General features: G+C 39.5%; 5 protein-coding genes across 16 annotated transcripts in view; 2 read left to right on the forward strand and 3 right to left on the reverse strand.

Moving 5' to 3' along the window:
* The first annotated feature begins 4,159 nt into the window (after positions 1 to 4,159).
* Positions 4,160 to 32,504, forward strand: LOC148850877 (nucleolar protein). 7 transcript variants are annotated; one of them, XM_088947357.1, is made up of 26 exons: positions 4,160 to 4,427; positions 4,549 to 4,710; positions 4,846 to 5,011; positions 5,209 to 5,325; positions 5,430 to 5,566; positions 5,676 to 5,835; positions 12,859 to 12,926; positions 13,150 to 13,248; positions 13,349 to 13,464; positions 17,879 to 18,053; positions 18,148 to 18,258; positions 18,329 to 18,407; positions 18,503 to 18,646; positions 19,378 to 19,491; positions 23,726 to 23,847; positions 23,932 to 24,014; positions 24,124 to 24,248; positions 24,401 to 24,521; positions 24,608 to 24,745; positions 29,274 to 29,370; positions 29,496 to 29,621; positions 31,329 to 31,421; positions 31,532 to 31,637; positions 31,725 to 31,867; positions 31,984 to 32,070; positions 32,174 to 32,504. In XM_088947357.1, exons 1-26 carry the CDS (start codon positions 4,275 to 4,277, stop codon positions 32,300 to 32,302), a joined length of 3,171 nt encoding a protein of 1,056 aa, XP_088803483.1. In that variant the 5' UTR covers positions 4,160 to 4,274; the 3' UTR covers positions 32,303 to 32,504. The 7 variants fall into 7 exon arrangements, 5 of the variants coding, with proteins under 5 accessions (XP_088803483.1, XP_088803484.1, XP_088803485.1 ...); XR_016099774.1 differs by having other exon boundaries at positions 4,176 to 4,427; positions 31,532 to 31,627; XR_016099775.1 differs by having other exon boundaries at positions 4,184 to 4,427; positions 5,433 to 5,566; positions 31,532 to 31,627.
* Positions 32,505 to 33,183: 679 nt separating this feature from the next.
* Positions 33,184 to 36,869, reverse strand: LOC148850878 (uncharacterized). The gene is made up of 3 exons (XM_088947362.1): positions 36,374 to 36,869; positions 35,071 to 35,836; positions 33,184 to 33,609 (listed from the first exon to the last, which is right to left on the reverse strand). Exons 1-2 carry the CDS (start codon positions 36,539 to 36,541, stop codon positions 35,528 to 35,530), a joined length of 477 nt encoding a protein of 158 aa, XP_088803488.1. The 5' UTR covers positions 36,542 to 36,869; the 3' UTR covers positions 33,184 to 33,609; positions 35,071 to 35,527.
* A 2,454-nt stretch (positions 36,870 to 39,323) lies between these two features.
* On the reverse strand, positions 39,324 to 46,976 carry LOC148850879 (uncharacterized). Of its 6 annotated transcripts, none has more exons than XM_088947363.1 (10): positions 46,376 to 46,667; positions 45,354 to 45,425; positions 45,204 to 45,278; positions 44,924 to 44,965; positions 44,703 to 44,786; positions 42,238 to 42,307; positions 42,061 to 42,152; positions 40,221 to 40,262; positions 40,055 to 40,135; positions 39,324 to 39,622 (listed from the first exon to the last, which is right to left on the reverse strand). In XM_088947363.1, the coding sequence occupies exons 1-10, from the start codon at positions 46,400 to 46,402 to the stop codon at positions 39,551 to 39,553; spliced, it is 657 nt and encodes a 218-aa protein (XP_088803489.1). In that variant the 5' UTR covers positions 46,403 to 46,667; the 3' UTR covers positions 39,324 to 39,550. The 6 variants fall into 6 exon arrangements, with proteins under 6 accessions (XP_088803489.1, XP_088803494.1, XP_088803491.1 ...); XM_088947368.1 differs by having other exon boundaries at positions 45,204 to 45,271; positions 46,393 to 46,599; XM_088947365.1 differs by having other exon boundaries at positions 46,393 to 46,596.
* LOC148850880 (uncharacterized) lies at positions 46,788 to 48,749 on the forward strand. Its single transcript, XM_088947370.1, has 3 exons — positions 46,788 to 46,923; positions 48,058 to 48,277; positions 48,383 to 48,749. Exons 2-3 carry the CDS (start codon positions 48,092 to 48,094, stop codon positions 48,473 to 48,475), a joined length of 279 nt encoding a protein of 92 aa, XP_088803496.1. The 5' UTR covers positions 46,788 to 46,923; positions 48,058 to 48,091; the 3' UTR covers positions 48,476 to 48,749.
* Positions 48,750 to 69,659: 20,910 nt separating this feature from the next.
* Positions 69,660 to 70,855, reverse strand: part of LOC148850881 (protein RADIALIS-like 1) — a 1,833-nt gene continuing 637 nt past the window's right edge. Inside the window, exons 1-2 of the mRNA XM_088946123.1 lie at positions 70,834 to 70,855; positions 69,660 to 69,941 (exon numbers count right to left, since the gene is read on the reverse strand). The exon at positions 70,834 to 70,855 is cut by the window's right edge and continues 637 nt beyond it. Of these exons, the coding sequence (XP_088802249.1) occupies positions 69,920 to 69,941; positions 70,834 to 70,855 (44 nt within the window). The 3' untranslated portion in view covers positions 69,660 to 69,919. The remainder of the gene's footprint in view (positions 69,942 to 70,833) is intronic.

The following is a 70,855-nucleotide window of genomic DNA, read 5'->3' on the forward strand; positions in this document are numbered from 1 at the left end:
ACAAAAAATTTAAATACTTTTTGTTGATTAACAACAAAATTTAATTATTAATTTATCAATTATTTAATAGTAAATAAAACTATTTAATCCTTTAAACTAGTGGAGGGGCCCCTGCTTCGCAAGGATTGGAATGGAGTTGCAACATTAAAAAAGACAATGGTTTCTTAATAAGAAACTTGCAGTTATAACTACTCAAGTCTTGAAACTCGTATAAAGACTTAAAATAGATCATCATGTGTTCGTTTTTTAAATATTGCTTCAACAAAGCATTTCATATAAAAGAATACGATCATACAATGATAATTCTAAGTTCTACTTCATAGTTATCCTTTGTTTCACATCGAGAACCCCTAGTTGACCTGGATAGTATGACCGTTCGGCCCGAGAACCGTCCAGGCAACCGGTTCCGTTATACCCAAAATCTAGTCCCTAGCAAAAAATCGTTAAATCAGTTAATGACCCATTCTGTAGTTTTTGTCCATTTTTTATTTTTTTTATTTTTGTTGTTAGAATGGGCCATCCGTTCGAATTGGGTGGTCAAACCACCGACATAAAAATTGATGTCCATAACGGTTCCGTTTCTGGGTCTTTTTTTTTAGATGTCAATAATTAGATGAAATAACTTTGTAGTCATGTTGAAAGGTGGACATTGCAAGGAATTCCAAAACCTTAAAAGATAAATCCAAAGTGACCTTAAACACAGAAAAAAAAAAAAAGGTCATAAATCCACCAAATTGGAAAAATCATGGAAAAAATATGAAAATCGAGTCCAAAGTTCCACTTTGAGATGGAGCTAAACATACACGCAATCAAAGAAAGAGACAAAGTAGATCATCTTGTAAGGAAAAAAAAACATTGTACAAAAAACCCCAAAGAAAAAACAAAAGGGAAGAAATAAAATGGTGGTAAACACATATAAAGCCAATAGTAGAATAAACCTTTGAATAGTGAAAATCCAAAAGCATAAAAAAACATGGTTTTTGAACTGCCATTGACCCAGACGAATGGACATTTTGGCCCGGGAACCATCCAGGCAATGGTTCCATTTTACCCCAATCCTAGTCCCTAGCCAAAAATCATTGAATCGATCAACACCCATTGATCTGGGCAGTCGAACTGTCGACCCATTGATATGTTCATTGGCTTTTAACCCTTTTTTTTTATTTTTTTAATTGGGAACCATCCAAGCAACTATTTTCGTTTTATCCCAACATTGGTCCCTAGCCAAAAAACGTTTAATCAGTCAACGACCCATTGACCTGGGCGGTCAAACTGTCAACCCATTCAATGTTTTTTGGCCATTTTTTTTTTTATTTTTGTTGTTAGAATGGGCCATCGTTTGAACCATACGGTCGAACCATTTGACCCAAAAAATGGTGGCCAAAACTATTCCATTTTTGGGTCGTATGAGTCATGTACTCGATTGACATAACACATATGATATTGCTTAATGGACCTCACACACTCAAAATTTTCACTATAATTTTTGTTGTTAGAACGAACCGTTCCTTTGAATCGTATGGTCGAACCGTCGACTTGAAAACCGGTGGCCATAACGGTTCAGTAATTTTTTGCTTGTAATTTCTGTTGTTAGAATGGGCCGTTCATTCGAATCGGACGGTCGAACTGTCGACCCAATGGGCCATTCATTCAAACCAGACGGTCGAACCGTCAACCCAAAACCAATGGAATATATAGGGCTGCCATTTGGCAAGAGGGGAGACCACCCCTATCCCTTTAATAGATATACTGGTGAAGGGGGCCCTGCGTTACAGGAACTCACTCATAAACTATCAAGCTCGAGCTTGATTCGAATTATAGACTTGAGATCAAGCTCGACTCAAGTCAAAAGCTTGGAAGTTCGAGCTTGGCTACCTTTTATTGCAAGTCCCCTAGCAGTTGAGATGCCGAGTTGAGGTCTCCCTCAGTTGGAGAGATAGTGGCATTCTTGTAATTTATAAGGAGAGAAAGAGAGAGAGAGAAAGAGATGGCATTCTTGTAATTTGAAAGAAACTAAAAGTAAGAGAGAGAAAGTTGGTGGGAGAGAGTGGCATTTTTGTAATTTGAAAGAATAAATGCAAAAGAGAGAGAGATGGTAGAGTGACATCCTTGTAATTTCTATGAAAAAAAGGCAAAAATATTATTAGATTCAATTTTTCCTCGTCCTCAGGCCTTCTTACGTATACATTTCAGCTTAATACATTTACTAGCGAAGGGGGCCCTATGTTGTAAGACTCACTCATAAACTATCAGGCTCAAGCTCAATTTGAATTAGAGACTTGAGCTCAAGTTCGAACTTGGCTCGAGTCAAAAGCTTTGCTACCTCTGATTGCAAGTTTCTCAAGCATCCAATGTGCCGAGACAAGGTCTCCCTCAATTGCCAATGTGCAAAACCGAGGTCTCCCTCAGTTGTTGAAGTATCGAGATGAGGTTTCCCTAGCAAGCGAGGTGTCGAGCTAAGGCCTCCCTTAGATGACAAGGTTTCGAGTTGAGGTCTCCCTCAATTGTCAAGGTGCTAAGCCTAGATTTCCCTCCGTGACCAAGGTGCCGAGCCGTAGTCTCCCTTACTGGTCGAGGTGTCATCTAGCTCGAGCTCGATTCGAATTAGAGACTTGAGCTTGAACTCAGAAGTTCGAGCTTGGCTTGGCTTGAACTCGACTACCTTTGATTGTAGGTCCCCTAGCAACCGAGATGCCGAGCTGAGGTCTCCCTCGGTTGGAGAGAGAGTGACATTCTTGTAATTTATAAGGAGAGAGATGTCATTCTTGTATATTGTAAGAGATAGAGAATGTGGCATTCTTATAATTTGAAAGAAAAAAGCAAGAGAGATAGCTGGTAGGAGAGAATGACATTATTGTAATTAAAAAAAAAAAGCAAAATAGAGAGAGAGTTGGTATAGAGTGGCATTCTTATAATTTTAAGAAAAAAACAAAAAATACTATTAGATTCCATTTCCTCCATCCTCAGGCCTTCTTACGTAAACATTTCAGCTTAATATATTTACTAGCGAAGGGGGGCCCTGTGTTGCATGGGCTCGCTCATAAACTATCAGGCTCGAGCTCAATTCGAATTAGAGACTTGAGCTCGAGCTCAAGCTCAACTACTTTTGATTGCAAGTCTCTCAAGTAGTTGATGTGCTGAACCGAGGTCTCCCTTAATTGCCAAGGTTCCAAATCGAGGTCTTCCTCACCTGTTGAAGTGTCGAGTTGAGGTTTTTCTAGCAGGTGAGGTGTCGAGCTAAGGTCTCCCTTAGTTGACAAGGTGCTGAGCTAAAGTCTCCCTTAGTTGTCGAGGTGTTGAGCTGAGATCTCCCTTAGTGATCGAGGTGCTGAGTCAGTCTCTCTCAGTGGTCGAAGTGTTGTCTAGCTCGAGCTCGATTTGAATTAGAGACTTGAGTTTGAGCTCGACTCGGATCGAACTCGATTACCTTTGGTTGTAGGTCCCCTAGCAGTTGAGATGCCGAGCTAAGGTCTCCCTTAGTTGGAGAGAGAGTGACATTATTGTAATTTATAAGGAGAGAAAAAGAGATAGAAGGAGGGATAACATTCTTGTGATTTATAAGGAGAGAGAGAGTGGCACTCTTGTAATTTGAAAGAAAAAAAAAGCAAGAGAGAGAGTGACTTAAAGCAAAAAAGATGAATAATAAAAAGTGACATCCTAATTACACATTTCATCTTAATATATTTATATAAATATAGATATGCATATAAAATATATAAGATTCCCCTGCATCTCGCATCCCCGCTACCTCAATGAAAAAATGTTGGCATTATCAATTTTGAAGGCAAGCGTCCTTATCGAACATTGGGCTTTGAGGGAGAATTTTGTAGGCACGTCAAAATAAGTACATTAAATGAGCACTTAATATTTTGATAGTGAGTATTAATCTTTCTCAAAGGATGGGGTGAGGGCATTTTAAGGGATAGGTGTCAAAAAAATTTTAAGCGATCGTTAAACGTGCTTGCAACATCGTGCCTACCTCGTCCGAACTCCATTACGACCACCGGGCAGACGGGCATTAGTTTGAATAATCAGACGGGTATCGGGTCGGATCAACAATTGGTTCGGGCACAGGAAAACCCATATCAAACAACCTGTTTGGCAAGGGAAACGGGAAACCTAATGCAACCCCTGCGTATCGTTATTGCCGTACTGGCCCTTTTAACTCGCAAGGTCTCCCGCCACTCTCATTTCAGCCCTAAAACGGTCCCAGCATCGCTTCGGCCGAGTACGCGATAAGCATTGCCAATAGAACGAAGAAAAAATCAAGAACAATGGAGAATTGTACTACGGAATCAATGGAGCTGAAGGTGAGAGAGCTCTTGAAGGAGGTTCAGCTCGATTACTCCCTTTCGATCACTAGGTTTGTCGACGACGCGGTTTCGGTCATCAGAGAAACTATCGACAGTATCCCTGAAAATGTTAAGGTCTATTTCGTTCTCTTTGTATTTTCCTCTCTCTTTCATTCTTCCAAGTCCCCAGCTTCCATTCTCAAACACATTTTCTCTTCCTCATTCATCCCCAGTCTCTGCGTCGAATACTGTGCAGGTTGGTGCAGATGCAGCTCCTTGTTTTATTAGAGATATTGGTGCAGATAAAGTTGATTTTACATTCAAAAAACCGAAATCTATCGAAATTGGCGGCAGTTATTCGATGAAGTTGATCACAAAGCCTGACGTGAATGTCGATCTTTTTCTTCGGATGCCCAAGGTGGACATTTCTTTTATATTTCCTTTTGTTCCCTTCTAAAATTTTCACGCTTTTCTTACATATAGAATACAGTCGACAACACTAGCGACGACATTGAAGTATAGTCATTTTGAGGTGTTCTCTTCGTTGTGTTAGGATTGTTTCCATGAGAAAGACTACTTGAATCACCGTTATCATGCCAAAAGATGTCTTTACCTATGCACAATCAAGAAATATCTGATATCATCTTCGAAATTTCGAAAGATTGAATGGTCAACCTTCCAAAATGAAGCCCGTAAACCTGTTTTGGTTGTATATCCTGGTCTGTTGATTCACTTTCCCCTTTAAATTTTATTTTATTTTTGCTTTACAATTCCTTTTTTTTTTTTAATCAAAATTGTTGCCCACCATACATTGAATTTTACTGATTGGGCACTTGGTTTCTACATTTAAAATACTACCCTAATCCACCTGCATTTGCACATTCAGAAGCTGATAGAATCTGTTACTGTGTATTAGTTCAGGAGCTAGCCGAACTTCCTGGTTTTTTCATAAGGATAATCCCGACGGCAACATCATTGTTTAATGTTTCGAAACTGGACTTGACACGGAACAATGTCCGTACAGTAAACCAAGGTGAGTATAGACACCCTTAGTCATCAGAGTAGAGTGCTTGTTTAATATTTTTTTTTTCTTTTTCCAATATCAATCCACTGACCTTGTTTCTGGAACATCATTAGAAGAGAATGCTCCTCAGGCTACACCAAAGTACAGTAGTAGCATTTTGGAAGATATGCTTTTAGAGGAAAATGCAGAATTTGTCAGGAAAGCTTTTCTTGGGTGGAAGGAGTTAGGAGAAGCTCTAAGTTTGCTGAAAGTATTTTTTGAGAAATCTTGAATATATATATATATATATATATTATTTCAAGTGCTATATTTATTTCCTCACGAGGTAGACAAATTAAAATTGTGTCCAATTGGTGCAGGTTTGGTCTCGGAACAGAAGTTCTATATATTGTTATGATTGTCTAAATGGATTCTTAATCTCTGCCATAGTGTCGTACCTTGCGACAGAATCAGGAGGAAATCGTATTAACAGGTCAATGAAGGCAATACAAATTTTTCGTGTTACACTGGACTTTATTGGTATGTCTTGTACTCTCCTGGATGTCCTTGCAATTTAGCCACTTATTCTATAAGAGTTGCTACTCTATAGAGTATATATATCATTAATTCATTATTGGTTTTTTTATTATGTTGCATGGATTGCAAATGGTGGATCCCATTCAAAAATTGAAAATCAATCAGGAGTCCAGAACATGTGCCTGATTGATAAAATTTAATTATATACTGTTTCATATGGGCAATTCAATTCACATTCCTCTCCAATTTGAAAATTTTGATCACAACCAATGGCCTAAAATGCAATCATATTTCTGTTGTTGGGTAAGGTTTGCTTTTTATCTGTTGAGACGGTGATGATGAAGTGTGATTGTTTGTAGCTCCACTCCCTCCAGTGGAGTGGCAGTGAAATCAAGAAGCATTTTTCAAGGAAATCATCACCAGATTTTGCTAGAATTTGTTTCATAGTCAATTCTATCTGTCAACGATTTGCACAGAGGAGGAGGATATATTCCTCATCAAAACAATTCATCTTGAAGATTGGTGCTGATTCCCTGGGTCCTAGTGCTGATTATAGTATTTTTTTTTTTCATTCAGATAGTCTTTAGAAGTTAGAACTTGAAAATTCCATTATGTGGCTACCTAAAACCCTTGCCACTATGGACCTTCAACCTTGGGTCTTTTCAACTTATATTGCAACAAAATGCCTCATTTTAGTAAGTTATTGCAAAAGCTATGCTCTGGAGGGTCTTTCTTAGTTTTGACTGATAAAGCAGCTCTTCATTTTATTTTAGTGTCTCTTGTTTCCTTTTATCAATTAACATTGTGTCATCTGCAAACAACAATGTTTTAAAAACCGACCTGGAGGTTGAATCGTTTTTGCCTTTGGTCATGGGTCATGGGTCATTGGTTCAACCATCTGGGTCAAATGGGTCAGATTGTGTCACATCAGCAAACGTGTGTCTATATATATACATATATACATATACATATACATATACATATACATAAACCTATATATATGCATACATATGTATATATACATGTGTGTGTGTGTGTGTGTGTGTGTGTGTATAAACATGTATTTTATCAATAAAGAATGTACAATTATTTTTTAGATGTATCATATGTATATAAATATTATTTTATGTTTAATCTATAATTTTAATTTAAAAAGGGTTTTTGAAGAAAATAGTGGGGTTTGGCACCTTGGTATGCATTGATCTCAAAAGTTGCTCAAAATAAAAAAAATCATCCCAATTGGACAACATAGTGCAAAGTTATGGCCTCTAGAAGCTTGCACATACATTGAATGTGCAACCAGTGTCCCGGTGACTAGGTTGAATGGGTCAATGGCAATGTTTAGAGAACTGGACTGGGCATAGAACCGGAGAAGGGAGAGGTTCATTGTCAGAGGTTCGACTGGGGTTGAACCGGTTGAATCGTGATGATGTGGCATATACATATATATACTACGAGTCATAAATATTATATATAGTATATTTTACAATTTTTAATGTGCTTAAATATGGTGGATGGATGGTAAGCTACTTAATTTTTATAACAAAATGACTAGGGTTCAAGCCTTTTAACTTACATTTTCTTTAAAATACGTGCATACTAATGTAATATGTACAATAAATAGTCATTAATTTGTATAAGTAAAGAGGTGGATTAGTGGTAATTAAGTAATCTATGAAAATAAGAGGTCTTGGGTTCAAATCTTGTTAACAACATTTTAAAATTTCACTTATTTATGGACCCGGGTGGTTTCATGAAACTGGGACCGGTTCACCAGTTTTCTGGTTAAACCAGCTGGTCAGTTGGTTTTCAGTGGGTTTTGAGCAAGTCCGGTTATTGGGGTGTGACTGAATCGGTCAGGACCCCGGGTCACAGTTCAACTGGTTTGGCTGACCGGTCTGGTCAGGTTTTCTAAACACTGGTCAACGGGTTCAACTGCTTGGATCTGTCAGTTTTGACCAGGCCAACGTTTTGACCAAATGGTGGGTTTCAACAGATCTGGACCTGGAATCACGGCCAGGTGATGGTTTGAATGGTTCAACTGGCTGGGTCAACGGTGGGTTGGAAACACTATAAACTGCAGTTCCGCTTGTATGTGGCAATTAATCTATCTATAGTCATTGAAGTGCTTAGGCAAACCCCTATTTCAAACATACTCTTAGTTTACATATGTTGTCCACACTCAATTTATGGCTAAAAGCAGGTGATAGGGCCCCACTGAACAAACCTCTCTCATTAGATGCTGAAGAATTAGAGTATTAAGATTTATTTTCTTCTACCTACTAAATTGTTCAATTAGGCACAAACTCTTTCTGGTGCCAATAACCTAACTGAGACTAAGGTTCCTTTGCTAATAAATCTAGCCTTGATGGTCTGGGCTGAAGTTGGTCTAGGTTGTGCATTTTTCACACTTCTCATTTAAGACATGTCTTGCTTATCGACTTGAATATATGTGAGTTTTTTTTTTATAGAAATGAAACTAAAGATTTTGTACGTTTTCTTTGTCCCATCATTTCGTTGAAGCTGAACATTTTTCTCATCTACTCTTAGCATTATACTACACACAATGAATTACCCAGAAAGTGTGGTCAAAACATTAAGATGTTGGAACTTATTGTTCCCTTGACCTCCCATGCATTGACTTAGAAGGGGAGCTATGGAAACAGACATTATTTTGTCACAGTAATCCACCCCCCCTCCACCACAAACACACAAAAAAAAAAAAAAAGAGTAAAGAAAAGGATCAATTGTCAATGTTCTCTTTTCTTTTCTTTACTTTGCCCAAAATAATTGCTCCCTGTGAAACCATTATTTTGCCCAACAATCCACCATCCGATTTGCTGTTCTCCACTTCTCCTAAACGTTTAAACCAACTAAAAGTAGCTCCCGCTTCCTTGGCTAAATATTGGATCTCCCTTACAGCATGCCTATAAACCCAAACTCCTGGAAAATTGCTGGTTAACCAGAGGATACCACCTTGGAGTCCCCTTCCAGCTCCAAACGTTGGATTCCCAGCTTCTTAGCTATCCTCAAACATTGTAGTAGCACCATTGTTTTCGCTTTGATAGAACCACCAGATCCAATTAGTCCTGAATATAAGGATTTGATTACTCCTGATGCATCTCTAAAAACCTCCAATTCCTGCTGGACCTGGGTTACCCAATGAACTGCAATGAAAGTTTAGTTTCAAACCTTGACTTGTTGGTTGTTTCCATTCCATCAGAACCTTATCTATGATCTTAGAAGAGGTAGTGATTTTGAACCCGAAGTTCAGGAGACCTTTATTGGACCATGAAGTGGAAGAGTGTATTCTGTTATTGGAAAAGTTAGAAGAGACAAACATTTCCAGAGCTACAGCAGATGGATTATGGTGGAAAGAATGCAGAGAAGGAGGATTCTTAGTCAAATCCTTTTACAAGGCTTTACTTGAGAGATGGTATGGATTCACACCAGATAAAAGGAGTGTGGGGTAACCCAGTACCCCCAAGGGTAGAATCTTTTTCTTGGCTGGTGGCGCATGCCAGTATTATTTCCCTTGTCCTCAAAGAATGTTGAATATTTGATAGCAGGAGTGGGCAACTTGATTGTAGCTTGGGCTCTCAATCTTCCAGAGTTTGACCAAGTGAATAAATCTGATCTATTAGAGAATTTTTGGAGCACTCTGGAGTTGAATCCTTGTAATTTGGTTCTTTTACAGTGTAATTTCTGATTTGTAGTTGGTTTATTGACTAGACAACCATCTTTCTGGGATGTACTGCCTTTTTTTTCAGTTTAATGAAATTTCCTTTTTATCCTTAAAAAAAAAAAGAGGTAGCCACTTCTCCCCAAGCTATCCTTATTTCATTCACATGAAATTCTTTGAAACCTTACCCAATTAGCAACCTTGATTTTTACAGTCCATTATTTCTCGTATAATCATAGTCTTGCTTTTTCCCTTGAAAATTCTACCTTTCCTTTCTTCCCATATTGCCTATATAACTCCTGCCCTCCACAATATTCTGCCCCCCTTTTTAGGCTGTCTTGGGAAGTTTGGGGCAAATAAACCTGTCACGTCTTGAGGAGCCTCCCACCTTCACCCAAAGAGAGAGCACAACTTCAACCAAGCACAATTCATGAAGGTACTAAGTGGGGAGTGGTCTTGCTGCTTGTCTTGCAAAGACAGCATATATGAGGGGAAAGACGCATAAAAGGCTTCTTTTTCTGCAGCATATCACAGGTATTGATCTTTCCCAGAACCACTTCCCAACAGAAGGCTTGAATCCTAGGAGGGATAGGTCTATTTCAAATTTCGTTCACTGGTGCACCCCCATACGGTTAGAGTACACCAAAGAGCTGAAAAAAGAGGCACATGAAAGCAAGCCATTAGGAAGAGTCACTAGCTCGGTATCCAAGAAAACAGAGTCAAGTTGGGCCAAGAGGAGAACTAGGGAATTGCATCCATTCTCTTTAAGCCCTCTTCTAAACCCAAAATTCCAATCCAAGCCAGACGAGGAACTAACTGAAACTTAGAAATGGGTTCCATCTTATAAGTTGAGAATGAATATAACAAGGGAAATTGTTCTTGAAGAGCGCAATTGTCAACCCGGAGGTCTTCCCAAAACAGAACATTGGGCCCACTATTCACATCATACCTGATAAATCTTAGAAAGGTAGTAAGTAGTCTGCAGATAGATTTCCAAGGGGAGCTTGCAGAAGAAGAAGAAGCCAACCTTAGCATCGTAGCCATTGTCCAAAGCACCATGAATACTCATAATAGCCTTATGCCAGAGCCTGTTTGATGGAGATCACTTTGGGACCGAAGCACCACATAGAATTCATACTTATTTTAGGCGTAGGCGGCATTAGCTTGGGGTTACTTTGATTAATGCACAATTTGGGTTTAATTGTAAAATTTCTTCTTAGTAAGGGGGCTATTTGTAATTTTCATTGGGAGGGGGGTTAAGTGAAACTTTCATATTTGGTAGGGACTTAATTGTAATTTTTAGTTCTAGGTTTCTCATAAATACACATTATGTTAGGGCTGTATGACATTTTGAGAAATAGACTTCTTTCATATCGTCTTTCAAACTTCCTCTCTTCCTTCTCTTCTTGCGTTCTTTCTTCTAATTTCTTGTAACAGGTGGTGGTTATGCATCACCGTCCCTCTGTAATGGTAGATGCTAAAACCATTTTCCAAGTAAAGCAGTGTTCCTATGAATCACATTTCCTATCCCCAACCCACCTTCTTCTTTAGCCCTACACACCATTTCCCACTTGACTAGATGGTCTTTTCTTTCCTCACGCTTTACTTGAGAAATAGAAGCCTTTCATATCCTCTTTCAAACTTCCTCTCTTCCTTCTCTTTTTGTCTTCTTTCTTCTTCTTCTTCTTCTTCTTCTTCTAATTTCTTGTAACAGGTGGTGGTTCTGCATCGCTGTCCCTCTGTAATGGTAGATGCTAAAACCATTTTCCAATTAAAGCAGTGTTCCTATGAATCACATTTCCTATCCCCAACCCACCTTCTTCTTTAGCCCTACACACCATTTCCCACTTGATTAGATGGTCTTTTCTTTCCTCATGCTTCTCAAAGAAAACCCCTCATATGTTTTTCTAACTTTTTTAGCCACCTTTTTTAGCCCCTCATGGATTCAATTAAAGTTATCCTTCCAACCAACGAGATGTTATTTCTTTTCCACGCGGTCGACTTCTTTGTAAACCTTCCCAGCACTGGTTTCTAAAACCCATTTGTCCTCAGATTGTCATTTAGTGGAGGCCTAAGGTACATCATTGGCCAAGATTTGATCTCACAGTCCAACAAGTTTACTTAATGTTCCAGCTCTCAATTTGCAAATTGATTTCTGCTGCCTCACTTTTCCTTAGGTTCACTCTCAAATTGGACACCTTTTTGAAAAGAGATATCAGCTCCTTCAAATTCCTAAGGTAGTGATCATTTCCTCCACAAGGATTAAGTCATCTGCAAATTGAAGGTGTGTAACAGCAACCTCCTGCCTCACCACTCTTCAACCTGTAATCTCTCTATTAAGATCAGCTTTCAAAACCATCCTGCTCAAAACATCGGCCACCAAAGTAAACAAAAAAGAGGAGAGTAGGTCTCCTTGCCTCAAACCCTTTTGGCTGAAAAAAAGATTGGCCTGCTAATTTTAAACTATGAAAAATGTATCATTTTTTTTGATCAATACTGAAAAATGTATCAGCTACTTGACTAATAACTACCACAGCCTATTATGTAAGTTAAAACTTATAAAATTAAAAAAAGAAACATAGAGTATAGTAGTTTTTGTAGATGATACTTCTGGTCCTTTAAACAACCAAGCTATTATAAAGCCTATTGATTACCATGAAGCTTTGATAGAAGTTCAAAATTATCTATGTTCTCATCCTCAAGTCCTAGTATTTTTATTTTCTAGTTATCTTTCTAGATGGTTGGCTTGTCTACTGGTTGTGTAGGTAGTCACTATTAGCAATATTGTTTTCGGTAACTTTTCTATGTCTCTACAAAATTGAAAGGAATCAAATTCTGGTACCGCCTTACTATCTTAGTGATCAGCAGTAAAAGCGAAACTTAATTCATGGAGCAACAAGAAAAACGTATGGAAAGTTATATATGACCAAAAGGTGAAGAGATTACAAGAATCCACTGCTGCAGTTTCCAAAGGAAAAAGAAGCATCAATAGCCCATATCAGCTTCATTTTGTTTATCTTTCTCTTAAAATGCTTTTCATCTCTAGTATTGATTTTGAAATGGGATGCATACCTTTAACTCCTTTTGCCCTTAAGTGGTTCAGGAGTGGGATGCATCTTTAGCTTGAACTATTCTTTTGTGACTTCTTGTACTTGTTTCCATCCAGAAGGCAAGTATCTTTCATCTTTCCTTTTAATTGGCATTTTCAGACGTCCTCCCCTTTCCTTTGTTCTTTCTAAGAGTCTTTTACTTGTAATTGTTTTCACCTTTTAAGCTTATCCTAATGATGTATTATACAATAAGTGCATGATCTAAAATACTCAACTGTGTTAATTTTTTTACAGCCACGCCAAAGTTATGGAACAAAGGCCTTTTTCTTCAGCATCAAGGGCAATGTAGTATTAAAAAGGAGGTCTGTTTCTGGTCTTATTTGACCATATGCCTCTCTCTCTCTCTCTCTCTCTCTTCCCCCTCCTCTTGTCCTATTAGATTCTCCACTTCCCCCAAATTGATTACTTGCAATTGCCTTGCTCATTACTGTACTTGAATATCTTTAGGAAATTAGATTCAAGCAGAAATCAACATCTTTTCTCCATTTTTTTTATCAAAATTCTTAGAGGGATGGGAAATTGCAGGCAAGGAGTCAATATCTACAGTCATTTCCAGTAGTTTTATGTGTGTCATCTGCTCATTTCAATCTAGCATTCCGAATGTCAAGGAATGGCTTTGTGGAGGTAGTTATAAGTATTTTAATCTCTCTCTCCCTCTCTCTCTCTCTCTCTCTCTCTCTCTTTCCAGAATATCAAACTAAATTAACCAAATTTAAATTTTCAGCTTCGAGATGAGGCTGCTTTGACACTCAATTGCATAGACAAATGCAGAGATGGTGGTTTTGAAGAGGTTTTCATGACCAAGGTTGACTTCCCCGCTAAATACGATCACTGCATAAGGTATGACACTCAAGCTAATAGTTGTATTAGGTTCAGTTATATCTAAATAATGAGGAACACTAGTATACAATGAGTGTATGCAACTGTTGTGTTCTTTTTACGGACATGGTGTGATTCATGAATGTGCATAAATTTGTTATTTACTAACATTTTTATATATAATTTATATGTTATAAAGTGGAGTTAACTAGAGTGGGGCTATCATAATTTGTTTTTTCATGTGGCTTTGACTGAATTCAGTGAAAAACTGTGTTTAAACCATGGTTCCTCTATCATTTCTTAATGCTATTGCTTCCTGGGGTGATGTTTTGGAATGATTGCTTGGGTGTTCCTGTTGATATTGGCAATATCGACTAAGGTGGATGCTTTAGGTTGAGTAACCACATGATGCCAAAATTGGAAGTTGGTTCAGATATTGGTAATTGGATATTACTATCATTTTGTCATTTGTGATGTTGGGTTTGTTATGGTTCTAATTTAATTGTGCCAGTAATATCTAAATTCATGGCCATGAATTTGAAAATTTAGTTCGTCTTACACCCAAGGGTGGTCCATAGGGCTGTAAACGGAGCGAATTTGAATAGAATCATGCTTGGTTTGAATTCGAAACTGATTAAATGGTTGAATATTCAAATTCAGTTCGATATCCGGTGGATTCTTAAAGCAATATATCGAATTCGAATTTGCCTAAATAATCAAATATTTGAATTCGATTCGAATTCGAAATACATTTTTAACACCAACCTCACCAGGGGAAGAAGAAGAAGCCTGGTTTGAAGTTGTTTTTTTTTTTAATTTTTCTTTTATTCCCTACCATCTAATATTCAAAAAACAAAGAAAACAGGCAAATTATTATTTTTTTAAATCATATCCATCTATTTGATGTTGCTGCAAAAGCGTTGCCATTAGTGTGGTGTACAACGGAGAGATTGTCCACCATGTTCATGTGCTCTGCAACATCGAGAGAGAAAGAGAGCAAGAGATAGGGAGAGAGGATAGAGGAAGAGAGAGAAAGCAACTAAGGAACAAAGAATACAAAACACTTGTATGTAAAAAATAAAAAAAGGAATGAAGAAAGCGAGATTAACGTTAAAACTTACAAGTTGCATACCAAAATAGGAGAACTTGCGAAGAAGAAATGTTGCAGATAAGAATTGAGGAATAAGAAAGATGAATAATAAATGAAATATAGGCCTTTTGATAAAAAATATTAAAATATTATTTTGTTTGTTCTAAAAATCATCATGGCATCTGTAACCGTTCAAATTTTTATTATTAAAATATATCTTTATTTGATCGAAAATAATCATAGCGTCTCTTTCTTCATTCAATTCTTTATTATTAAAATAATATTATAAAAGAAAATTTCAAAAGTCATCATTCATTGTATTCCAACAAAATAATATTTTAAAATATTTATTTAATATGAATATAATTGTATCACTAATATCGATATATACGTATAATATATATTATCGAATCGAATATTTATCGAATCAAATTGACTCCTATTCGAATTCGATTCGATTAATTAATCGGTAAAAACACTTTATTCGAATTCAACCGCCAATAACAGTCGAATAATCCGAACTCAATTTGATTATGTCGAATCTCGAATTCGAATTTGAATTTTTGAATACCATTTACACCCCTAGTGGTCCATAGTTGAATGTCCAGATATGTAGGTAGGGGATGTAAGATTAACCTCTTAGAGGGGCATATGTTGATGGTGCGCGATCTGGATACTCCTACCTGGAAGATGATCTAAACACAAGTTGCGTGGCGAGTTGGACCAAGCTGCAAGATATTAGATCAGAGAACCCGGGGTGGCTAACCCGGCGAGGTTGCTCCGATGCTTAAGTCAGTACTATATTATGGATGCGAGCTGAATACTTGAATGCTAGATTGCTAGTGAGCAAATAATAGCGTGTACCTTCGCTTTGAGGATTGATGCCCTTATATAGTTGAGTAGTTGTGAATCTTACGAAAAGGCTCCGGGATCTCTGGGCTGCATAGATAAGATCCGTTTTGTTTTTGAAGGAGAGCAATGCACCAGTTGATAAGGTTTATCAATTCCCTCCGATTCGGGCGGAGTGAGGATGAGCCTTGTTAATAAATGCCGTGATCCCAGGGAACTTGGAGTCCGTTGGAGAAGCTGCTGGAGTTGATTACGTGGGGCTTTGGTTCTTTGGCCCCGAACTTGCACCTTGGTTCTTTGGCTTCGAATTGGATTAGGTACCGAGGTGCCTTTATGGTGAGGTGCTCAAGGTCCCGAGCTACCGAGTTGCTGGCGAGGCTCCCTTGCTGAGTTGTCATCCTAGTGGCTGATCGTGTCCATGTGTACCTCGGTTGCTAGGCCGAGCCAACTTATCCCTCATCATATGTGATTAGCATTTAAAAACATCAATTAATGTTGCAGCCTTGATGCATCAGGAGGACAACAAAATTTGGGGGATTTCTTATACACTGGTGTATGTAACAACTGATGCCTTATTATCATTTGATTCTCATGGCTTAAAGGTGGCATATTCACATTGCTTAGGTGATTTTAATGCTCAAGTGATGAACACGTCTTCTGTTGCATGAGATTCTTGATGCTTAGATGAAGAAAGAATTTTGGCTTATATATATGATTTTCACTTTGGATGATGTGCCAATGTGTGACATGTTGGTGTTTTTGCAATAGTTTTTGTTTGTTTATTACTAGTTCCCTTGCAAACCCAGGGCCATTACCCAATGTTGGTCCTGGTTATCCATGGTCTTGGGAAGGGTGGTCTGGATACAAATGTAACATTTGTTTTTTTTTTTTCACACAAAAATGGCTGCTCTCATTGTGTTCTCATGCTATTCAGACCAGGATATTTACCATTTTCCCAAGGAAACCTGCAAATATATTTAAACATGGCAACAAATAGAAAAACTGTGTTTTGGTGGATTTGTACCTATTCTTCCTCATCAAGTTTTCTTCTCAAACAAAAGATGCTTGGGGTCCCATTTTACAATTCATATCCTTTTTAACCTTAGAATGGATTTGCAGTTCAATAGCTGCAGTTTTATTGGGTATTTGGAGTAAATGTAATGTAAGAATTTTTGAAGGTAAGAGTCAATAGGCTGAGGATGTCATATACATGGTACAAACTTGGGTGGGACATGGGGCTTTAACCAAAGAAACTTTTTAAAAGAGTAGTACCCATGGACTCACTAACTATTGAACGGTTGGACCACTTTTCCTGGTTTTGCTCACAGCAGGGGCCATATAATCCAACCTTGGACAGCACTGGTTCAAGGAAAGCTGGACTTTGATAGCACTAGTCTTGTGAATCCAGGATGGTTGAAGATAGGTGGATTCATTAGAGATGAAACTAGAAGTATTATTCTTAGAATCTCATTCCCAATTGCAATGGGTAATCTTCAACCAATGTATAAAATTTGGATGTGGAAGGTGACTTTCAGGTTATGTTATCATGGTTCTCTTCAAATGTTTCAGGTTCATTGGCATTAGGACATTTTATCAAAGAGGCTAAGCAACTAACAAGTAACAACTAACATGAAGTCATGAACTACTCAATCAAGTGGATCCCTAGGGCTGCTTATAGTTAGGGAGGTTCCTTGGCTTGAGATACTACAATAAGAGATGATTTAGTGTAGGGCTACTCAGCCCTGGACTGAAGTGTGACTTTTTTACTACGTAAGAGAGTGGGGAGACAGCCTTTGGCTGTTTGTAAATTGATATTCTGGTAGTCATCTTCATGATTGGTGCATGAAGCTTTCACCATATTTCATTACCGGAATCATTGTTTTTTTTTTGATAATTATTATCGGAATCATTGTTGATAAAAAATTATATCGTAAAATCATAATTTTACTTTTGTAGGCTTATGCCTGATCACCAAATCCTAATTTAGGCATAAACTCTCCTTGTAGATGAAGTTCTGATCTATGGATGCCAAATGTGTTGCAGTGATTCTTGGCAGTTTTACAAGAATTACAAATTTCCTTGAACTTATGGTTGTACCACATGAGCTTATATAACAAATTGATAAATTGTAATTTATTTCCATTGAAAATTGAAAAATTGATGGATTTTACACAGTTGTGGAACAAAAAGAACTTGTTTGTCATTCCATCTATACAGCTGATTCCACCTTAAGCAATTTCACCTACATTTATTTATTTATTTGTATGTTTGGGTTTAGAAATGAAGTCAGTTTCATATCTGCATGAAACTGAACTGTTCACACATTTACAACATTGATCATATGCTACCTTCTTTTAACTAAGGCATTCGGTGACTTTTTTTGGGTCATGTGCTTTTGAGAAAAATCTCAAAGTGCTTCTGCATTTTTTTTCAATCTTCTTTTTGCTGTTCTATATCTTTGCATTCAGCTGTTAATCATCAATTTGTTCTCTGCAGGATTAACTTGAAAGGCAATAGTAAGGTTTGTTCATCTGGCTTTTGTTTGGATGATGAATGCTGGAGAATATATGAGGACAAGGTGCATCTTCTTCTTGAACAAGGATTAGGTGATAGAGCAAAATTTATTCGTGTTACTTGGAGAAATTGTCCCTCTGAGTTGACTTTAGAGGAGGTAACAAGATTCAACCATGTGGGCTTCTCTTATTGTTTTATAGAATTACTATGTTTTAGATCATGAGTTCATTCTAGTGTCCCTTTGATTCTAGGGTCTGTCAAAGTTCGATAGTGAGCCATTGCTTGTTGGGATACTAGCCAGCTCTTTTGATAAGAGTTTTAGAGTTGTTGATATTGGTCCAAATGCTGAGAACAAAGAGGAGGTATTTGACATTTGCATTTTTCTAGTATGTTATTAGGTACATCTGCTGATGCTATGATATCCTGCATTAGGTTCTTTGGTTTAGAAGGTTTTGGGGGGAGAAGGCAGAGCTCCGGAGATTTAAAGATGGGACTATTGCAGAAAGCACAGGTGATACAATTTATGGTACTTATGTCATAAGTTAATGGTTAGTTTTCCTATGTCAAGGTGATAATACAGTATCATTTGTGTTCTGAATTTGACAGTATGGGAATGCAAGCAATGGGAAAGACATCTAATCATTAAAAGGATCACTGAGTATGTCCTTTCACGGCATCTTTCCTTATCAAAAGATAATATGGTGCATGTTGCAGATCAACTTGATTTCTGTCTTCTTCATGGTGTTGGAGGTAGATTTAGTCTCTCCCATTTTCTACTTCTGTGTTGGTTAGGGCTGTTAATGGAATCCAAAAGTCCGAGACCCAATCTGGCATGCAATTTGATTATTTCGGATTCAGATGATCCGTTAACATAAATGGATTGGATTTTGATTTTTAAAACTGCAGTTATTTAATAATCAGATAGGATGTGGATCTAGCCCTATATAGATATATGTCTCTCTATAAAATATAATCATGCATATACACATATACATAAATAATATAAATATATATGAGTCAGAAAGTGATTAAATTGTTCATAATTTTTTAGTTTTCCCTTTATTTGAAGATGTTGAAATGAATTTGGATTAAATTTGAATGGAATTGTCTTTGAATTTTTATTAAGTGAATTGGACACTGATGTGTCAGGACCCAATGTGAATCTGATCTGATTACAGCCCTAATCTTGGTAGGTTATGTTGTTTAGTGTTGTCGCTAGTTAAGCGTATTAGCTAATGAGATCAATAACTCAAAAATGGGACTGGTAATTGAAGTATTGGACCCAAGAAATTTTACTTAATGATGCTGGCCTATAAAATTTTTGTTCAGTATTTATATCAAACTTGAATGCTACAGTTGTTTAGCATACAGAACTTTAAGAGTAACTAATTGCTAATTGTTCCTAGCAACTTCGTTTTTTCCTTTTCCTCTCTAGAAAATGTGTTCAGTTGATGAGTATGATATATTTGGATTATCTTCAGATCCTATTTCATTTTCTGGAGATTTGCTTACGGCATTTGAAGTCCTAGCAAAGCGCCTGCGTAATTTGGAAGACATTCCTTTGAGGGTATCTAGTGTGCAGCCTTTAGATCCAGGTTCTTCTCTGAGCTGGTAGAGGCATTAATTATTGCATGAAAAAATGCTACCTTGTATACAATTTTTGCCTGTATCTTGTTTATGAGTTTAATGTTTGTTTGTCCTATTTGCATTTTGTAGTATAATCAATATTTTGAAAACAACATCTTACCAGGCTGTCATATCCTTTGGGCAACTACTTCATCTGCTTGTCTGAAAACCAAACCGACTGCTTTGTATTAAAAAAAGCTATTGGGAAGTCAGCAACAAACTATCCAGTTAATCGCTGGACCTTTTGAAACATTCAGTGGTTCACATAATGAGCTCTTTCTGAACAAAGTAACAAACTTGACTATTGTCATTTTTTAAATAATTTCTTTGTAAGAAATGAACTAATTAAACTCTAGTATTTCTGTTTTTATCTCAGATATTTCTCAAATGAAGGGTATTGGATTACCCTCATAATTAGTTTTATCTGTTTTGTTCTGTTTTCCTTTGAACAAGTGGAATGGAACTTACTAAAACATCAAGAACAGCATCATAGTTTTCAAGGCATCAAGGTGAGGCTAAGTTACAGGGGAGAGCATTGTCGCCTATGTGATGGACTTTGTTTGAATAAAGACAGCGAACCCTAGGGTATTCCCTAGGTTTCATAGCAACTAGTAACCGTCTTTCATTAATAATTGTCTATAATCTTCATATTAGTTCAGGCTTTGAAGTCTTTGATGGTTCAAGTCAACATACACCAACATGTGTGTTGATTGAACCCTAGCAAATTAGAAAATAATAAAAGAACTAGTATATAAACTCGCAAAAATGAATATCTTGGTTTAATAATTTCTATTTTATTGTGTGTTGGCAGCATTCCCTACCTATTACCTCTCTTTTTTCCCTATCAAGTGTGGCAAAGAGTTCGCAGAAAAAAATGAGAGATTTCTTGTGGACCGCGTGAAGAGTTTAAACTCCACCTTGTAGATTGGGACAGGTGTTGCAAACCAGTGAAAGGGAGTTAGATTTCAGGGATCTTAGGAGGTTTAATGTTTCTTTACTTGGGAAATGGTGCTGGAGATTCTGTGAGGAGCCTATCAGCCTGCCTGTTAGTGGAAAAAAATAATTAAAGCAAAATTTTGTGCTAGAGAGCTAGATTGGGAGGCTGGTCAAGGTGTACATATTTATGAAGCTTTCATTTGGAAAGGTATTGAGAAGGTTCATCCTGAATTCTCAAGGGGAGTTAGATTCAAATTAGGTGATGGGAATAGGATTAGATTCTGGGTAGACACATCACACATGGTGTGGGCAGCAGGCTCTAGAGGACCAATTTCCAGCACTATTTCTGGTGGCTCAAAACAGGGAGGCTTTGGTGAATGTTTGCTATTCTTTGACCAGTGGTCTTATCTGCTGGAACCCAACTTTTAGGCGGAATCTGAATAATTGGGAGTTTGACCAATTGCTGGAATTATTTCAAGCTTTGCAGAATTACCTGCCACTAGTGGTCACCATTGACTCGTGTAGGTGTCCTGGGAGAATAATGGTATTTTTACTTTCAAATCATTTTACAGAAGCTTATGCCAAGAAGTGCATGATGAGCTCCCAGCTAACAGAATATGGCATGGTGGGACTCCCTCCAAGATCAAGTTTTTTGCTTGGACCTCAGCACAGGAAAATTGTTTAACCTGGGACAAATTATTACATGGGGAATGACTCTGGATGGGAAGGGTGTGTCTTTTGTTTTGAAGAGTTGGAAGCTGCCAACCATCTCAACCTGAATTCTTTTGGATGGGTTGGCTGCTTTCTCAGTCCATTTGAGCCTTTTTACAGAGATGGTAGTCAATGGTGTTAGTGGTAAAGGAAAAATTGTATGGAGGATGCTACCGATGGCTGCTTCTTGGTGTATTTGGGAGGAAAGGAACTGCCGAGTATTCGAGAACTCATAAACTAGTCAAGTTCAATTGAAGTATTGAACAGATTTAAAGGAAAGATTTTTTGACAGGGATTTTCTATTCTCTTGTTAATTCCTTGCTAACAAGTTGTATAGTCCTATACACAGAGGTGTGAATGGCCTATAGTTGTAGCATATTTTATGTATATTAGTATTACAATACCTTACTTTTCAAAATAATGTCTATTTTATTTTTATACTCCTAGAAAATAAAGAATACAAAAGGGTATTGGGCACAATTGTAACTAAAAGAAAGAAAGAAAGAAAGTTGGAAGAGATAAGAGAGATTGATTGTCTTCTGTTCTTGTACCCTTGATTAACTTCTTAATTCTCTCTTTAATAAAGTTCACAGCAGTTATTGATAAAAAATAAAACATCAATGACATTCATACTTAAACCTTGTTTCTTAACTAGAACTGATTTGTTAACACACACACACAAGATAGGAACTCATTCTCTCAAAATTTAGGGCTTTTCTTTAATTAGGTGTTTGGTTGGATCAGGAAATCTTTAGTTAATTTTATTGTTCAGACTGTTTAGTTTATTTAATGGGTATGTTTTGCTATACCTATCAATAGTAATTTTTTTATAGTCACTACTTTTTAAAGTTTTAATAAATCTGGATTTTTACAAGGATTTAATTGAGGGTGCTTAGTTTCTAAGTTTGACCTAAGTGTGGCCCTAGTTTTAGTAATTTAGGTTGGGATAGTTGACTCAAGCTAGAAAGGAATATTAGCAGGATGGGCAAAATGCTGGGGGTGCATTTGGAATCTTATATAATGGGTAATTCCTACTTAGTCAAGAAACATGTCAGAAAAAAAGTGTGGTAGAAATGTAAATGTTGAGATGGATGAGTGGGAAAACCAGAAAAGACTGTCAGAAATGAATTTATTTGGAATAACCTAAGGCTCTTATTTGAAATAACCTGTTCTGCCATTCCATCCTGTTCTCTACCATTCTCTTCCTCTCCTTTTGACCTAAACTGGAACGTGGGACTCACTTGTAAATCCTTTTGTAACTCCCTTGTAGCTTCCTCGCCTCCCCTTTCCACTTCTTTCCCTATTAAGGAAATATAGTGTTTTCCCATTTCTCCTAGATTCAATGCTTTCTGCTGGGAATTGTTTCATAGTTGCATTAATACTTCTGATACGCTTCAAAGGAAGAGGCCAAACTAGTGCATGTCCCCCAACTGGTGCAGCTTGTGCAAACTTAATGGTGAGACTGCAGTTCATCTTCTAATCTTTTGTCCTTTTGTTGGCTTTATCTGGGACTGGTTTGCTTCACTTTTTGGTTGCATGTGGCTCCCCCCTGTTTTTATGTGTTCTACTAAAAGAGGTAGACTGAAGGGCAGCAGTTATTTGGACAGTCAGGGAGGAATGAAACTCTAGAATGTTTGGGGGAAAGGAGAGGAATAAGGAAGCACTGATTGAGGTCATAACCCTAAGAGTGGCACATTGGGTTAAGACCTTGAATTTGTTCTCAGACTTTAAGATTGATGATTTCTTCAGAGCTTGGGGGGCTATAGCTGCCTCATCTTCTAGAAGACAGATTGCAACAGTGGTTTGGTCTTCCCTGCCATGTGGCTGGTTGAAACTGAATTGCAATGGGAGTAATGTGGACAATCCACTCCCCGCTGAAATTGGGGGAGTTATCAGAGATGAGGAAGGTACTGTATGTGCTTTCTTCTCTGGTCCATCTGGGTAAAGTGATGTGGCATCAAAAAAATTCTTAGCAGCTGTTTTTGGGCTTGAGAAAGCCAAGGAATTGGGTTTTGAAAGGCTAATTATTGAAGGTGATTCCGAAACAGTTGGACCGGTTAAAGAAAGGGGAAGGGGTTTCATGGCACCTAAGGAAATGATCTTAGGAGGTTCAAAAGGCTCTCCAGGGATATGTTGATTCAAGTTAATTGGTTTTGAAGATTGGCTAACAGTTTGGTGGATAGTTTAGCTAAAAAAGGGTTACAAAGACGGTCTATGTTTTGGGCTCAATTGTGATTTTTGGGGGTTGGGACACTCGGTGTTAATTAATAACTGACTTTAAGTGTTATTGTACTAGCACCTAGACCTACTGTGTATGTTAGTTAAATATAATTTGGAAGTATGATTCTTTGATGAAAGTTCAGAGGATTTCAGTGTTCATTTCTAATCTAGATTAAATGAGGTTTTCTTTCTCATAATTGTTGATTAAACTTGGAGTGGTTGGTTTTGTCCAAAGTCATCAGTTGTAAACTGTCTGGTTGTGCGTGAAAATTTCTTTGTAGCAAGTTATATTTATGATGCCTTAATAAAATTCTGCTTCTTGTTAATTTATCACAGCTTTCAGGTTCACATCTGTCTTCCCTCCTGAACCTCATCCCTTGGCTAATGAAAAGATTGTTAGCCAAAGATTAGAAAAGCTCACTTCAGTTTGTATTCAACCAGTAGAAGTAATGATTCAGGTATGAGATTAGACATTCGGCATATTCTCAATGCACATTTCCACAGTAATGCCATGACTGAAGGCTGTTTTTGCTGTTGTCTAGTTGGAGGGTTCAGGAAACTGGCCAATGGATGATGTTGCAATTGAGAAGACTAAAACTGCTTTCCTTCTAAAAATTGGAGAAAGGTAGGGCATCTCTTTTCTATTTAGACTGATGAACTGATTTTCTGCTTAAGGTTGTCATCCAAAAAAGACATCTAAATTGTTGGGTGGTCAATTGGATGATTCATGACAGTCTCCAGAACAGATGGGGCATGAAATGTGTTGCTTCTGAGGATGAGGTGGATGTACTTATGTCTGGATATGCATTTCGTCTTAGAATCTTGCATGAGAGAGGTCTGAGCTTGTTGAAAAAGCAAGGTGAGTACCTGTAGGGCCTTATACAAAGGAAGAATTTCTTATTTTTGGTGGTTAGATCCTTCATCCTACGTCAGTTTATGCTCACAGTGAATACATGACACTCGGTCATTATGCTCATATTGTTCTATTTGTTCTTCTGTTTGTAACTGTAGTTGGAAATAATCAAGTAAAGCGAGTTTCTTCTATAGACAAGGAACTTCTTATCCGTAGTCAGCACTCGAGCATGATTAATGGTTTACAGGGTTGTTACCCTACATATGGTCCGGTTGTGCGGTAAGGGTACAGCTTGTCCTAAAATGTTTTTTTAAGTTTGAAAACTGTTACTAACTTTTTTTTTATTTTTTTCTGTTTCTATGAAGACTTGCAAAACGATGGGTTACTTCACATCTGTTTTCAGCATACCTGGCAGCGGAGGCAATTGAATTATTGGTTGCATATCTTTTTTTGAAGCCTTTGCCATTTCAAGCTTCTTGTTCACGGATAACTGGATTTTTAAGGTCAGCTTCTTGTTTTTCTCAAGGGATATGTAATCCTGGTTTGGTTTTACCTAGATGTGATGAATATAAAATCTGATTCTGCTTCTTGATTTGTTTATAGTTGTTGTTTGTCCTAGTCCTATACAATAGGTGATGAATTTAGCATAAAAATGTACTTCTAAATGTGTAATATGAACTGAGGGATAGGCTTTTCTATCTTTGTACTGTCACAAATCTTTATTTCCAACTTTCGACCAATGAAGTTCTCTTGATCTGTTACTTTTAAATAATGTAATATAAACTAATTCTTGCATACCTAATGCAGATAGTCAAAAGTAAACTCAATATTTCATTAGTAATAATGAAAGATTTGGGTCAAGAAACTCTAATGCTGTTGGGCCTAACCAGGCTTGCGCTGGGTTGGTAAGTGGGCCGGACTTATTGGGTCATTGTGAGTCTCCCTATGAACCCCTTGGCCCTTAGTTTTGCTGGGGATCTGTTGCTCGATGGTAGACTGGGTAAGGATAAGATTTGTGGTTTTGTAGCCTCAGCTAAGAAGGATTTTCCTGTGCAAAGTTTGTGCATGGATGCTGGTAAGGATCTTATGAAAACTGGTGTTGCTTCCTGGAATTCAGGCGTCCATGTGGTGGACCTGATGGTTGCTGGATCTGCAGGGCCTGGGAAGTTGATTCAAGGGGTTCTCAGACAATTGTAGAGGGGCACGGGTTGTCTAGCGCCATAAAAGGTAATTCTTCTTTCGAGGAAGATGTTTCTTGGAAGGAGAAGAGGACTGAGGATAAGTTGATGACTACCTTAATCTTTGTGGAGGCTGATTTAGCATGTGGGAACAAGAGAACCGGTTTGTTTGTTGGAGAGGTATGTATTGGTCTTCTTGTTAAGTCAAGGAAGGAGACTATTGAGTAGGGGTTGGTAGTGGCTATGAAGCAGGTGAAGTCTGGCAATCCAGCGGCAGGATACGTTAATTCAGGCACTGAAGGAGAAGGTGGTTTGTGTCAAAAAGATGATGGTTTGGCAGAGGGTTGAAATTGAGGAGAGTTAAGCTTGCTGGTGAGGTGTGGTTTTTCTGGCTGTCGTTCAACTGATTTTTTGGAGGCCGAAGCAAGAGTGGGTGATGTGATTGACATGGTGTTTAGATTACAACTAAATTTTGTTGCCAGAGATTTGGGGGAGGTTGGTTTGGGTAGATTTGTAGAAGTTGTTGCGGGGAGATTGGGCAAAGATTTGGGTATGAGAAGGGAAGAGAATAGAAAGGATTTGCGTTCAACAAGAGATAAAAGTAATATTAAGATTTCGGTAAACCCAAAAAGATGAAGAGTTCAGAAAAGATTTTGTGAAGAGATTGGGTATGTGTCGAAGGTTTTTTCCTGGCTGTTGGGTGGCGTTTGTGGTGCTGGCCCATCCAATAATGGCAATAAATTTAAAAGGGTGTAGAAGAGAAAGAATGATATATTTAAAGGTAAATAGGGGGTGCTCGATGATCTTTGTTCTATCCAGTTTCAAGACTTTTGTTTGAAGGAGTCTGAAAATGTTCCTGACCATCAAGTCAACAGCCTTGGTCTTACTTCTGAACAAGAAGTAGGGGAAGTAGTCTCTGAAGCTAGGGAGGCAATTGGGGATAACACCGGTCAGGTTCTTGGGGTGAAGGACACTTTCAAAACCTTTTGAATGTGTTAAAGAAAGGGATGATTTGGGTTCAGATTGTTTGCTTCTGGAGAGGGAGGTGGAAATTGACAAAACTTACATTGTTCAGAGAAGGGAAGACTTGGAATAGGTGGTGAATAAGGAGGTGGACCTGATTAAAATCTTAGGGTTATAAGCATCACATGCAAATTTATGAGGTTCTAGTACCTAGGGAGCCTTTTGAAATGGGATTTGTATGGCCCTGTAGTCACTGTTCTCTTAAATTTTGTTGCTAATCAAGTTCCTTTTTCTTCTTATGGCGTGTCCTTGCCAAAGTAGTAGAATTGATCATCGAACTTCTGTCTGCATATTCAAGTCTTAATTTGTTATTTAGAGGGTGTTTGCCAATATATTGATAAAAAAAGAGGGTGTTTGCCAATATAGGTTACTTTGTTTTTCGAAAAAAGAAGAATAATTGTTTGTACTGATGTGGTAATTGTTTTTGTTTTGAAAACAGTCATACATATTGGCAAACACGCCTTTAGACGATCAAAATCTTTTCTGTGTCACCAGAACTCTAGATTCTACTCACTTTTAGCAGAAGTTAGTGGAGTCATAGCTTTCATGTACAGAACTCTAATGGTCTGTTGCACAATCCATTTTTTCAGTTCTGCTCAATTTTTTGCTACTTGCACTAGAAGAAGAGACTGGAAGGCCATTCTCAAAAGGAAGGGGTTGCTACTCATTATATGAATCCCCTTGGTTTTCAGATTGATCTTTAGGGTTTTCACCTTATTTTTATTGTTGAAAAGATTGCAAGTCAAGCAGATCTTTTAGTTATGAGGGCCTGCTTTTGGGAAACTATATCTACTAGGTTAGAAGCGCCAAGGATGGACTCCATCTGTTTGCATTTCCTATGTATTTGGATGGGCAGGGAGGATAGCTTGTCATGGTATGACAAAAATGATGAAGAGGTTAGGAAATTGAATAAAATTGGAAGATTGTGGTCTAATGATGGTTTGGAACAAATGATACAGAACATGGGAACCATAAAGTAATGAAAATGGTTTTTTGTTGTCATAAATTAGGGTTCTTGAGGATAAATTTTAGACTAGGGTTTTAAGGGTTGAACTTCAGCAATTGGCTCAAACTAAGGTTCAAGGCAGTGTTTTAAAACACAAAATGCAAGAAAAGCAAAGAGACCTTTAGATTGAGGATCATGGAACCTTAATTAGGGAAGCCACATCCTTGGGAAGAAGTCTGAACTGCTTGTTGAGATGGACCCAAGGAGTGTAAATGGGATGGCTGATAAGGCTAGCTAGGTCAAGAACTGCAAGGGAATCTTTAGATTGGAGATGTCCAGTCCCTGGGATCAATTGTAACTGTTGATTAATGTAAATATGCCAGTGATACTGGTCAGCTTTTTCGCTGTTGTTCTGTACCTGTTGTCCATTTGTGCTAGAGGGTTTCTTCTATAAAGAATGCAATGCATTCTGTTGATTATTAAAAAAAGAGCAAAAGGGCCTTTTAGTTACCAAGGTGCAAGGTACACGATGAGGCACATGTCTTTTTGAAGTGAAGTGGCAATTAAAAAAAAAAAAAAAGATAAACAGCAATATATAAAAATGCAAACTTAAAATTTAAAAGAAATTAAATGTGTTAAAAAGCCTATTGGCTCAAACTAACGTACATATAAAACATATTCAAAGTGGACAAACATATATGTACTGTACCAAAGTGCTTCAGACACTCAACAATTCAATCATGCGAACTCTTTTGCTGATAAGAAAAAAACAATTCAATCATGTGAAACTTTCAATCTGTTTATCTACTTCCTACTTGCATTACTTCAAGTAGCTAGTTTGATGTTGAACATCTTTGCCTTCCTAATTCTAGGAGATTGATCCTCTGCTTTTGTAAAGGGCCTTTGAGGCAGAGTCCCAAACACGTCTATGTAGGTGTTTGGGGTAGCATTCCTGACCTAAATTTTTGGCCTGTATATATAACGAGATTGGATTTGTAATTTTAGTCATAATTCATTCTATTTTAGGATTAGGAATCATATATTAGTTGTTTGTTATTGCTTCTTTAATAACAATTTTGCTGTTTGAGATCCTATTTGAAAGAACAACGCTTATGGTATTTAAAAGTTGATAAACCATTATATAGGTGTGAATCCACAAAAAAATAGCAAAAAAAAAAAAACAATTGAAAAGGCATATGCCCCTGGGCTTAGGCGCAAGGCTCATCAGGCAGACACCTTTTAAAATGGGTTTTGCCTTGGTACATTGCAAGGCACGTGCCTTGGAATGTTCCTTGACTGTGCCTTGGTGCACCTTTTAAAACACTGGTTTAAGGTTCATTTGCTTGTTCTTTCTTGTCTTCTTTTTTCCTGTATATGTACTGGCGACTGGCGACTGGCGACTGGCGAGTTTTTCCTTTTTCTTTGGGGAGGGGGGCAGGGACCTAGGAAATATTATAATAAGAAAGGGAGGGGCACAAAAACAAGGATGTGTAATTTGCACATGAAAAGAGGATGACAAAATGATTGTGAACCAGTAGCCACAAAATGTCTTTGTAAGGATAGAGGACCATAGGAAGATCAATCTTTTAACCTTCCAAGTAGCCTGATGTGTCAGTTTTCATTTTTAGAAACAAAATCATACACATTGCTGAGCATGGAACACCCCCTTAGGTTGTGGCTCAACAATTTTTATGCTTGTCAGAATTCCACATCATACAAGATTTCTTTGTTTTTGTTTTAACCCTCTTCCCCCAAAGCTTAAAAAGGAGAAAACCGAAACTATTGGCTCTGATCCTTTAGCATCTATGTCATTCTTATAATTTTCATATTCTGGATTATATGCTATTAATATGCTTCATATCTGATATATCAAATTGATGGCAGGTTCTTGCGGTTGCTGTCTGACTATGACTGGACATTTTCTCCTTTGGTCATCGATATAAACAATGATTTGTCCTTGAAGGATGACAAAGAGATCAGTGTATGCACAACAAATTTCTGTCTGATCAAATGACACTTATTTTGACTATTGATATTTTTCTACTTGATGTCTGTTAATTATATTCTTTTTGGTTCAGTCCACTAATTGCATGTTTACTGGTATAGGAGAACTTTATGTTAAGCAGAAAATCTTACGAAGAAAATGCTAAAACTGTAGAGCCAGCAATGTTTTTAGCTACAGCATATGACAAGGCATCTGAAGCCTGGACCAGACATTCACCAAACACTTCTGTAAGTAGTGTACTGTGCCTGATGTTGTTCCATAATTTTTTTTTATGATGAGTTTTCTCCCAGTTAGCTATCTAGTGAATCTTCCTTGTCATTTATTTGTTACTTATACCACTATGTGCTTTTACGTAAAACTACCTTCAAGTTCTTACTTCTTACTATGCTACCTCAAATGAAGACAAGTGATTAATAAGATACATGCTTTAAATCACCCATGGGATGGACCATGTGATTCAGAAGCATGTTGAAAGCAATAAACTATTCTTAAACTGCCATGTTGATCTAGCTGTTGAATGGTCATCTTGTTTCATTCCCACAAGCAGTAGGGTTCATGGCAGGATGCTCAATGGCTCATGGTCACCTAAACTAGACTGTAGGCTGTTTAGGCATCATTGTTGAGATGAAGGGGGCCTAGGTACTAGAGGGAAGGAAAAGGGCTTGAGGAAGTGCCTTTTGGAACAGTGTCTGATCCTCTTTCCTTAAGGGTATTTGTGGGCCTTGATGCCTAGCTCATATGCCGTGCTAACAGAAGAGCCTCATCTGACCTTGTGATTACACCTTGGCATGCTCATCTTGATTGCATCCAAATTTGGTCTGTCTGGGACTCGCTAAGCAGAATCATCTTTTGAACTCTTTATATTGAGATGGATAAGGGAAATAGGGACATTTTGTGTGCAGTATGACTTTTCCTTGTCAATGGATCATGCTTGGTGCTTATTCTACGATACTGATCTGTGCGATACTGCCCAACTTTCAGGCTATCAAACCATCTTTGTAACTTATTTGTTTGCTTGCCAGATTTAGAGGGACCATTTACTTTGTTTGCATGCACGACTCATGATGTACTTTCCAGATGGCATGCACATTATGCTGAGGAAAACCTCAATATACAGACCTACACTTTCTTTTACATTCCTTCAAGAGAAGTAGTCTACTTATACTTTGTTATAAAATATTTAGACCATGCTATTTGGCATTGAACCTAGATATTAGGATGGCTCTGGGTCTACTGATATGAAGGCAATTTGCACCGAAAGCTATCAAGGCCTGGAATTAATGAGCTACCTTTTGGGTGGATGATTGGTAGTTTCGGGAATACAAGTGGGAACCCTGAAAGTTCTGAAAAAGAAATCCCCACAAAACAATTTCTTTTGTTTGATGAAGGGTGGTACATTTACAAAAATGATGATGATGATGATAATAATAGTTGTTATTATTTATACTACTATATTAAGTAACCTTAGAATCTTGGCAAGGCTCAACATATATTTGCTAATTTTTCCTATATATTATGCCTTATAAAAGTTCAAAACATAAATAATGAGATGTTGTAATTGTAAATTTGTAATTAAGTCGTTGAGTTGGTTATATGCTAGGGTCACCCATTATCTCTCAATGTAATTTGCTGTCTATGGGTCTATCCACCTTTCTTGCATGCAGTTCACATGTGCCCCTCTCTAGTTATTATTAACCAGGGAGTATCCGGTAACAATAACATAAGGGAGCTTAAATCCCTATTTGTGAATTTATTAGCTAGTAATATCATCCCAAGGCTAATGCTTAGTATATTTGCTACATTATCAAAGCCTGTAAAGTGAGTCTAACTTGTTGCTGATTCACAAGTTTCTGGCTGTTGATATTACCCATATGCCTGTTTGGGTGAGTTTGTCAATATTGCCAACTAACATTTGGAACATGTTGATATTAAAGGAACTTAGAAGGATGGTGGCCTATGCTCAACGCAGTGCTGACTTTCTTACAAACATCATCCTAAAGGATCAGATGGATTCTCATAGATGGGAGGTGATTTGGACATCTGGAACCACCATGCTTTATACTTTAATTTTGTTTCATGTCCTTCGATTTCAATTATTTCCAGTGTTTTATTTTGTCAATTCATTTTTTTTCTGCAGTCTCTGTTCAGAACAACTCTAAACAACTATGATGCCATAGTCCTCCTTCACAAGGATAGACTGCCTTACCCTCAACGCCTTCTTTTCCCATCCGAAGTAAAACTAGGTTCTCACTCTCTCTCACTCACTCACACACACACACACACCCCAATACTTGTTTTTTATTTGACCACATTGTGTACTTGTCATGTAGGGAAACATGTTGCTAAAGGGAATGCTAGTAAAGATTTCCATCCCTACGTATTGCCAGGAGACAGACATGGAAACTTAGAGGAACTGAAGAACAAGCTCATGCTAAATTTTGACCCAATGAGGTGCTTTGTGGATGATTTAAAGGTAAATATTTCGGATTGGTTTTATCTGTAACCACGATTGAATGACCTCACATTACTAGAGCCCACTGGGCTGGAGTGTCAAGATTCTATACTTACAGTTGCCCATTTGATGTGTAGAAAGAGTTCTCTGGCACTTTTAAGGTTTGGTATGACTCTATTGGAGGTGATGCCATTGGCCTAACATGGGAGAAGCCTTTCTCAAGGGTACCAAAATACACATTTTTTAAGAATTTGCAGTGTTTGTCTCTCGTGTGCTTGGCAACTTACAATTCTAACAAGTTATTTCGATAACTGTTTGCTTTTGCAGAAAAGGGAACGAGAAGCAGCAGGGGAGGAAAGAAGAGATCCAATTGATGTGTTAAAAGATGTCGGTGAGGTGGGCAAAGGATTCGTGAGGAGTATTTATTTTCTCAAGGCCCCAAAACTCACGAGCTAAGTTCCAGAGCTGCGAAAACTTCAGTTTCTATGTAATATCTAAACTTGCAATTTTGTAGTCTCAATTCTCCTAGTAAAGGCCCCAAGTTTTTAAGAGTTGGGAGTTGTATCAGTATGGACAAAAATGTTTCTTTCTTTTGGGGAAACAAGAAAATATACGGCCTCAGAGATAATTGTGCTATGTAAAGTCATTATCATCATCATTATTGTTGTTGTTGGACTGTGGAGGTGTATATATTCATGAAAAAGTAGATGTGAGTTGATACAAGGTGGAGTATGACTATTCTAGTAAGGATTTTATATTTTACCGAAAAAATGTATGCGCTCTATCCTATTCGCCATGGCCCTCTTTTAATTGGGAACGAGTTTCAATAATTTGGTCTATTTCAATGGAGAACCATCCAACAACTACGTTGAACGAAACCGGCAACCCCACTAGCAGCAACGGTACCTTGTAGCTTGTATAACCAAGCATCAATTTCTGGAGTTATAGATCCACGCCAACTTCCAAAGCGCTGGCCAGATTGTCACTGGATCACTGTTGATCATCTGTTTTGTTCAGTGTCTCGTACAGGAGCTTTTGTTGAACGGACCAGATATAACACTACCTACTTCAACATGATTTAATAAGTAGGGAAAGGAAGGGGAAGGTAAGAAAACCTTTATAAAGCTTGTATAGGTTTCCTTACCTTTCCCTACTTTTTCCTCCAAACCAATCGCAGCTTTAGGATTAATTAAGCTGCAAGCCAATTTACAGACTTCCAATCCTGACTTGGGTACGTTTACAGCGTTGGATGTTCAAAGGCATTACAGAATTGGCTTTGTCCGAGGGCTCTAATGCCAACATAAATCAAAGGCTGGTGCTACTGCTGCAGCAGGAAATTCTAAAATCAAAACTCTCCCAAATTTTTATAAATTATTTCTAACCTTTAAGCATACAAATGGGAAACATTCCCAGGTACAGAAACCAGGCCACCTGATCGCAGCATAACCTCCATTAGAACCATCACGCTCCCCTTCTCCCTGTGGTTATTTGGACTTCTTCCCTGGCTTCTTCTTTTTAACTTCATCAATGTACATTATTCCCTTTCCCTTTTTAACTTCAGGAGGTTTACAGCTGCGAACGGCAGCAGCAAACTGGTTAACTTTTTGTTTGTCTATTCCAGTGCAGCATACTATGTTGGGTTTAAAGCAGAAGACACGAACAGCTGGTGGTACGGTGAGTTCAACCTCGTGGCTGTAACCCAACTCCCACAATTTTAAGAAAGCGAAAGAATTTGGCTTCCATTGCAATCTACCAACTCTAATCTGCCAAAGACAAACATATGCATCGTGTCAAGGTGAGAATTTGAACAAATAAGTGTTGGCAATACAATTTAAAGGAAAAGCTGCTCGTGTTTGAACAAACAACGAGTGAACCCGCCAGTGTTTCGTATGCATGGCCCTTCCTATGCAAGCAAACCAAGGGAGGGGGAGGATACTTTGTTGTCACATTAAATTCAATTTTCCTCTCGTGTGGTCTTCTTAAGAGGGTAATTTCACAGTATTGACTTGCTCAGAATCACTAATGGAGGAGATAATTATCATGCTTCAGATGCAAATCTAATTTTTCTTTCTTCCTTCTCTCTCTCTCTTTTTTTTTTTTTTTTTTCCCAGCTTCCTTAAACAAAGGATTCTATACTAATTAGTATGCTCCTTTTCTTCAGAATGGTCATTATCAAATGTTAACACATGCGTTTTTCTCCTCTTACCGTAGAAGCCATTGGAGGATAATACCCCAACATCCCTCCTACTAGAGCATTTATACAAATATAACTCATGCATTGGTTAATCAGTCATTTTTGCAACTTCTGATATTTGAACTCTTCATCGTCTCATTGTCTAATCAACGTAAGGCTCTTTTGATTGATATAACCAACATCAGAGTTTTGGGGAAGTAACTTATCATTCTCAAACTATTTTATTTTACTTCTATCCTAATAGACACAGCGGAGAACCAGGTGCAATGGAGACATGTATATGCTTTTTTAGTAGGTAATCATGTTTCTTCGACTTCTTTACAAAGAACTAGGCCTAAAAACAGAGTCAAAGTGCTTGAAAGAGATCGTTGTACTCAATGGTCAAACCAAAACCTAAATATATGAAACATATTCATCAGGTGTACAATTAAATTTAAAAATCTGGGGATGAAAAAACAAATAAAATCAAATGAGGAGCTATAAATACTGAAATACCATTCTTATGCCTATACGATTCCCCTCCACGCTGTTTGTTAGCATAATAAGGTTATGAAAACTCTTAGGATAATCCATACTTCGGGTTGGCATTCAAAGGGGTGTCAAACATAGAAGACCAATGGACTATATTAATTTTGGGGACATGGACTGAAATTATTGTTGTGAACCAGTGACAAATATATGTTCAGATACAAAACCACTGATTTGATAGATGAGTCTTGGAGGGAAAGTTTTTGGGTAGGCACAGAAATCCGTAAAACCTTCAAATAAATGAAGAAAAATGCGTAAGAATGAATAAGATCAAGCAGAAACCTTTTATGGTAAATGAAAATCATCCAAAAAGAGAAGAAGAAATCGAACAAGATGTCAACAAAAATCGATAGATGAAAGACGAGTTCAGCTTCTATTTTCCATCATTTTCATTACTTCAAATCTCCATTCCTCATCAACACACACAAGCGTAATGCAATTAAAATAATAAGCAATTGTTGATTGGCCAGCTTCCATGAAGAAAAACAAAGAAAAAAATTACCTTTGCCAATGTTGATGAGCGTTTTGAACCAAAAATCGCAGCAGTCGAAGATATTATTATGAACAAGAACAAGGGTTTGATGAAGACTGTACAGCTACACTCTCAAGTGTAGAAAACCAAATTTACGCTTTTGTCGACGTGTCACTTGAGATTCCGTTTTCTGGGGGAATAGTGCTGCGGTTGCCAATGGGTCGGGTCTAATCCGGGTATGGTAGACTAGCCCCGGAACTACAACCAATTGTTTTTTTTTCCTTTTTTAAGAGTAAATTACAAAGACCCCCCTTATTATGGGGTCTGTCACAAAAATCCCCTCGTACTTTCTTTTGCGACAAATACCCTTCTGTACTATGACCATAGTCTTTTCATTGAAATCCGCCATTGCAGTGTTTTTTAATCTCCATTCTATTCTTGTAAGAACTATTAATTAAAAGAAAAACATTATTCATCTTCTTCAACCTTACGATACACGAACAGCAACGATGATAACTGTTGCAGCGGCGGACTTCAGTTGAAGTCCTCCCTCTCTCTCTCTCCCTCGATCTCTCTTCTTCCCTTTCCCCTTTATCACCTCAAAAATCAAAATATAGCCAGTGCAGCTAATTTGGAATTCTGGATTGACTTGTCGGATGTGCTCAGTCGTGCATCCAGCTGCCATCAAGCCAGAACAAATAAGTTGATGCTCGTAATCTCCTTGCCAGCGTTCAACTGTGCTTATTCTGATCAAGGCCTCGTCAGCTGGTGACGAGGATGAAGAATCATTTGTACGCTGAAAACAAGCAAAACAGATGATATCAGAATTCCAGTATTAGAATTTAGACATATCTAATTTAGCGACTGTTTTTTGCTTTGCTTTGTTTTCTTTTTCTACTTCTTTACTTCTTCTTTTTTATTGTTCAAGAAATTAGGTGGTCTGGTCTCTCTTACCAGAACCCAAAAGCCAAAAAAAGAGGACTTCGAAAACACACAGAACTCATCATCTCTACCTATTTCAAACCACATGACCAAAAGCCAATATTAAAAGTGGGTTGTTCACTTTGATTAAATAGAAAATGGATTATGCCCCCGGAACCCAAAACCACATATGATCATCTCTCTCTCAGACAACCAACAAAACGTTAAAGCTCGATGCATCAATGGGTCCTGTGGACAAAAGAATTCCAACTCAGAAGAACCGTTAAAACGAAAGAGTTAAAAAGCCAAAAGAATCTTGAGCAGAGAAGTAGAGATCCATGGATTTATTACTTAAGATAGAGAGAAGAGCCATAAAAGAGTGTAGAAACAAGCAGATAAGGAAAAACATTACTCTGGATGCAGCGCCACTCATTTCTGTTGCAGGCTTTGGAGGGCCCATCTCCTTCTCTCTCCTCTCTCTTCCTGGTATCCCTTGCCTTCCCCCAACTCTCATTATCTGCTTCTCTGCAATCATCACAACCAAAGTATCTGGAATCTCCCTGTTCAAACCGCTGTTCATGGCAGATGTTTACAGCACCAATTTTCAGAGAAAGGCTTTACTTTTTTTAGCTCTTTTAATTAGAAAACTAGCCAATGCGGTGAGAAAGAAAAAGAGAAGAGAGAAAGCGAGTAGCAGTAGCTGTACTTTTGGTAAGGATGAGAAAGAGGGAGATAGAGAGAGAAATGGAGGAATGATGTAAGCAAACACCAAATTACTGTCTCTCCAACCTTCTGCTGAGAGAGAGAGGGAGGAAGGTCATCAACGGAAGTCCGCCGCCACTACAACAATTACCACTGTTGCTGTTCGTGTATTGGGAAGTCGGAGAAATGAATAGTGTTTTTCTCCCGATTAAGGATAGTATGGAGATTAAAAAATATTACAACAACTAACGGAACGGGGTCTTCGTCTCACGGTCATAGTACAGGGAGGTTTTTGTAACAAAACAAAGTACAGGGGGTTTTTGTTACAGACCCCATAGTGAAGGGGGGTCTTTGTAATTTACCCTCGAGCAAAATAGATGTCCAGTTGCTCTTAGTGACCGAAATCTGTAATTCCCAGCAATTACCTACAATGCCGGAAAGGTGTGATACCAGAAGAATTTTGACAAAATCCTAAACCGATTATTAATTGGGACAAAATTAGAACCATTTCGGCTAATAGGTGGGTAAAATTAGAGCCATTTCGGTTAATGGTTGGGTTTATCAGGACACAATAAACCTAGCTATACTAAAACTATTTGTTTAGGAATGGCACGCCCCCAATTTTGAAATTAACCAAATCCCTATCCCCGATCCCCGACGGGGATGAATTCCTCGCCAGGACTCGAATCATCGAAATTTTTTTAGATAATAGATTTTTTTTGAAAATTAATTTTATTTAAAATAAATAAAAAAATTAAATTATAAATAATATTTTAAATATATTTTGATATATACAATATAAATAACACACACACACACACACACAACACACACACCCCTTTATATATATATATATATAATCAGGGTCGGGTCGGGTCGGGTGGGGCAGGGACCACAATCCTCATTCCTGACCCCAACCTTGATCCCCCATCCCCGCCTGCAAAACAATCCCCATCCTTGACCCCATCGGGTCGGGGAAGTCGGGTCCCTGTCAAGGATGGGGAAATTTGCCATCCCCATATCTGTTTATTCAAATAATTATTTAAAATTTAAATTTTGATAATATAACTTTAATAACACTGATACAAAATACTAAAATTATTTTTACATTAATAAATTACATATTTTACTAGTATTATTTTGTTTATTATCTATCAAAATTATTATTTCAAACAAAAATATGATAAAAATTATAAAAAAATATTGTATATTTAATAAAATAATCAGTTATGGGTCTGAACTGGTTTGGGCCAGGCAAGAACCGGAATCAACCCAATTATTAATTGGAATAGTTGGAATTGGTTTGGCCAGTTCTGGTCCATCAGATAGACCCAACCCATTGACAGCACTAGGTAATGCTACTTCAGCTCTATTATTCCTGAAATGCCCTCCGGTTGTACACGTTTTTACAGTTAATGAAACCTTTAATTTTTATTTTGACAAGAATCACACCTTTAATTAAAACACCTATTAAATCTCCATCGGGATAAAAGTTGTCCTCCATCCCCATTCCCCAATGGGGATGGATTCCCCGCAGGGACCCAAATCCCTGAAATTTCTTAGTTAACATTTTTTTCTAAAAAATAAATAAAAATTTTAAAAATATAAATACTATTTTAAATATATTTTGATATATATATATATATATATATATATATATAAAATCGGGATCGAGGCAGGACAAAGAATTCATTCCCCACCCCTGACCTCAACCTCGGTTGGATATCCCTTTTAATCCACGTCTCCACCCCCATCCCCGCCCCACCAAAGCTATTTCCATCCCCTATCCCATCGGGTCCGAGGAGGTCGGGTATGGAAAATTGCTATCCCTATTTCCGTTTTAATATAAAACGCCTAGCAACACCAGTACACCAGTCCTATATACTTTTGCCTGAATATGCGGAACCACTTGCGAACCGGATCCTAGCAGAACAAACCCAATTGTTATTAATCGAGTGTATTGGTGCAATTCAGTACAGCTTTAATTCAACCTTTAATTTAACAAAAAAACTTGCTTATTGATCACCCTTGGCCAAATCAAATTCAAATTCGAATTTGGATAAATGGGTACTGTTTATAGCCCTGGGATGGATCCATATTCAATCCAATTATAAATGGATTTGGATCACCTTACCTGTATTGAATCCATACAAATGGATATTATTTGCAGCTAGAAAACCAAGTGAGATGAAATAATCATGCGGAAACACCTTCCCTGAACCATTAAGGCTGCATTTGGCATTCCTTATTTTAAGGAGTGTTTATAGGAGCATTTTAACTTTAAAAAGGAGATAAGTCCTTAAAATAAAGAATGCCAAATGCAGCCTAAAGACCCATACATTTAGCATGAGCTCGTAGTGAAATGCAGCAGGTTAACCCAAAATCCAATTTTGATCCATACCCATATTTAGTTATTTTGGATCCTTGTAAAGATTCACCTAAACTCGACTTAATCAAGTTGGGATTCAACTTCCATTAGAAATAGGACCCTATAAACTTGCCTGCATTTATAAGTGGACCAAGTATAAATTTATCCTCGAGGCATTTGGATAGGATCCAAAGTTCCCAACCTACTCATGAATCCATTTTCTCCATCCAGATGCCGATTTCGATCTGGCTGGATGGCTCAACATCCACTGAACACCATAAATCACAAAAGGTGAAGATGCAACAAGGAGGTCTTAACTTTCCAAATGTTTGAAACAATTGATAAAAGTCAATAGGTTAACATCTTTTTATGAAGCTCTGTCGCCTGCTAAACTTGCGTTCTAAATGCTTGAGAAATTAGTGTAACAAGAATACCCTTTAAAGCAAGTAGAAACTGTAGAATAACCAAGGAGGACCATTCAAACACCCTAAGACAAACTGAAAGGCTTTAGTGCAACAGCTAGAGGACCTCTTTTATGAGTTCTTCTGTTAGAGACTTGGATAGTCCCATCACACTATCTGCAGACCCTACCTGCATAGTGCCATCAAATGACTTGAGAAAACAGAAGAAATATAAAACAATGCTAAATACAACCACTATATATCTCATCACCGATTCACAAAACTGAAGGGCTAATTACTTCTTGGATGAGTAATGACCAAAGCTCACTGGGGGGGGTGGGGGGGGGGGGGGTTGTTGAAGCTTATCATATGCGAGCTTAGGATCATGATATCAGGAAAAATTTTTAGAGCAAGTTTTCTCTCCAACTAAATTTTGGTTGATTAGTAAGCAGGTTATACACGTGGAGTAATATTGTTCCTTAAACCAGGATAAATCTTTACTGATGGGAGAAACCCCTCTTGAGGGTCTTAAGCTTCAGTGTGTGTGTGTGTGTGTGGATGTTTGTATGTGCACACTGTCCACAAGAGATAAAGGATGCCGACAGAGAAAAGCAAAACCAACCACAGCTTCAACAAAAGGCAATGTTAATGGATGTTCAAGTATCAGGCCTCCGGCGACGTTGAGGACAAGTCCTTCCTCTATCTGAACACAACAGACTAATCAAAATTTTAAAAAAGAAAAATGCAAGAACAAATAACAGGAGAAAACAAGCCTTCAGAACTTTTACCAGATTATCAATGACTTCATCTGGTATGTCATGGAAATAGACCTGCACAGCATGACATGATATATTACTCCTTGAAAATCCATGTGAGACCATGATGAGGATTTGGCAATGCTAAATAACTCTTAATAATCAACAAAATGGTCCACAGTATTGGAAAGATTTGTCGAAATCTCCCCCATTTTACTTGGGGGCATATACAAAATATTCCAAGAATATTTTTCCATTATGTCACTGATATATTGGAGATGTTTTGAATTCAATTGATAAATTAAATATCTAAGATTTAAAATTTTAAAATATTTCCAAAACTTTTTAATGTTTTGTTAAAATCAATGAAAAATTTTGATTTTTTTTTCTTGAAAGAACAAATGGGAACTCTATGATTGGATAGTTGGCTTACAATTATGAATATGACCATGATTCAATAAAAAAAGGACAAACAATTCCAAGAGAAGATTCTCAGTCTAATCAAAACATATAGTAACAAAAGAAATAGAAATCAAAATGGCAAGTGAATGGCATTCTTATAGAAGAAAAAATGGCTAAAAAACTAAGAGGGAGACAAAGAAAAATACCTAATTAAGTCTCTTAATCTTCTTTTATTTGATATATACAGTTTCTTGCTACGTTTTTTTAAGTGCAATTATACTTTTTAGCTTCTTTATGTTTTTCAAATATTGTAGAAAAAGAAGTTATATATCCCTGAATTTTCTCAATTTCGGTATGGAGAAATGTCCATCAATGTTGAAAGTGTGAACCATGGTCAACACTAGTTTGATGAGGAAGAGGGAGTAAGTAACTATCAAGATGGCAAGATATCAAAGCTATGAAAGAAACTAGGAAAAAATAGATCATAAATGATGTAATCATGTAATAGAAAAATAGCAGTGTGTGGTTACAAAGAAAGCAGCTATCTCTTAATTTCTTAGACAAAGTTTTGGATATTCATGAGATCATAGTTTCTTTCATCTGTAGCAGTATTATTGTTATGAGATTCACAAGATGCATATATAAATAATTAGGTAAGTGTCTACCATTTAATAGTTGTATCCCATCTAGGGCTGCAAATAAGTCGGATCAGATTGAATTCAAATCCGAATTTGATCTGATAAGAGCCAGATTTGGATACCTCTCTTGATCCTAATGAATTGGATCGGACCAGAAAAGTCAGTCTGTTTAGTTAATGGATTGAATTCAGATATAACTCGATCTGATCTGCCATGACCGAATTCAGTCCGTTAGTTATGAAATATCATATATTATATATTATTTATAAATTATAATATGTATATCCTATATATTGCTTATACTATATCACAATTTTTTTTATTAAAATACTAATCAAATCGAATATCTGATAAGATATTTGAATGCAAATTCGAATCATACTCTTGAAAATCCAAAGGATTTTTATCGGGTTTGGATTGCTCAGATTTTTTATCGGATTGGAAGGGTTTCAGAGTATTCTTCCAACAGTACAACAGAATTGATTAATATATTGAATAGTTATCAATCTATTAATCAATTTCATTGTAAGGTTGGAAGAATACTGTGAATATCCTCATAAGAATTATAGCTATCAATCTATTTTCTTTTAGAAGTTCTGTTCAATAAAAATGCACACTTTAACATAATAAAAAGTTGTAAATTTCATTAGGTTGTTACCAGAACAAAACAGTATATCTATACATTAGTATCATAAAACAGGAAATTATCTTTTTTGTACACTCATCGATCTAAGAATACCCTAAAACAGTCACAAATGTTTTCGTTTCAAGTAACCATATATGATACATGATCTAGATAAGACGGTAAATAGAAATGAATGAGAAATTATAACCTCCACTTTGTCCCATGCTCCTTTCCTTGTTCCAGTCTTAAGGTTGGTAACAATAACAGATCCCACTGTTGCTGCATTACCACCAGAATATCCTGCAATCCACGTGTATTACAACCATATCCAGCTAGGAATCATGACATAAAGAAGTTAAAAGGAAAAGAAAAAAAATCAGCAAACCTTTGATGAACCGTCGTGCTTCTTCCTTGCTGGATGGTTTTTCTCTCACTTTCCCTTCAAAGACCACCACCTACAAATCAATCGAGTAATGAATTTTACCAAAATAAAGACTCAATAAGCTTCATTTATCAACAAATCAGAATACAAGGAACATAGCATCCTAGATGATATTAATAAACAACAAATTGTGTGGTATTAGGCCATCTATGATCAAGGATACCTGGGAGGGGAAAGAAGGTCAAGCTAACCTAACATGCAGAAATCAGGTATCCATAAACTTATATGGTAATTGGTAAGTGGAATATTTGTGTCGAAATCCACATTTTTGAACATCTATAACAATGCATTGCCGGTGGAATCAACTACTCGTAAGTTCCTTCAAGGAGATCTTCTTGGTGTAACCTTTCACCGAAATCACCAGATCTATACAATACTTCAGGTAGGTAGGACAGTTTTTCTCCATCCACTATCTAATGCCAATATATATATCAAAGATATGGAATTGCATATGCAGTTACAACTTATAACTGCAACAGATATGGGAGTATCGCCTATTGAAGAAATAAAATAAAGTAAAAAGTAGACACACTAAGACATCTATAATATGCATACTATTATACTACTATGCACACTAAGTGTTGTCAGGTAGCACAAGCTTGGAATTACCCATGTCAAGCTGAAAGAGGATTTTCCACATGGTTGATAAATGCTACTCTTGCTACTCATCTTATTTATAAAGCAAGATGTTTCTGATCCTCCTTATTGAACTGGAACTTTACACACCTGACTGGAACCTAATAATATGGTGGAGCACCATAATACTAGATATAAGCTTGTGCTAAATGACAACACATTAGGTCGGCATAAGAGGCAACCTGCTTCTGCAGACCTGGCCCGAGTTCAGCTAGCAACCTGCCTAACATGCCGGATGACCTCCTTGTTCAGCGGGTTATCATCTCCAACTTCCCCGGGATCACGATGCTACGTTGGAAGAGCCGACGGACCGGAGATCTTGGACGCATTTCGTGAGCTTCACGGCAGCTAGTCTATATAAAGGCATCCCCATTCACAGAAAAGGTACGTGCATGATTTAGCACTCAAGCTCTCTAGCTATCAGAAACCTCCAGTTTGCTAACTTAAGCATCGGAGTGCCCACACTGGGTAAAATAGCCTGGGTACTCTGATCTTTTCTCTCTTTCCTTATAGCTCAACCAAGCAACCTACCTAGTTTGGCGTCCAAGCTGCCCTCCAGCAGGGAGCTACCAGATCACGCACCATCAAAGTGCAACACTGGCAAGACAGAATTTATCAAATTGGGTAAATAAAGAAGAAATTGGGGTGTACTTGATCAGCAGTAATTAAGAATGTTGGCTCAGCATCATTCCCTTTTTGATCAAAAGTTTGGAACCTTTGAAATGATGGCATTTGCTTGAGAAGAAATTTCCATTCAACTAAGGTAAGATATCTGAATCCTTTCCTCCACTATTTCTAATTCTCACAACTACCTAGAAACAACACAGAAAACAGTCTTCCTTTCTGGACAAAATAAAAACGAAAAAGATGCTGGAAGCAACTGCAATCAAGGTTGTGAACTTCAACCAATGGTCAATAGTTTCTGATTTGCAATCTCATTCCATGAACAACCCATTTTTGTAGAATCAATCATTTTCTTTTTTGAAGGATAAAGAGAAACTTTCATTAAAGGTGCTGCAAAGCTCAATTGTAATGGGTGTTGTATTGTGACACCAAGACCTTTTGTAATTAAAGGTGTTCATAAAAATCATGGGGGTAATATCAGCATGGTTTATTTTAATCTGATTTGGTATCCGACTCTTTGAAAGCTGAGATTTTGCCTTTGCATCTAAAGTTGACATACTGCCCAGGTTCGAGAAAGTTGAAAATTTGCATGAACCAATGGCAGCACTTGTTAGGAGTAACTTGGTCCAAGAGGAAGATCAACAAAAACAGGGTAAGAAATGGTCTAAGGACTTGAACCTTAACAGAAAACATGGCTTTTGAGAAAGCACAATGGTGGGATGTAGCTGACCTCAAATAGTTAGGATGAATACTGAGTTGAGTTGCAAGATGCCATCATCTAGAAGCATGATGACCCAGGATCTTGTCCCATCATATTAAAGAGACTAGATCTTTGCATCCAAACTCCATAATGAACAGCTAGTTCAAATTAATTTGAATCTTTGCTGATGTAATAGCTAATAAACTTGCTAGGGATGATGTAAGCATAAATCATCTCTATTGGTGTTCCACATTTTTGAACTAGCTTGTTTTCTTAATTGCAACTTCTGTGAGTGATAAGAAAAGGAAAAAGAGGAAGAATAAACCCATCTCTTTCCAAAAAACAATAAAAAATATGATGTATCCTTGGTACATAGATAGCAGCAGACTACATTGCATTTGGTACAAATTGTCAAAATGAAAAATAACAGCAGAGAATTGGCATATACTGTGTCAGCTGTAATTAGGAGCGTTGGTTCAGCGTCCTTCTCTTGATAACCAGCAGTTTGAAGCCTTGCTATGATAGCATCTGCCTGAGAAGAAATTTTCATTCATAAGAGACTCAAATTGGAGTCATGATGCTACAATCAGAAATTAGAGTAAGATAAACCACATAATAACCCATGCATGGAAGTGCTAATAAAGGAGAAAGAAAATGAACAAAGGATACTTTGCTAAGGTATTGAAGAACTAGACTGAGAAACTCCAGAATCTGAAACATATGGTGGAAGTAGTAGAAATAGTCAATCCAGCATATTTAGTGAAAAAAAATGTTACTTTTCCTACTACTGACCAAAGAATAGTAAGCAATACTCTCAAATCCCTATGCATAAATACAATCAAATTCAAGTAAGAATCATGAGAATCCTATCCAACAGTGATAAGACACAGTCCACCCATATTACTGTAAATATTATCATCAACACTTCGTAAAAATAGAGAATTTGTACCTTTGCCTCAGCTAGAGCCATTACTAACTCCTCTGGCTTTTCCTTCCGAATTCCTTTCTCATCTATGTCTGCAGTCTAAATAATAAACTACTTTAAACTTCTGGATTCTGGAGAGATGGAAAGAAGGAATATTTTATGCAGAGATCATACCATTATTGTGAACTCATACCCCATTTCAGTTAAAATATTCCGGCGAGCCAGTGACTTGGATCCCAGGATTATCTGTTTCATGGAAAATCATATAAAAATTTTTTAGAAATATACATGTCTAGCATTGAATTCGCATTCAAGACTTTTGGGGTCTTGCAGATACATAAACTACAACCTGAAGGTTATACTCATCTAAAACTAAATTGGTGGAGTGTCTGTATAATGCTAATCTCTGGGTTGTCCATTCCATTAATCTGTTTCACCACTGAAACCCTCCAACGTGTCTGAAAAGAAGGTCTCTTGTAAATGCCAGGAACATTTCAACCAGGATTGCCAGCAATTTGTTGATTCATGACCAGTGATCGCATTTGATGATGCTAGTTTATTATTAAGGCTCAGTTTGGAAAGAACACAATTACAAATATGTACACGTTGTACAGTATAAATACATACAAAATATAAGGTTTTGCATTTGTATTCCTTCCAAATTGAGCCTAATGAATGGAGTTTAGCTGCCTCTATTGTTATATGGAGACAAGTAGTTCAGCTAATATAGAATCTTTGGAAATTAGCATTTTTTTTTTTCTTGATAGTCAATCTTTAGAAGTTATCAACGGGTTGTGTTTGAACCCGATGTGTGAAAATTGGTAAATTGTGACAAGGAATTTTCATCCAAATGGTATGTGTATGTATCGTAGAGTTATTTGAGTAAGCTAAAATTAATTATCTGCTCATTATTCCTAACCCGTAAAGAAAATTCGAAGAGAATTGATTAAACCATATGTTCTAGTATGAAAGCAATCAACTCAAGAAGTTAGAAAAGAATTACAAGATGAATAATATAGTAATGTTATCATTTCAGCAAAACGAAAATGTTACAGCAGAAAATGCCATACAGACATTGTAATTGATATTCTGAGCTTCTTCCTTTTTTTTTTTAACATTTGGTAGAGGCAAAAGAAGATATTAAGAACAGACAGAGAATATAACTACGGAGTTGTTGCAAATACGAAGGACGCTACCTTGAATGAAGCAGTACCTGTTGCCATATCTTTCGGTCTGGCTGTCCCCCTCTCTTTCTTTCCTTCTCCTGTAAGCTCTTCCGTCCGGAGCCAAAAGGAAATCGGAGAGAAACAGAAGGAACTGCTGTTTGAAGCTTGATGTTACGCAAACCCTCTTCAAGTCACCGTTAGCGTTTTTCCCGGGTAGGGGGAATTCAGGACTTGTATGGCAAACGGTACACAGCTGTACATACTACATACCATTTACTTATCCAGAGAAACTGGAACTTGCGCCTGCCTCACCACTCACCAGGGTTTCCAGTTGACCCGGAAAGGCTGAAATCCGGACGGATAGTTCCACCCGAACCGCCTTAGCCACGTCATCTTTCATGTGGCTCAACGTTGGTTGGTGGCAGGACACTAGGACTAAAGTACTAAACACAGAACTTCCCTTTCTCCAAACTTGCTTCCCAAGCTATTTGTTGTTATTTTAAGCGGTTTTGGGAAGCAAAGCCAACGAACGAGTTTACGGTTTCTTTTGCAGCTTCGTCTCCTACGTATAGAACGAGGTAAAATCTCACGCATTATATATCATCTGAACATGAAAAAAACAACTGTTTCTTTCTTTGTTTTTCTGTGTATTGATAGGTTTCTATGACCCTCTGAGTCCTGTTCATGGATTATCAATTCAGAGATCATATTCTTATATATGACAGGCTCTCTATTCGTTTTTAATTTTGGAGGATTTGATGTGTTTGATATTTTGAACAAGTGATTGGAATGATTTCATAATCCAAATAGATGATTTGATGTATTCCTTAGTGCTCGTTAGTTGGTTCAGTTTAGGCCCCTTTATGTAATCCACTTGGTTTCAACTCACGTTTTAAGTGTTCGATAATTGATCGCACTGAAGGATTCTTTTATCTGTATGGTTTATTCATTGTGTCTTTTGCGGAGGTATGGCTTATTCATTACCCACATGCATAGGCAGTCATTTTGTTTTTTGTCAAGGAATTCCTGCAATTAAAACATAATTTCAAACATGATAGCCTTTTGGGCAGTATCATTTTGCTTGATTCAGTCAGTAATTTTAATCCGATAGTTTCAAGTTCTAGCTTGATAAATATTCATATTTGTGCTATAAAAGAGGTAGGTCATAGATGGGAGGTTGTGGGGATTCATTTTTAGATGATTCAAGCAGAAGATTACCAAATTCATGATTTAACTCTTTAACAAGGAAGCATAAGAAAAAAGCTCTGCATCTTTGGTGACCTTGATCATTCAAAATCTTGCTGATCTTTTTACTGATATCCATTTATGGTGACTTGATTTTATGCATAAATGAGACATCAGTGCTTTTTTTTTTTCTGTGCTTCGGTGTATGCATTAGTTGTTGTTTCACCTTGTAAATCTTTTTGCTCTCAAACAGCAAGTTAACTTTGCTATTAACAAGGAAGCATAAGAAAAAAAGCTCTGCATCATTGGTGACCATGATCATTCAAAATCTTGCTGATACTTTATATCCATTTATGGTGACTTGATTTTATGCATAAATGAGATATCAGTGCTCCTTTTTTTTTCTGTACTTCGATGTATGCATTAGTTGTTGTTTCCTAGACCATGCAAAACCTGTACCTTTATGAATACATTGTAAATCTTTTTGCTCTCAAACAGCAAGTTAACTTTGCTACTTGATGTATAAGGTAATAATAAATTGCATATCAAGACCCCGCAAGGATGGATTCTCAAAGAAATCAATCCGAATCCCTGCCAACATCTGCTGCAAAACCTGGCATCACTTCATGTAGAAAGAAGAAATCAGAAGACGCCAGTTTCCTGGAAGATTTAAGAGATCATGTTGATGAATTCATTCATGCCTCTATGGATGAACACAAAACTTGCTTTAAGAAGACAGTTGAGAAGGTTGGTATTTGCTAAGCAGTTGGTCTTGGTCTTGGTCTTGGTCTTGTACAACAAGTAGGTAAATTTACTGTGTTTCTGATGGGAGGTATTTTGGGCTTTTTCCAGATGTTTGGGATGTCAAAGATTGTTGCTAAGAGGAATTCAGAATCTGAAGGAATTGAAAGTTCTCTGCCCCTTCAAACAACAGTGGCCAAGTAAAGTATGTTGCAATCATTTGTTATATGTTGACAGAATTACTTGCATCATGCTGGATGTTGGAAGAGAGGTGAATTTTGTCTACTTTCTAGCTTTCATCAAGCTTTTATTTTCATAAATAATTGTTTGCCTGAACATATTAGGCACACATTTTAGGTAAGGATGGAATAGTGTTTCTTTTGGTAGCTAAGGTCATGAAGACCCATTACTTGATAGATTTTTGTGTGTAAAATAATTAGATGATAAATATATTTTCTGTGAACAAATTCGGTGATTACTCGAGCCAGCTAAGAGAGTCTTTACTGAGAAGTGAGAAAGGGCGAAACTGGTGGAGCCAAAACCAAAAGAGCCAGCAAATGAAGTGACATGTTCCTCTAATGGGGGCCATTATGGAACAGTGGAAATGAAACTAGAAATATAATCCATCAGTGCAGAATGCAATAATTGACCCACTGAGAATCATACGGACAGGTCCACATCTGTAAAATCAGTCTCTTTGTGCTTCTTCCATCTACTTCCTCCAAATAGAAATGGGGTGGAGACTTTTTTTTAAGCTCGCACCTGCTGACCGTGGTTGCAGCACTTACGATCGGCCGAACACATCAATGATGATTGATGAGCTAAAAAACGATATTGTGGTGTATTTAATTTCACGCTTGACAACCTTAGATTTTACCATTAAATCAAATAATGGCCCCAAATGCTCCCTAAGGCTGTGTTTGGTTTGAAAAAAGAGTTAGAGAAGGGTAAGGAAAGTCCATCCAAGGTTCAAAAATTCAATACGATACAGGTGTTTCGGGAACCCACCCTTTTTTAATAAAAAAAAAACCATTTTTACCAATACACCTCTGCCAAATTGAACCATGAGTCCATCATTCTTATTCGTACCCATTACCCCTAATCCATGTAATGACAGTATTTGATCCCAAGTCTTCGCTAGACCCAGCCAGATGACTTACCAACTGAGCTAGCCAACTGGCTTTTTTGCTTAGTAACTAGCATAAATATGTGAAATTAAATATAAAAAATAGAAATGTGCACATTATAAATTATAATTAGACATAAATGGAGTGGACGAGTGGTCACATTTTTAAGGGCAACTGTATTATGATTAAACGGGTCCGACTTAAAATGAATTGGATTAGTGCTATCTAGGAATGCCAATGGGTCGGGTTAAATGGTAAATGCGGCTTAATAAGGTTGGATTAAGGTCAAGTATATTTGGTTTAGGGTCGGATAAGGGTTTTAATTCTTTGACCTGAGTTTGGTTTGGGTTTTGTCTGACCTGCCCTGCTAGATCATGATACCTTGCATATATATGAAGTATTGTTGTAATTTTTTGACTTCTAATCTTATAGGCTTAAAGTTTATAATTTATTTATATATTTTTTATTTTTTCTTTTCTTAAATGGAAAAAATAACACCTTTGAATCTATAAAAGAAAAATTCTTACTTAAATTAATGTATTTTATGTCTTCAAAATATCTTAAAAAAAAACATTTGAAATTATATAGGTCAAATCGGGTCAGAATCAGGTTAAACCCTATCGGGTTGGGTTCAGGAATCATGTCTTTTTAGGTCAGGTTGGATCTGTTTTGGGATGGGGTATGGAGAATTGGGTTAAGGTTGAGGCAAACCTATGTTGAACCCGACGCGTGGCATCCCTAGTGCTATCAATTGGTTCTAGTCTAGGCCAGAGGAACGCCTAATTCCAGCGTGATAAGCAAATGCGCAGAACCAGTTTCCGAATAAGGCCCTCTAGTGACTCACTAGTCGCTAAAGACCAAGCATAATTAATAGCTATACTGATTTTAAAAAAAAAATGACAGGGAAGATGGGCCGTAATGGCCCATTACCACCAATTGCTAGCCCATGATTAGACACAATGTTACGGACATTCGGACTTTTTAGAAGTTGCAGGGCTCGATTTCCCAAACGGAGAGCATAAGATTCGATCTTTTTAGGAGAAAGAGAGAAAGGATAGCCATGAGGTCATGAATCATCAGACTCATCACGCTAAGGCACCTCTTTCTGTAGCTACTATCGATACAACTTTGGAAAACTAACTGATGGTGGCTCAGTTGAATTCGCATCTGTGCCTCACAGTGCAACCGACGGCATATTTCAATCTTGTATTGGGAACATCTCCCAATTACAACTAAAGGAGATGTAAGATGTTCTCATACACATGGGCACTGTGGGGTGCACTCTATGGGGTGCCAATGTGAACTTGGTAGGATCTATGGCTAGTTGCAATGGAGTTCTCTCATAAAATCCCATGGTTTGGGGATGGGCCATCCCTATGCAGGAAATTAAGGGTTTCATAAGGCAATTCCCTATTAGAATCATTCTCATAAAACATTTTTATTATATACTATAAATATAGAAAAAATCTGAAATTATTGTACTAAAATGTTGAAAAACAAAGGGAGGGAACGGGATTTGCTCTTCACACATGGGGTACCTCAAAGGCACATCCACCGTGTATTGAAAACATCTTCGTTAATAATAACTTATAAATATGGGAAATGTTCCCAATGCATGATATGATATGCGTGTGAGATTGTATGAGGTGCCCTCTGTAAAGAGCTGATCTCATCTCCAAAAGGAGTAGGTATTGGTAACAGTCAGTACATTTAGACTATGGAACATATTAGGATGCCATGCTCTCAATTCTCAAGATTCATACACGAATTTTTCTTTCAGGAGATCCATGCATGGATGATTCAAAATCACAAGATCACCCCCCCAGCAGCCCAAATCACAAGCATTGATAGTGTTGTAACGGTTTTTTTTCCTCCTAAAAAAGCAGTCTGCAGTTTATGATTTGATGATGTTTTTCATTTTTTCTGATGTGATAAATTGATGGGAATAAAAAAAAAAAACACTTATAGTACTGTTTGAATGCTTGTTATCCATAACACATTACCATTGATGTGGGGTAAAAGAGTAATTTTAACCATATTGTTTTAGTAAAAGACAAACAAGGGACTGAGTGATATAAGGTGACATGCAGAGAAAGAGAAAGCTCCAAAAACAGTGAATGCTGTTTGTTGCAAACAGCCAATGCCTTTCTGATTTTGGAAAAGAACCCATAACTTTCTTTCAAGATTCAAAGTCCACTTTCAGAATCCATCATTTGATAGGTGGCATCCAGAAAAAATTTACAGATAAAATCAATATATATCAACATGTAGAACAGCAGAAGTATATTTAGATCATTCCAATTATGTACCATTTTTATAACTCTCATCGATTTAAATCGAAACTTTTGATTAGATACAAATACTTCTTACCAAAACATACATGTTGTATTAGAACATACGTTTCTTTGATAGGGGTAGAATGATATTTGCGGATCTTTAGTCCTAATAACCTTTAAAGTGGGACCGATTGAATGGTAGGTTCTGATCATCTTGGGAGGCCTTCTACGACGCGAATTGTTTTACTTGCTGCCTGATTCAAAAGCATCTGGTTTGAAAATAAAATGTTTTTCAAAACAACATCACAAAAAATGTTATTGATTATGTATATTTTTTTTGTTTTTGATTTTTTTTTATTTTCATAAACATGTTTTTATATGGTTATTTAATATCATGTTATATAAATCATATAATTTCATTATATTTTGTTTTTGTTTTAAAAATCATTATTTTGATGGTTTCAAAAAGTTTTTTGAAATAAAACTAATTTATTTTTTCTTTGAAAACAAAAACAGAATTGAAGACACATCTTTTTGTTTTTTGTTGATGTGAAGATTCCAAAAACAAATAAAAAGAAAAATAATCACGTTGTAGAAAGCCCCATCTTTGTAAAGTTATGGTGCTCAGGAGCTAAGCTTTTTATCATTCCAAAATTCTAAATGTTAAAGTTGAAAATGTAAATGCCAATCTACTTGATGTCAAATTGGTCTGAGGCATACGTGATGTTGAGGAGACATAGGTTCAAAATTGCAAAAAGGCGGGTTCACATGGCGTGCAAGTGCGTCTCTTGAGTATCTTATCACGGGATCACATCAACGCTCCACAGAGCACACCCTATATACACATTTCAGTGTACATTAAGAACATTTCTCATACTTGTCTTGGGAGACATTCCCAATACACGGTTGGTATATGCTGTGGAGCACCAATGTAAACTCTCCTATCACTACCCCACTAACCCAATGACTAGATCTAGCATACAACACCTATGGGATGGGATAACGAAAAAAAATTATGAAAGCTTGTTGGAAGCATTTGTTAGCAGCGTATTTGGCTTCATCATAACCGCACCTTCATCACATTAGGGACCATTCAACAAGTAAACGGTTCAGATTCTGTTAAATTCCTTTGCGAATTTCATTTGTTTTCATGACTTTTGCTTGGCAAGACAAAAACATGAGAATTATATTAAACTTTTAAACATAGATACATCCATACCATTTTGAGGGAATTGGAACTGATAGAAATTCAATCGTTACAAGCTTTATAAGCTAAACCATGTGCCAACTCATTTTTCTTTCTATTAACATATTTTTATACCACATTGTTCCAAAAACGATACCTTTCTCATATTTTCCACGAGACCTACTAGAAATGCTTTCTATTCCACATAAGCTGCATCACAAACCTTACAAGGGAATTCTGCTACTGTTAGCACTTCGCAATCATTTGCTGTTAGCAGTTTAGCACATAAGGATGTCAATTGGATTGGATTTGGTCCAATCCAATCGAGTCGAATGTGAGTTCATTACAAATGGATCATATTCAATCCAATCCAATGAATATTTTGGACCATTTTGGATAGTCCAATTAGACCATCTAATCTGTTTAAATTTGTTTTAATTTATATTGGTTCTAACTCAAACCTGGTCTATTGACACCTATATTTTTATCTTCTATCAATGAACCAGTTATTGGTTCAATCTAACTCAATTCAATATAAATTCATTATGGATGGACCAGATCCAATCCAATCCAATAGATACTTTGAAGCATTAAATCTGCACTGGTCGAATTCAATATGCCTTGTTGGTCTGTCCAATCTGTCTAAATTGATTTTAATTTGTACGGAATCCAATCCAAAAACAGTCCATTCACACCCTTATTAGCACATAACCATATGTTGCTTCTACTGTATTTGGCATATAAAATCTACCGTATATAAACATATATCATACCACACTATTACATCATGTTATATATAGTGAGAAGAGTTACTATGTTCAATTGTTTTCACTAGCCCTCAATTAGTTGATTCGGATAAATGGCTTTATTTTCATGTAAGACCACGTTCCTAGCATCCCATATATATATCACACTGATTATTAATAGTATTTTTATGACGGTTGTTTTGGATCTTTTGATTCGCTTCTCAGCCCAAACCAAACTATAAGAACAAGAGAACAAAAGATGATGGGACTTTAGTCCCATAAGGACCAGGTGGTATGCCGTAGATCTAAGCCATTGGATTAGTGAATATTTCCTATGCACGGCTGCAGTGGCTTGTTGAGAGTAGAATTGAATTCAGTTATAATACCATGTTTGGTCGTTTCTAATTAAGGGCAATAAAAGATAAACAGTAGGGCTGTTAATAGGTCGGATTCAGCCGATGGATTTAAACAGATTGGGCCGGTTTTGGTTTCAGGACTAGAACTGATGGATCGGTTTCAGGTCTTAATATAAGGTCCCAATTGCTATCAGTTCAGAACCGGTTTTACCTAGTGCCGAATCAATATATATATATATATATATAGAATATTAAACATAAATATTTATTTTTTATTTATTATAATTGAATCTGTCCGGTCAGACCTGAATGTCCCAAGAATTGATTAATTCGGTTTCAGATCCAAAAATTACAGACTCGATTAAGTCTAATTTCGGTTCTGGATCCTCAACATTTCATGTCGAGTCGGTTCTGGTTCTAACTAGCTCCGGCCTTGACAGCACTAGATAACAGTACCACTCCCCCCTGTTCGATTATTATTTTGCACATCTGTTGTGTATTGGAAGAGGGGGCATTTTGTAATTTGAACTTTGGCTATTTTCAATTAAAAGGGTGCCTGGTTTATCAATAAATCCTCTATTAGGACCCACAAAGACAAACGGCAACAGAGGGCCACGCGATTACACTCTCAAAGCAAGGGAAATCAACAACAAATTAGAACATCTACCCACACAGGACTTTTCTGATTTGGTTCCCACCTGGGTGGTGGGAATCTGGATCTGCTTCTCTTAAAGTGCTCCTCACACGGGGAATATTTCCCTATTTTGTATTTTTATTCACAAGGAGATGTTTCTAATACATAGTTGGATAAGGGTGATGTAAGGTTAGTGTGAGGTGGATTTTATGAGGAGCAAAGCGGTTGGGTGAATTCACTAAGGTGGTATTTGTTTCTATGTTTATCTCATAGTATTTTATTCATATATAAGGAAGATTTGGCCCGACCTCACTGTTACGTGGCAGAAACAACAGTTCGGTAAAAGGGGCCAAGCCTAGGCGGGAACAAGGGGACACCAGCGGACCGAACTCCCTACGGGGGGCCCGAACTCACCCTTTGTCCAAAACCAGAGTAATCCGAACTGGCCAACTTTGTAACAGCTCGGGATACACCTTGCCGAACTGACCCACCTTGTAACAGCTCGGGATACACCTCGCCGAACTGGCCAACTTTGTAACAGCTCGGGATACACTTCGCCGAACTGACCCACCTTGTAACCGCTCGGGATATACCTCGCCGAACTGGCCACCTTGTAACAGTTCGGGATACACCTCGCCGAACTGACCTACCCTATAGATACCTTTGAGCTCAAGACTTCGCCTCGCTCAGCACTCCGCATCACCTTCTAGGCACCAAACCAAACAAGTCGTACCATGCCTGACACTAAGGAAGTCTGTGCCCGAGGGCGCCGCGCCTGACTGACTTGGGATCTGACATTTGGCGGCCGCACTCTAAACGGCCACCTGCCACCGCCACTGACACCGCCATCTCCAGTTAGAAAGACAGTTAGGCAGTGACGATTCTGTCCCAGCAGAAAGGACGACAGCCAAATTGACAAGCACAAGGGTAATCATACCCGACTTGTCAAGGGCCTCGGGGCGAGTGCACGAAGTGATTATAAGAGCCCCCTGCCCCCAACAAACAAGGTATGCAAATTTTGCGCTATCTGGTATTACCTTGCTTTTGAAGGATTCTAACTTGAGCTTCGGAGCCTCTACACCGGGTTCCCCCTAGAGCTTCCCCATCTCCTCCATTTCAGGTTCCCTGCTACCCCGTTCAGAAGCAAGGTCGTGGACAACTAAGACGGGCCGGATCGCGCTCCATCAATTGGCGCCGTCTGTGGGAACGCTTCAAAAGGCCTCCCTCCAAACTTCCATAACCCCTTTTCTTCAAAAAACCCAACACTCATGGCCTCCTCCAGCAACACCGGACGTGGTACGGAGACAAACGCCACCGGGGAACAACTTCAAGTCCCCGTGGTGTGCGCTGGACAGTTCACCATCCCCCTTTCGATGGATGGGATCCCCAGCTTGAACGCGCCACAAGCAGTGGCGCCCGTAAACCCTTCTGCCACAAGCATCCCCTTTCCTCTCCCCATTGAGACAACCTTCAGTGAACTGACTGTCGTCCCCCTGGCAGCCAGCCAAAACTGGTTAGCTGACCTGATGCAGTGCATGCGGGCAATGCAAGCCCAAATGCAACAGTTCCAGTAGCACTAGCTTCACCAGCACCAAGTACTGCACAACATCTCCCAGTATCACTATCAACAGCAGTTCCCCCAACTGCCACTGAACCAACCACTACTTCCACCTCGCCACCCCGCTCTAAGGCCGGTCAAGGCCTCCCCGCAGGATGGACGCCCCCACCAGGCGAAGGCCTCCCGGCCCCAGAACCCCCCTAACAGCCAGGCCTCATCCCTAGGCCGAAGAGAGAAAAATGTCATCCCCGCCTCGCAACCCAAAGGTAGGTCGGGAACCTCGCCTGCGAGGTCGGCACCCCGGCGCTCCAAGCCCGAGTTCCCACTCACCGAAACTGATTCAGCACCCTGGCGGCAGGCTACCAGCATTCCGGGTCCATCGAGCTCGGTAACACGGAGGCCAGCAACGCCAGTACAAGGCCCGCTCAGCAACGAAGGCACCAACAAAGTCGTCGAACCGCCACCCGTGCCTTGTCAGAACTCAAAGGCAAAGAGACGAGCTCGGACGAGGTAGGAGCTGCCCCGATTCTCTCGGTTCCTTCCCCCCTCGCATCAGAAATCCTGGCGGTCCCCTTACCCAAAGATTTCAAGCTCCCACCTCTGGACAAGTACGATGGGTCCTTCGACCCCAATGACCACGTTGACGCCTTTCAGTTCCAAATGCACCTCGCCAGGGCCAGCGAATCATGCATGTGTGTGGCCTTTACCACCACCCTCAGGGGGGTAGCCCGCACTTGGTATAGGAACCTGGCCCCCGGGTCGATAAAGTGCTGGGCCCAGTTCGTGTAGGTATTCATCGCACACTTTGTCACCAGCCAACGGTGACCTAGAACAGAGGAAAGCTTCTTCAGAGTAGTCCAAAGAGAAGGAAAATCCATCCGGTGCTACATCAAGCGATTCAATGAAGCATGCTTGCAGATACCGCGGTTGGACCTCGCAGTTCAGCTCGCAGCGGCCAAAAGAGGGGTGACGCACAAAGAATTCAAATGGCACATGGTGGCTAACCAGCCCACAACCGTGGCCGAATTCCTCAAGCTCGCGGATAAGTTCATGATGACAGAGGAAGAAATCAACCAACGAACCGAAGGCGGGAACGAGAAAAGAAAGAGAGAAGGCAAGCTCTCCAACCCGGTTGACAGAAAAAACCTGACCCGGGAGCCGAAGCCGAACCAGTCGTTCCAGGCTCCCCTAGCAGTTCGAACGGACTACACGCCGTTGAACACGAGGTGGGCGGAGATCTTGATGACGATCAAAGATGCCCCGTACGTGAAGTGTCCACCTCGCCTAAAGGGAAATCCAAACGAGAGAAATAAGAATTTGTATTGTAGTTTCCATAGAGACCATGGTCATAGTACCGAGCAGTGTAATAACCTCTAGGACAAGATAGAGGGGCTCATCTGTCGCGGATACTTGAGAAACTTTGTACAGCACAACAATAATAACAATAAAGCAGGTAGGCAAGGGGAGCACGAAAAGGATGCTCCCGAGTCTAGCAACAGACCTGCCGAACCGTTGCAGCGGTAGCCTCTGGAAGAGAGGCCAGTTCGGGGAACCATCCATGTAATCGTGGGAGGTTCGGTCGTAGCGGGGTGTACCTCGGCAGCAGCCCGGACTTCAGTTCGCGAAGCGGCCCTCGAAGAACGGAACCCCCCAAGGAGACCAAAGACCGAAGAACCAATCTTCTTCACGGAGGACGATGCGTGAGGGTCCACTACTCCCATGATGACGCGCTTGTCATTAAGCTAAGGATCAGCGACTTCGAGGTTAGACGCGTACTCGTAGATTTGGGCAGCTCAGCGGACATCCTCTTTAAATCAGCATTTGACCAGCTGCAGTTACAGAGGAGCGAGCTGAAGCTCGCGAACACTCCCCCGGTGGGTTTCAGCGGAGAGGAAGTCAGACCCCTCGGAAAAATAACCGTCCCTGTGGAAGTCAGCACATGGCCTTGTGCAGTCAGACTTGAAAGAATGGTAGGATCCATCTAATGGACACCATAAAGGTTGCGGAATGGGTGGGCGAATTTCAAAAATTTGCTACCTTCTCCCAACTGGGAATCATATTCCCTAAATTTAGAATACAATATTTAAGGATCCTACTTGAACCATAATCAAACCAGATCTGTACCAAAAGATAAATGGGAGGAATATACCTGATCCGGAGAAGCAGTATCTCCCAAAGTTGGTGTTCACGCCCAAAGAATGCTCCAAGATCCGTTCCTGCTGAAGATGACACAGCTGTGAATGGAACAGAACCAGCAGGGTGCGTCCTACACACTGGATCCTTCACAAGAATCCTCTGGAAGTATTAAACACTGAATCTTTTTCAGTCTTTCTTGCAAGACTGATGTCAAGAACAGATTTCTTGACTTTCTTTTCTGCAAAGATCTAATCTTGCAATGGCAGATGGCGGCGGCAGGAGGAGATCTCCAAAAACGAAAAAGGCTGAACTGCTTTTTCTCTTTTTCTGGAGAGTATGAGATTTGATCTCAATTCGCAGGAGATATCCTATCTTGCGATTTTTTCTTGGTTCGAAATCTCCTCCTTTCTTCTTGATTAAGAAACCTCCTTATTAGGAGTTATCCCAATCTAAATCAGTATTTGGATAGGGGATAATCTTAATCCTTTCTGCAGATAGAGTTAGCTTACTCCTGATCTTATCAGGAGATTACCAGATTCAAATCTAATTTGAATTTGGTCTCTAAGAGTGGATAAGGCTAAAGGCCCAATCCTTTTACTAACTTTAATCTCAAATTCGCCCCATGGATGGGTGATCATATCAGCCCACCTCGAAATGGGCTTTTGGCCCATTAAGTGTTTAGTGCCTAATTACTTTTCAATCTGCTGCCCAGTTGGGCTTCTTTGTATGGCGTGGGACCCAAGCATTGATCTACACACCAGCCACATGGGTTCGGCCCAACCTCTAAAACAAGGCCCAGCCGAATTCACTGAAAAACTCAATGAACCCCTTGAGTCCATCATATGGACCCTATGGGCCCAACACTTACATTAAGTGGTCCCTGGGCCAAGCCATCTTATAAAAACCCAGGGACTGTGGGCAGGTGCAAGATTAGCGGATCAGGTATTATCCTCAATGGTCTTACACTTAACCTCTCAGCCCTTAATGATCAAGCACTGCCCGACAAGAGAGGACCTCTCCCTCGGCTGCAAGGAACAGTGCCGCACTCTCCTCTCACATGGATCCCGGGAATTAAAACCATTTGCAAACAATTCGAAACCGTACATATATATATAAATATATTAATTTTGCAAAACAAAATTCCAACGATTGAAATCAACTACCGGCAGTTTGGTTTCCATCAGAGAGAGTGCATTCCCGATCATTACCCTTTGTCCGACAAAGTGGCTGATTCTGTCACTATGATCACCCACTCAGATGAATTCTCAAACTGCCCCAACATACCCAGGTTTTGATCCCCGCTAAGGATCTCACTGATTGGCATATCAAAGGCAGCCTGATCCAACACCTAGTGAAATGTCATAATCGAGTCTAGGGGTCAGGTGTAACTTTCCAGTTTTGCCCATCTATCTCCAAGGTCCAGGGCAATACTGGAAATCTGGTCCGGTTCAAGGATTCAAGTAATCCCATACTACATGTGCCTCGGGTCTTACCCTGATGGCTGAGACAGGCCATCCCAACACTTGGTGGCACACCAGCATCAGCCTTGGCAGGATAAATCTCCCCAGACTTATCCAACGGCTGTGAACATTTAAAACTAACACGAGTCTCTATAAATGTCCAGTTTTAGGGTTTTACACAGAATTAAACCAAACAATATGAATCAAACATGCACTTTATTTATTTCCACTAAATAACAAAAGTACATCAAATCAGATTGAAGCTAAGGGCATACAAAACTGTCTAACAGCTCCCACTTGCACTTAGGTCCAATCTGGTACAAGCCGGAGTCCCATACTTTCCACGTGTTTCTCAAACACCTTCTGTGTCAGTGGCTTAGTCAATGGGTCTGCCACATTATCCGCTGATGCTACCTTCTGAATCAGGACGTCCCCTCTACCAACGATCTCCCGCAGTACATGGTACTTTCTCTCGATGTGCTTCGACTTCGAGTGAGCTCGAGGCTCTTTAGCCTGGGCGATCGCTCCATTGTTGTCACACAACAACGGGATGGGAGATGTGCTGGATGGAATCGCTCCCAATTCGTGTATGAACTTCTTCATCCACACGGCTTCCTTGGCAGCTTCACTTGCGGCAATGTACTCGGCCTCGGTTGTGGAGTCTGCAGTGGACCCCTGTTTGCTGCTTTTCCAGCAAACAGCACACGATCCTATCGTGAAAACATACCCAGATGTAGACTTTCTATCATCTGGATCCGACTAGAAATCAGCATCAGTATACCCTAGAACTTGCAGTGAACTACCATCGAATACCAGACAAAACTCTTTTGTCCTTCGAAGGTATTTGAGTATGTTCTTCACAGCAGTCCAATGCTCCTTCCCTGGGTTTGCCTGGAATCTGCTTACCACACTCACCGCCTGAGCAATGTCAGGGCGAGTGCACAGCATGGCATACATGATGCTCCCTACGGCTGAGGCATAGGGAACGTCTCTCATGCTCTCAATCTCCTCAGAAGTCTTGGGAGACATCTTCTTGGAGAGAGTGACTCCGTGCCTGAAAGGAACGTTTCCTTTCTTGGAGTTCTCCATGCTGTACCTCTTGACAATTTTGTCAATATAAGCAGCCTGGGATAATCCAATTATCCGCTTCGATCTATCTCTATAGAGTCGAAGACCCAGTATGTATGAAGCTTCTCCAAGATCTTTCATGGAGAACTGTTGTGATAGCCATACCTTGACCGAAGTCAACATTCCTACATCATTCCCAATGAGTAGGATATTGTCCACGTACAACACCAAAAAGGTGATCTTATCCCCACTGGACTTCCTGTAAACACAGGGCTCATCCGGATTCTGCTCAAAGTCAAACGTTTTGACTGCAGAATCAAAACGGATGTTCCAACTCCTAGAAGCCTGCTTAAGTCCATATATGGATCTATTAAGTTTACATACCATGTGTTCCTGACCAGCAGCAATGAAGCCTTGCGGCTGCTGCATGTAGATATCTTCACTAAGATCTCCATTCAGGAACGCGGTTTTGACATCCATTTGCCCAATCTCATAGCCATGGTACGCTGCTACAGCTAGCAGGATCCTAATGGATTTAAGCATGGCCACGGGCGAAAAAGTTTCCTCATAGTCGATGCCTTCTTTCTAAGTATACCCTTTCGCCACCAAGCGAGCTTTAAAGGTCTCAATCCTGCCATCGGGGCCCTTCTTCCTCTTGTAGATCCATTTGCAACCAATTGCTTTTACCCCGGGGGGCGGATCCACTAGAGTCCAGACTCCATTGGTCTCCATTGAGTCCATTTCAGCTCTCATGGCCTCCACCCACTTCTGGGAGTCTATGTCTAACATAACTTCCGCGTAAGTCACGGGATCCTCTTCACTAGTCAAGGTTTCCACCAGGTAACTATCCTGGTCATAACCATATCGGACCGGTGGTCTGGATACCCAGGTGGTTCTTCTAGGTTGGTAATTACCTGGAATTTGTGGGACATCTCTCACTGCTCCTGAGCTCTCCTCATCAAGAACTATTTCCTGACGATGGGTGTCCAGGATGTAATCGGATTCTAAGAACTAGGTGTTTCGACTGCAGAACACTTTCTGCTCACTCGGGTCATAGAATAGATAACCCACCGAATCCTTTGGGTAGCCTATAAACAGGCAACGACTGGTTTTAGATTCCAACTTGTCCGCACTTGTTCTTTTAACGTGTGCAGGACAACCCCAAATCTTCAAGTGTCTTACACTTGGCTTCCTTCCGGTCCAAAGTTCATATGGAGTTTTCGGAACTGATTTGGTTGGAACCCGATTCAGCACGTAGATAGCAGTCTCTAATGCGTATCCCCAAAAGGATGTGGGTAATTGTGAGCGTACGAGAAGTGACCGGACCATGTCTAACAACGTCCTATTCCTCCTCTCTGAAACACCGTTGAGTTGAGGTGTACCAGGAGGAGCTAATTGTGACACTATCCCATTGGCCTTTAAGTAGTCCCTGAATTCGTCAGAGAGATACTCGCCACCTCGATCTGATCGAAGGGCCTTAATTTCTCTTCCTAACTGTTTCTCGACTTCCTGTCTGAACTCTTTGAACTTTTCAAATGATTCAGACTTATGTCTCATTAGGTACACGTAACCATATCGTGAAAAATCATCTGAAAAGGTGATGAAGTACACGTGTTGGTTCTGTGTCCTAACACTCAGGGGACCACATACATCAGTATGTATCAGGTCAAGTGTGCCTTCAAATCTTTCAGGCTTACCGTCAAATGGCCGCTTAGACATCTTACCTTGAAGGCAATGTTCACAAGTGGGAAGATTTTCTACGGTTAGAAAATCCAAAGGACCATCCTTTACCAGCCTTATGATTCGGTCAATACCGATATGGCCAAATCGGTAATGCCAGAGGCACGTGGGACTTACTGTATCACGATTCCTTTTCTTGGGATTTTTGACCGACGTAGTTTCGGTTAAGTTAGTTTCCAGATAAGGATGTAGAACATAGAGATCATTCTCTAGTTCCCCGCATGCGATGAATTTATTATTCCGTTTAACAGTAATCACATTACTAAAATAAACAGTATATCCATCAGCACACAGTTTTGAAACAGAAATTAAATTTCTTCTCAAGTTCTGTACATAAAGACAATCTTTAAGTACAAGTATTCCTTCTTTAAAAACTAATTCTACGGTTTCTATTGCCGCCGCTGCAACACTTGCAGTTGTTCCCAAGAATAGTGTCACTTCACCTTCACTCAACCTTCTGCTAACTTTGAACCCCTGCAGTGAGTTACACGCATGAGTTGAAGCCCCGGAGTCAACACACTAGGACACAGAAGTAACTAACATGTTAGTTTCTATGACACAAGTTTCGATGTTACCTTTCTTAGATTCCAGGTAGGCAGGACAATTCCTCTTCCAGTGGCCGGTCTGCTTGCAGAAGTGACAGACATCAGATGCCTTGTTCTTCTTCTGCTTCTTAGGATTGGCAGCCTTCTTCTGAGGCTTCTTTGCCTTTCTCTTTTTCTTGCCCGATTTGTTAGCTTCAGCAAGCATAACTACAGGCTCATCCTTCTTGAGTAGATCCTCGGCTCTCTGCAACATATTGCTGAGTTCTTGGACGCTGACATTCAGCTTATTCATATTATAGTTCATTGTGAACGCATTGAAGGAAGAGGGCAAAGAATTGAGGATGGCATCCGCTTGCGTGCCAAGATCTAGCCCGGATCCAAGAGCTTCAAGTTCGTTAATGTAACCCATCATCCGAAGACAATGGTCATGAACTTTCTGCCCTTTGGTCATCTGCGCGGTCATGAACAATTTCAGGACCTTCTATCGAGTAGAACGGTTCTGCTCTTCATACATTGTTCTTAGACTGACAAACCTCTGAGACAAGTTTTACTCAAACCCGAGGATTCCGGTCGACTGACGAAATGGGCCATCGAACTCAGCGAGTACGACCTCCAGTACAAACCAAGAACTGCTATTATGGCCCAAGCTTTGGTAGATTTTATCGCCGAGTGCACTTTCAGCCACGAAGCCCCACGGGTCGAGCCTGAGGTCCCCAGTTCGGGCAAACCCGGAGCTCCCGAGCCCATAGATTCTGAACCCCGTGAAGTAGCAGCCAATGTGGCATCTCTCCTGGTCAGGCGAAGCGCGAACTGGGATGAGGAGCCTTGGATCCTTCACGTGGATGGTTCCTCGAACCGGCAAGGCAGCGGAGCTGGAATAGTCTTGTGCGGCCTGGGCGGCACAAAATTAGAATACGCACTACGCTTTGAGTTTGCGGCATCCAACAATGAGGCAGAGTACGAAGCACTGATCGCCGGGCTGGACCTAACGCGAAAGGTAAAGGCAAAACACTTGGTCATCTGCAGCGATTCTCAGCTCGTGGTCAACCAAGTTACAGGCGAGTATGAAGCACGCGAGCTCTCCATGATCGCATATTTGGCCAAAGTAAAAGAAGCCCTGCTCAACTTCCAGTCACACTTCATCAGGCAAATCCCGAGGTCAGAGAACACTGTGGCCGACGCCCTGTCCCGGTTAGCCAGTACAAGTCACAACAACATGAGAACTGTTTACATAGAGGACTTACCTCGGCCTAGTATTCTTGGGGGGACAGAGGAGGTCGCTCCCATCTTGGAGGCAGAGCCGAGCTGGATCGACCCACTCACGAGCTTCTTGATAGACGGAACCCTCCCTGCAGAATGCAATGCGGCCAAGAGGGTGCAGCGCCAGGCAGCCAAATACGTCATAATAGACGAACGGTTATACCGACGGTCCTACACACTCCCCTACTTGTGTTGCCTGCGACCCGCTTCCTCCTCTTCATACCTTGGAACAAACGCCCGCCGCGAGTTCTCTCCGCATCCATCACACCTGCAGAACGAGTTCGACATCAGAAAAAATGAAGGAACAGAGCAAGCAAGAAACCGCATAGCCAGAAACCTACCCAAACTCAGGCCGGCTGCAAAAAACTTAGCCTCCGTTAAGTAGTGGTGGCACTTTAAGCCTTGCCGTGCCCACTGCCGGAGACCCTTCACCGTCTCTTTATCAAGAGTTACGCCCGAGTCGGGAGCGGCCTCACCCCACCCGGTCTGAAAGGGCCATCCTTGTGCACTTCGCACGCCGAAGTAGTCCCGCTTCCACGCCGGGACCTTGTTAGGGAGATCGTGCAGAAGCTTAAAACCCTGGCGAGGAGTAAGGTAATACGTCCGTCTCCCCCCAGGAAGAGGACCCGCCTGTCTCTTGAACATCAAGATAGAGGAGAATATCTTTAAGTTCAAGGGGAAGTTCTGCTTGCAAAAAAGGGAAACTATCCCCACCAGGTTCCGAATAGAGTTCGGATGAAGTTGGCCAATGGTGACACCGAAGTGGTTTATGACTTCGACGAGAAGGGGATGGAAAGGAAGTCACAACCCCGCAGCGAGCTGCTCTCGAAAAATCACGATCTCGTCAGGACCGTGTTCCCAAGGAAAGCTACCCGAAGTAATAAAATATGTATACCCCCTGGGAAGGTTGTAAGACATAAGTATGGATTGAAGACCCTCTGGCGTCATGGTCGAAGGACCAAACCTGTCTAGCATCCGACCTCGACGGGAAGTCGACGCCAAACTGCCCGAAGCGACTCGGCCTACTGGTTCGTAGTCCTCAAGTTCCACCTCAGGATCACTGAAGTAGTCGGGGGACACGGCTCGGTTGGTGGAACCTACGTCGGCCCTACTTGAAGAATCGTCTGAGCTATCAAAGCTAGACATTGGGTAAAAGATGGATTCAGGAAAGTACTCATCGGAAGAAAGTTTGAAGGCTCCAGAGACTGGAACAAGCCAAAGAACCGTGAAAGCTATATAACCAGCCTTGACGCGAGCTAGAAAAAACTTGGACACGAGCTCAATAGACAAACCGCAGAAGTGACAAACCGACTGGGGTCCCCCACTATTTGTAGCTACAGTAACCAAGAATCGACCGTGCAGATCGAAGGCGATCCGATGACCCACATTTTCACGGACCGCACGTTCCATAAGGTCGAGACATGATTGGCGCACATCTTTCCGAAAAAAGCGAAACGTCAGCGCACGTCTTTTTGAAACCGACGTCGCTTCGACACACGTCCTTCCGAAACTAATGCACCGCAGGTCTCCCTAACAGTCGCCCGCGCACGTACAGCAGTGGCACGCCTTTTTTGAATGACCCACTGTCACGTCCTAGCGGCGCGAATTTTTGAAATTTAAAACGCATGTTGTCACAACCATCAGCATTCTTGAGTAGGCACGTTTCCAGCCTCCTCAGAAACTGAAAGAACCCTGGCAAAAGCAACTCGCGCAATCAAGATTTGAAGGACGGGACAAATCCACCTGCTACCTCGCGAAACTCCCCGCACCATTGCAAGACCCTTGGCACAAGGAGTGGGGGGCAATTGATGAAGGAAGATTTGGCCCGACCTCACTATTACGTGACGTGTGGCAGAGACAACAGCTCAGCAAAAGGGGCCAAGCCTAGGTGGGAACAAGGGGACACCAGCGGACCGAACTCCCTACGGGGGGCCCGAACTCACCCTTTGCCCAAAACCAGAGTAATCCGAACTGGCCAACTTTGTAACAGCTCGGGATACACCTCGTCGAGCTGGCCAACTTTGTAACAGCTCGGGATACACTTCGCCGAACTGACCCACCTTGTAACAGCTTGGGATACACTTCGCCGAACTGGCCACCTTGTAACAGTTCGGGATACACCTCGCCGAACTGACCTGCCCTATAGATACCTCCGAGCTCAAGACTTCGCCTCGCTCAGCACTCCGCATCACCTTATAGGCACCAAACCAAACAAGTCGTACCATGCCTGACACTAAGGAAGTCCGTGCCCGAGGGCGCCGCGCCTGACTGACTTGGGATCTGACGTTTGGCGGCCGCACTCTAAACGGCTACCTGCCACCGCCACTGACACCGCCATCTCCAGTTAGAAAGACGGTTAGGCAGTGACAGTTCTGTCCCAACAGAAAGGACGACGACCGAATTGACAAGCACAAGGGTAATCATACCCGACCTGACAAGGGCCTCGGGGCGAGTGCACGAAGTGATTATAAGAGCCCCCTGCCCCCAACAAACAAGGTATGCAAATTTTGCACTATCTGGTATTACCTTGCTTTTGAAGGATTCTAACTTGAGCTTCAGAGCCTCTACACCGGGTTCCCCTCGGAGCTTCCCCATCTCCTCCGTTTCAGGTTCCCTGCTACCCCGTTCAGAAGCAAGGTCGTGGACAACTAAGACCGGCCGGATCGCGCTCCATCAATTTTATATTATTATTTCAAATTATTTTATTCTAAAATATAAAAAAAATTGTCAATGATCAACAAATCATACAATTTATATTCACAATTCAAGTTGTGTAATATGGATTAACCGCCTTAGAAGACAATCCGGATGGGATTCTCCCTATGTTCAATTCAATTGTTTCCACTGTTGTCCTTGACTCCGTGTGCCTCCTATCCGACAACATGATAGGAGAGACTCTGAAACTATATGAGTATGCATTTGGTTTTCCGCTTGCTCAGTTTCTCAAGCGTTGTACCCTTCCATACGATCCATTTGTCCCATGATGGTAGTATGGGATGCTAATGTGAGGTATCCCACATCGATAAAATGGGATGTTGTTGTGAGGTATATATGTGTTTGGGTTCCCTCCCTCTAACAACTAGCTTTTAGAGGTTTCTCCTAAGGCACATAACAAATGTTATCAGAATCTACACTATGCCTTCCAATAACAATCGTGCGGCACAGGTGATGATGTCGGTATTGTAGTGTTCGACCAGGACTAGGTGGACTAGTGCAAAGCCGACCTGCATGGACCCCGGGACTGTTGAAGCGTGGTGGGATATTACAATCCATTTGTCCCATGTTGGTAGCATGGGATGCTAATGCAAAGTATCTCACATCAGTAGAATGGGATGCTATTATGGGGTATATATGTGCTTGGGTTCCCTCCCTCTAACAGCTAGCTTTTAGGGGTGAGTTCTCCAAAGTCACATAGGTATCCCACATTGGTAGAATGAGATGCTGTTGTGGGGTATATATGTATTTGGGTTCCCTCCCTCTAATAACTAACTTTTATGGATGAGTTCTCCAAAATCACATAACAAATAGTATCACAATTTACACTATGCCTCTAGGTGGACTAATTGAAAACCAGCCTGTGTCGGCGTCGGAACTGCAGAAGCATAATGGGATGTTACGATCCATTTGTCCCATGCTTGAGTTCCCTCCATTTAACAGCTTATTTTTAAGGGTGAATTCTCCTAACGAAGATAACCATGCTACCAGGGTCGATCTTCGTTGTCCGGTTCAAAGGAATCTACCCTAATCCTCGATTCGCTCACTTAATTATTCAAATTAACACTACAATTAATTTATACTCAGTTCGATTGCTTCAAGTATGTAAGGATTAAAAACGTTTTCTTTTTTGTTCCTTTAACAAAAGAAATTTGTATATTTTGAGAGGGAAAAAAAGTTGGAGATAGAGGAGGTCTCCGTTCAGACTTCAGAGAATTCTCAGTGGAGACTGGAGAGAGAGGACGAAGTCTAACACGAAGTCCCATCCCAAATCTCATGCCCACCCTAATTGACGAACGGGGATGATGCCTGCTTGCGATTGCGATTTGCGAAGCTGTATCTCTATTCCCCTGCAACCTTTGATGATTCCCTGATTTTTTGCAGCATAGGTCGTACGCCGTACCAGAACTAAGTGCAGATCCCCATGCCATTCGTTCAAGAGTTGCTGGTACTACCTTAACGTCGTACTCGTATGCACCCGCGGCTCATATGCAGCTGGGATTACGATACGACCATTCATCTTCGTGTGGTTAACCCTCTCACTACATTTTGGACCGTCGATCAGTAATATTGGCGAGTATTAAGACCACATATCGTTTTTCCCCGTGAAGTACATTCCACTCCACCGCATAAATCTGAAATTATAGGTCCATAGCCTCTATAAACCGAGTCCGGATATGCGCTTAACATAAGGCGCCTCACACCGATCTCACAGAGTGTTCTGCCGTACATCGGGCACATCTATACTCGTATTTATTATTCATGGGAAGATGTACCTAATACAAGCTGGGATGGAGCAGTGAGACCAAGTGAGGCGCGCTTTATGAGAAGCAGATCTCTTTGCTATAAACCGCATTCTAGCTGTGTATTTGACATCGATTCACCGTGAGATTCATCCATCTGTACGATAGGGTTAAAAATCTGGGGTGAGTGTTTTTTGTTGGATAAAAAGAGATGAGAGTTTGAAAATTAAAATCACTGGTTTGTGAAGAGGAAACATGAGAAAATCCTGCAAGTTCTTGATCGAAATGGCAAAATCGAAAATCCCGTAAGAAACGCATACAGTTGTCAGTTGTCCTTCTTCGTAATTTAGGATAAATGGAGTGGCTTTTACAATGGTCTTGGCAGAAAAATTAGTAAATTACCCCGTCTCCGTCTTGTTTGCAAAGTTTTCAAAAGGGAAAAATTTCCCGCCCCTTCCACTCTCATTTGCCTCACCAGCGTAACAGCGTTGTTGTTTATTCGATCTTTCCTAATCTCTTCGGGTCTCAGATTCCGAACATGGCCTCTCTCTCTCTCTCTCCCTCTCTCTGCAACTCCCACGGAAGATTTCATTCGAGCTCGTTGGTTTTTTCCTCCGCAAGGCACCTGTTTCAGTTCTTCCTTCGTTTAAAGGACCAAACACGGAGCTCCTGATTAACAAGGTTTTAGATCTTCAAACCCTAAGTGAAATTTATTACTTTTTTCTTCTCTTGTAAATTACTATTGTCTATTGCTGTTATTTTCTGTGCATTCTTGTGACTCTACATTTCAATCTCAATTTTCGTTATTAGATTCTAAGGAATAACGAATACTTAATCTGTTAGACCAAATATATTAATCCATCTCTGTACTTAAGAATCCATTACAGTGGGAACAACATATGGTCTAGAAGACATAGATCTAATACTCTTACCCAGTACATTTATAGGAACAGAAGAGTAAATTTATAACAGTCAAGAGGAACAGGAGAAAATGAAGAATCACAAGTGGAGATTCTCCTTTTCAACACTGCACCTGTCTCTAAAGCAGAAACCAGAAGAGTAGTAGATCTTTATTGTAGTGGATCTGGATTCTATCTAACTAAAGCCTGAGATACTTCAGCCTGCAAGGAAGAGATGAAAATTAGCCCTACCAAACGTCAAACCCTAATTTTCTATTCAACTATAAAAACAAGCACCAACATAATTGTCCAAACCATTGGGAAAATTTCTGTTAAAACTGCTGGCTAAATGCTTAGTCCGTAAATTGAAAAGAATTGCTTAAGTTGAAAAGTGAGGATCAGATTCACACCCGCACAACGACACAAATTCGAAAGCGAGTAGTCTTAGTCATAGATCAAAGTTTCTTATGGAATGAGATTGGAGGCACAGGAAACGTACAGGTTAGCCGGGGCCAGCTGGATTAGATTTCATGTGAGCTTGCTTTTCGGTTAGGAACATGATAAGAACTTGGGAGAGAATGGGTAGATGGTGGTCCATTAAATGTTCTCTGGTAGGGGAGATGGATTTGAGTTTTTTGTGCCCAATGGAAAGATCGAATAGTTCGATAGAGATCGTAAAGTTTGAGTAAGACTGTAAGAGGGCATCCAGTTTTCCGGCTTTAGCACTACCTCACAAACCGCTTAGTTTGACTGTAAGGCGATGGTAGATCACGATACCAGTGGGTGGATCAAAGAAACAACCCACTTGTAATCGAAACGGATGTGGATTCTTTTAAGGATGTAATAGTTAGGATACAAGGGCTGTACAGTATACATATATTGCCACCTTTAACTTGCTGTAGTGTAGTGATGACTCATGATGTCAGCAAATACTATCCTGACCTATGGATCAAGGAAGAAAAAGGCCCACTTGTATTGACCAGCCATGGATTCTGAACACTGAAAGGAAGTTGAGGGCTTAAACCAATTCATTATGGATTAGTATGTTCATCTTCATAACTGCTTACACTGTGCTAACAAAGGTAAGAGAGAGTGTTGGGACTTGGAATACTACCTTTGTTCTTCTTCGGCAACGC

This window comes from Nelumbo lutea, chromosome 5, assembly GCF_056320005.1.
Source record: "Nelumbo lutea isolate HS-2025 chromosome 5, American lotus-T2T, whole genome shotgun sequence".
Classification (NCBI taxonomy): Eukaryota; Viridiplantae; Streptophyta; class Magnoliopsida; order Proteales; family Nelumbonaceae; genus Nelumbo; species Nelumbo lutea.

What these genes read in the sequence shown, in the direction of transcription:
- LOC148850880 (XM_088947370.1), top strand. Translation starts at nt 48,092, where the DNA reads ATGGATTCTCAAAGAAATCAATCCGAATCCCTGCCAACATCTGCTGCA. An exon ending in TTAAGAAGACAGTTGAGAAG is followed by an intron (nt 48,278 to 48,382) that starts GTTGGTATTTGC and finishes GGCTTTTTCCAG; the next exon opens with ATGTTTGGGATGTCAAAGAT.
- LOC148850879 (XM_088947363.1), bottom strand. Translation starts at nt 46,402, where the DNA reads ATGGCAACAGGTACTGCTTCATTCAAG. An exon ending in AGCACGACGGTTCATCAAAG is followed by an intron (nt 42,153 to 42,237) that starts GTTTGCTGATTT and finishes CGTGGATTGCAG; the next exon opens with GATATTCTGGTGGTAATGCA. An exon ending in GAGCATGGGACAAAGTGGAG is followed by an intron (nt 40,263 to 42,060) that starts GTTATAATTTCT and finishes CATGCTGTGCAG; the next exon opens with GTCTATTTCCATGACATACC.
- LOC148850877 (XM_088947357.1), top strand. Translation starts at nt 4,275, where the DNA reads ATGGAGAATTGTACTACGGAATCAATGGAGCTGAAGGTGAGAGAGCTC. An exon ending in ATGCTGAGAACAAAGAGGAG is followed by an intron (nt 18,259 to 18,328) that starts GTATTTGACATT and finishes ATCCTGCATTAG; the next exon opens with GTTCTTTGGTTTAGAAGGTT. An exon ending in GACATTCACCAAACACTTCT is followed by an intron (nt 29,622 to 31,328) that starts GTAAGTAGTGTA and finishes TTGATATTAAAG; the next exon opens with GAACTTAGAAGGATGGTGGC.
- LOC148850878 (XM_088947362.1), bottom strand. Translation starts at nt 36,541, where the DNA reads ATGAACAGCGGTTTGAACAGGGAGATTCCAGATACTTTGGTTGTGATG. An exon ending in TGAGTGGCGCTGCATCCAGA is followed by an intron (nt 35,837 to 36,373) that starts GTAATGTTTTTC and finishes GCTTGTTTTCAG; the next exon opens with CGTACAAATGATTCTTCATC.